This window comes from Crinia signifera, chromosome 2 (assembly GCF_055691185.1).
Source record: "Crinia signifera chromosome 2, ASM5569118v1, whole genome shotgun sequence".
NCBI lineage: Eukaryota > Metazoa > Chordata > Amphibia > Anura > Myobatrachidae > Crinia > Crinia signifera.
The window spans coordinates 34,667,671-34,739,759 of record NC_139218.1 but is presented as its reverse complement, the minus strand read 5'-3'; the positions used below and the strand labels follow the sequence as shown (position 1 = coordinate 34,739,759).

At 44.8% G+C, this 72,089-nt stretch overlaps 1 protein-coding gene across 2 annotated transcripts; it reads left to right on the top strand.

Moving 5' to 3' along the window:
* Nucleotides 1-12,497: 12,497 nt before the first annotated feature.
* Nucleotides 12,498-69,436, top strand: CXADR (CXADR cell adhesion molecule). 2 transcript variants are annotated; one of them, XM_083171889.1, is made up of 8 exons: nucleotides 12,498-12,763; nucleotides 42,113-42,279; nucleotides 43,467-43,668; nucleotides 45,423-45,578; nucleotides 45,693-45,815; nucleotides 47,189-47,327; nucleotides 51,987-52,173; nucleotides 65,446-69,436. In XM_083171889.1, exons 1-8 carry the CDS (start codon nucleotides 12,724-12,726, stop codon nucleotides 65,467-65,469), a joined length of 1,038 nt encoding a protein of 345 aa, XP_083028015.1. In that variant the 5' UTR covers nucleotides 12,498-12,723; the 3' UTR covers nucleotides 65,470-69,436. The 2 variants fall into 2 exon arrangements, with proteins under 2 accessions (XP_083028015.1, XP_083028014.1); XM_083171888.1 differs by lacking the exon at nucleotides 65,446-69,436 and having other exon boundaries at nucleotides 12,501-12,763; nucleotides 51,987-55,163.
* The last annotated feature ends 2,653 nt before the right edge of the window (nucleotides 69,437-72,089 follow it).

The window sequence follows — 72,089 nt, the reverse complement described above, 5'->3', positions numbered from 1 at the left end:
TTTAAGTTCTACACGCATAACCCTCTGAGGCACTTATTTATTATATAGCTTCCCTTTTGGACCTACAAGCTATGCTATTACTGGTCCCGGTCCTTGTGTTCCCCTCCTATGTCCCTATAGACTGTGAGCTTGCAGCAGGGCCCTCCTACCTCCAAGTCTGTCTGTTGTTACCAGTTTGTTTTATCACTGTCTACTATTGTAAAGCACAACGGAATCTGCTGCGCTATATAAGACACAATAAATAAATTAACGTATGGTTTTGCTTGTAAATGACTGTCCCTTTAATGAAAACTCTGCTTTCGGCCCCATCCAACACGACCGCCAGACTCTCACCGCATTACATCCGGCCTTGTATACCTCAACCAGGCAAAAAGCAGGCCCAAGTCCTAAATTGGGCTGCAAAGGATTCCTGCAGCACACGTGGGAACGCCCGCATTAGTTGATCAGATAATTGCATTAGTATAAAGTACTAAATCTTGATCCTGCGGCTTCCACAGCAACTTAGAATAACCCCAAGTTATGAGGATTAGAAGTGTTCATTTAACCAGAAACCCGAATAGGTGCAAGTATATGAAGCATGCTTGCTCGCCCGTAACAGGGGGAGCTCCGTCACAACGGTAGGCTTCGATTCGCCGAGCCTTGTGGAGGAGGTGTGGCTACAATGATGCTATTTCTATCATTTAACTCCACCCCTCCATACATAGATCTCAGTATGATCTCTCCATCCTGCCCACTTCACTCGGAAGGCAGACTGGATGCGGGAGTTCCGCCTACTCTTCTGGAGGTTCTGGGGACTACCAGAAAAATCATAAATGACACTCGGAAAGTAGGCAAATATCATTAAAAGATTTGTGTTCTTTTCCTATCGTTGGACCTCTGCAGGTGACAATGTTCCAGCCTGGGACTTGTGATTACACATGGTGAGTTTATCCCAACCTAGTAAAGATCTGAGCGGACATAAAAAAAAATATAACAAAGACCCTCGCTGACATTAATATTTCTTTTGTACTGGAATTCTTTCACTACAGATGCCAGGCGGTCATAAAGACCTTACTCAATTGTCACTCGGTAATCCTTCATGATACGATAGTGGTCCTTCAACCCCATTCTCTCACGGCTATGATAGAGTTTGTTATAAACAGAAAATGGAACACATTACTTGCATCATGAATAATTCATCTACAATGCTTGATAAGACACGGTTAGAACACTACGTTGCTGATAACAAGTTATTATGTTCTATATTTAGAAGACTAGTCAGCTATCCCATGGTGTTCAAAGTGATGCAATAATACCTTGAATATTTATCATTTTATTCTAGAATACTTATCTCTAGTTCTCTTCTTGGGACCAGCTGCTGCTCCTCCACCACCTCCCCCCAAATTCTCATTCACTCTACTTTTCTTCCAGTCCTGCCTACTAGAAATACTATTCCATGTATGACAGTTCACTGCTGCTGGGTAGGGATGGCCATCGATGCAGAGGCCATTGATGGTTGCCATCGATGGTGATTCTGCACCCAGCCATCAATAGTCGTAAACTATTTCATGGAAAACCATCGATAGTTTTAGCAATCGATAGTCATCCATTATATTTGACTGAATGGCCCGTGGCCAATTAGAACTCGGGGCGAGACTTCCGGTCCCGGCACCTTAAAAAAGGAAACATTGGTTCTCCTTTGCCATCGATGTAGGGAAACCATCTGGTACTCCCACATAGATGGCAAAAGTATTCAACATCGGCCATAAACCATTGATGATTTCAATTTATCGATGGTCGATGGCCATCCCTGTTGCCGGGTTTTTCTTAAGTTATGGAAATCTTGGAGCCTAGACAGACCCGCTCGTAGGGGTCACGATGGTCGGGGGTTTGCAAACCCCCGGGAGAGAATGGATTCAGCATTTATCTGTCTGCTAGGCTGCGAACATCTGTTTGTTAGGCTGCAGAGTTTTGTGCCTCCATCATAGGCAGCAGCAACTGGGATGAACATATACTGAAAAGACGCCCCCCCCCCCCCCCCCCCCTCTCCTTCCAGAACCAGATAGCAGCATCTACCCTTGCATCAATTCGCATCATTTTAGCCCCGCCCCCTCATGACAGACTCGCGAATCGCTTTGAGACGTCAGCCTAGTCCCCGCCCCCCAACATGCAGATTTGGTTGTCCTCTACGGGCTTCTCCCGCAGACCTCCTACAAAGGTCGGCAAGTATGATATAATATAATATGATATAATATAATTACAAAGAAATAAGGATTAAAAAGGGTTGAGTTTACCTGAAGGGTAAAAAAAGGGGCAGACTAGATGGGCCAAATGGTTCTTATCTGCCGTCAAATTCTATGTTTCTATATAGCTTTATTCCACCAGAGTGGTCTGCTGGGGCAGCAGTGTTTCAACTGCCGACAATAAGAGACTAAACAGACTGGTAAGGAAGGCCAGTTCTGTCCTAGGAATGCCTTTGGATTCTGTAGATATTGTGGGTGAGAGGAGGATGATTAGCAAGATAACATCATTATTGGATAATGCTTCACTCCTGCTCAAAAACGTTTTGACGGATTTGTGTAGCACTTTCAGTGATAGGTTGCTTCACCCTAGATGCTCAATGGAGAGATATCGCAGATCGTTCCTTCCGGCTGCAATCAGAATGTACAACTGTCATGGTCTGAAGAAGACCTGCATGTTCCTAGATTGTTGAGTTATATTGTATGGATCTTAGCTTATCATGTGTGTTCTTATTATTATGCTATTACTCTTATCTGTACTCAGGGGCGGATCCAGGATAAAATGACAGGGGGGGCACCATGATAAAAAAGGGGTTTGGGTGGGGGAGGGGCGGTGTTAGTGGTGCCAGTGTACATGCTAAGAGAGCGGCAGAGAGAGGGTGGGAATGGAATTAAAAATAGGCCCTGGCATTTAAAGTACGCAGGCCCACCATGGCGACAAAAGTGAAGGATGTAGTTGTGCGCGCGCCAAAGGCGTGCTCCAGAAAAGAGTGTGTGGCCACTCAACAGGGGGCGTGTCAACACCATATACAACTTCTACACATTATGCAACAAAATACTAGACCCCATTATACTTGCCCCTTACACATGATTCCAAATGGATTGAGCCAAAATTCAAATAATGCCACATGGATTGTGTCAAAATTCACATAATGCCACATGGATTGAGCCAAAATTTACATAATAACACACACGGATTGAGCCAAAATTCACATAATGCCAAATGGATTGTGTCAAAATTCACGTAATGCCACACGGATTGAGCCAAATGCATAAAATGCTATACTGATTGAGCTAAAATTCACATAATGCCACATGGATTGAGCCAAAATTCACATAATGCCACATGGATTGAGCCAAAATTCACATAATGCCACACGGATTGAGCCAAAATTTACATAATGCTACACGGATTCGGAAAAAATTCACATAATGCCACACGGATTGAGCCAAAATTCTCTTAATGCCACATGGATTGAGCCAAAATTCACATAATGCCACACGGATTGAGACAAAATTCACATAATGCCACATGGATTGAGCCAGAATTGACATAATGCCACACAGATTAAGACAAAATTCACAATACACTTCATAAACAGGGACATTGTCCACCAAAGGCGTGCATTAAACATTTACACCATAATATCCATTACACGTTAAGTTACACGCCATTATGTCCATTATGTGTTATACCAAACACCATAATGCCTATTAAAAATTATGCTACATAAGTGCTGCTTCTCTACATGCTCATTGCCAAGGGTTCCATGCTCATTGACAGAGGTTCCATGCTCGTTGCCATGTGGGATTACATGCTCATTGCCAAGGGGGAATACATGCTCGTGGTAAATGGGGGACAGCCGCCGCCAGGCAGAAGTGATAGCCACTGACAGTGGCAGAGCCTGGCTGTATTCAGAGCACTGCAGGTCCCGGCTATTTGAAATAATACCCCTTTCACACCAGAAAATGCATTCCCAGGTTGGCCCCTTTTACACCAGCCTAGTCCCTGCATTTTCTGGTGTGAGGGGGAGAGAAAACCACCCTTCCCCCCTTTAACCAGTTATCTCATTTAACCAGCTATATCTTCGGAACCAACTGACCCATTTACATGAGACAAGTATTATATTGAAGAACTTTTGAGTGGGCTTTGAATGATTTTGGTCCAGTGAAACTGAAACGTTTGGTTCCAGAGTAATCTGCCCTCAAAATCATGAACAGCCATGAAATTACATTTCAAAAATAAAAAATCGGTTTACACACAATATCTCTAGAACCGATTGACCGATTTGGACCAGCCTGGTAGCATATTGAAGGCCCAGCGATTTGGAATTGAATGATATCAACCACAAGCTTCTGTGATGCCAGGGCGGGAACTGGCAGCCGTCGGAACCGGGTGGGGGTCGGAATTGACGGGTCCCATATTATCCTATGGGGAAAAAACGTTACAGGTTTGCCAGGCGATATCTCCGGTTCCCGGTGGGCTAGAGACACGGGGCTGGGCTCGTTGGAAAGCCCTGGTCCTCAGCTACAAAATAAATGACAGGGGGGGCACGTGCCCGGGTGCCCCCCCCCCTGAATCCGCCACTGTCTGTACTTGAACCTTGCTGTAACAATTGCAAATTTCTCTATTGTGAGACGAATAAAGGAATTCTATCTATCTACCTCACTTTCTTGCTTACATGCTTGCCCCAAAGCAAATCAATAACACCGAACGTCAACTAAGTGAAGGTGAACTGTAAAATAACTGGGGAAATGGTCATCCCGCCATTTCCCCCAGAAATCTGCATATGCAGAGTAAGAACCCTCTAGTGCTCAGACTCTACAGTGCCTCTGGCAGAGAGGGGGGAGCCCGGAAGGAGGAGGGTGCGCACGCGCTTCCTCCTCTATTAAATAAGCTTGTGATTAAACCCATTGGATTGTTAATGTTATAAAGCATAATGGGGCAGATGTATTAAGCCTTACCAAGAGATAAATGCAAGTGTGATAAGGAGAGATAAACGTCCAGCCAATCACCTGCCAACTGCCATGTTGCAGGCTGTGTTTGAAAAAAGTCAGTAAGTAGCTGATTGGCTGTTTTGTTCATTAAAACATTACTGCAAAAAAACTGGTTTCAACCACATTATTCTTTTTTTTTTTATTACTTGTTTTTTTTCCCCAACCCTGTCATTAAGTATTGTTTTGGAGATAGGTAGTAAAGGAAAAGTGATACGAGTAGCCAGCTGAGATAGGGGTCCATTCAAAACATGCGCCATTATGTAATGGGTACCGATTTTGGCAGCAAAACACTGTAGCATAACAATTTGTACGCAGATACAGTTGCAATTACGCACAGAATATAGGTAAGCTGCATTTCATTTAAATCAGCAGAAGCTGCTTGTGCGTCTGATTAGCACAGGGATGCACATAAGTTGCATTTTACAAAATTTACAAGTACAGTACATGAGTTTGAGAGATCAAATTAAATTTTAGATTTTTAGGGGTAGAAATCATTTTGAAAATGTTATTTGATGCAATTGTTTCTAATTTGGACACGGGGTAATACAGACCTGATGTCACGTTTCGTGAGCTCGGTGAAGCACCAGCCGGAGTATAACGGAGGCTGGGTGCTTTAATGTAGGGCTGTTGCATGAACGACAGAATGGAGTAAAGCAATTGGATAAAATAAAACCTTTTTTAATGAAGATACTGCGGTACAAAAGATATGAATGATGGCACAATGAAGCAACTGTAGATATTGGTTGAAATGACAAGAAGACAATAATAATACTTATTGAAAAAGCTTGAAGATGATTGGATGATTGAAAGATTGGATGGTTGGATGATTGGATGGTTGGATGATTGAAAGATTGGATGGTTGGATGATTGAAGAATAATAAAGAATGGTTTGGGATAAGATGAAGTCCAATGATAGGTTCTTGCTGAATGAGGTCGTGGCTGTCAGGATGCCAGGGATACTGGCCACGGATATTGATCGTCAGGATGTGCAGGAGGAAGATGACACCCGGGGGGGTGTTTAACCTTGTCCTTATCCTAAAAGGCGGCAGATGAGTTCCGTGGTAGGATATGGCTTGAGCAGTGGACGACCAGCAGGAATGATGAGGATAGACTTCACCCAGAGGTTTAGAGGAGTCAGCCTGCAGCGGATACTGCAGGAATTGTCAGGGAAGACAGAGATGCTATCTGGTGGACAACATTGTACTGACTGCCGGTCTGGCCCGGCTAGTCAATATTTAAGTGCTGAGCTAAACGGTGATTGGCCGCAGAAATGACATCACGGCGGGAGCCGCGCAGTATAGGTTATGGAAACCAACAAGATGGCTGCCGACCGTTGTGGCGACAGAAACCAGCCGTCGGAGAATACTACGCGGAGGCGCTGCAGCCGGCGCTTCCCAGACTGAGGCCCAGAAGGACGCGGACACCATCATGGCGGCTCGTGCCTCATGCTACCCAGAGCCAGCACGCCAAGACACTGCACACCAGAACTGCCACCCGGCGGATGGACATGGAACCTGGCTGACAGAGTGACAGAATGTAGTAGGTCGGCATTGGCATCAGCAGCGGAGGTGAGCGCCAGGGCAGAGGGCATGGCGTCAGGGCACTGCAGGGTTGAAACAGCACAGGGAGCAAGGGTAGCTACAATGGTGGTCGTGACACCTGAATGTACAGCTTTGAATTCGTTCAGTTAAGATGCCGCCCTGCTAGAGCACTGAACCCGCTCGCTGCCTGACTTCTCCCGGCTGCACAGTCCAGTGACACACTAACCTCCCTCCGGTGTCACACCAGCAGCCTGCCTCCATTCCGCTGCCCCGCTCAAAGTAAGGCAATGTGGGGGAGAATGGGGTGGTTTTCCTTTAGGGATGCCAATCCCGGGATCCCGGGATTGAGCATTTTTCAATCCCGATTCTCGGGATTTAATAAACGCCCCGGGATAGGCATCCCTACTGCAAACGTACGCATGCACAGTGCATCGATAATTGGCCACCATGAGATCAGGTCTGAATTAGGCCCTCAGTCCCATCGGCTGAGTTGGAAACATCTGGATCAGAGTTTTTACTGTCTGCTCTTGTTCTGAGACCAAAATATCTGACTCGGATGCCATTACATTGGCTGACCTTGCAAAATAGGCAACTTTTATGGAAAAAATCTGATCGGGGCCGTCACATGACTTCCCCCTCGCACGCCTGCATTTTCCCAGACACTCCTTGAAAATGTCCAGTTACCACCCACAAACTCTGGCTTCATGCCAATCACCTTATAAGCGGCCATCGATCAAAAAAAAGTAGCAGCATATCAGTAGGACGGACAATGGGGGCGTGGCCGGAGGTCACATCACCGGTGAGACCACGCCCCCTTTCCATAGGTCAGGCCACCTTTCCATAGGTCAGGCCCCCTTTCCGGGCGCTTTAAAGTGTCCTGTTTATAAGATTGCATATGTTGGGAGGTATGCAGGACAGCCTTGCGAATGCATACTCTGGGCCGTACGCATGTGTAGCCTATCGATAAACACCCAGCATGCTAACTTGCAGCTGTGTGATCAGTACTAAAATAGGCCCTTAGTTATTTCAGCTGTCCCCGCTTTGTAAATGATTGAATAACAAATATTACAACTTTCACAAATGACCAATGGAACCTAGATTGGAGAGTATTCAATGGAGATAAACTATTCAGCGGTTTGATCTGTTTAACGACCCATTTCAACTTTATTTCATCTCATTTTTTCATATTTCATGAAGGACTGTGTTAGTCTTGTTTTGTTAAGATTACACTTTGTCTTGTGTATGTTTTATGTTGTTACCAACATTTTGCTACCACGATGTTTACATTAATGTCAACAATTTGTTGTACCCGTTATAATGTTTACTACAGTTTTGTGTCTTGACATGTATTGCTAAAATTTTTGTGATTATCTTTCAATAAAACAAAACAAAAAAACTCAGCGGCGCACACTTGGATGATGTCCTGCAGCGCTCTGAATGGCCAGCGCCGCGCCAACAGTGTATGTGAAGAATGTATAGTATATATCGGGTGTTTTGGAGGTTGTATGTACTCTGGGCAACAATTGCCTACTATCACAATTTTTGTTTTCACCTACAAAGATTAAAAATAGGATGTCTGCAGACGAGCGCAAGGACATGCTTTCCAAAGATAACAGATGGATTCAGGAAAACATACACTATATGGATGACACATATACGCCTTGAACCCAATAATCTCACACCGTTATCACAGTTTATATAAAGCAAACTGTATCCATCCCATGCCATACCTGGATGGATGGATGAAAGAAATAGAATATTCAGAGAAGGATAATTAGATAGTGGAATTTGTGCCTGCTTGCATGTTACAGTGAGACATACTAATCAAACAGAAAAGCCTCGGGCTATAGAAATAATGATACAAACATTAGGTGTGTATATCAGTAACCTATGCTTACAAATCCCACTCAGCTGTGTGGTTCTCCATACACCCACTTCTTGTTAGGGGAGGTGGGCAGCAGTTCAGCCTCATCTGATAGTGAGTCATGGTAAAGTTACAAGTCAAAATAAACTCTGTACAAGATAACATGGCAATCAGCATGGGGTCAATGCCAGGTTACTTACTAAGAGCCAACACTACTGCATGGCATTTCTACACACAAGTGTACAATGATGGGGGGTAACGCTAATGCCCTGTATTGTAGTGTGCAATGCTGGGGGGTAACGCTAATGCCCTGTATTGTAGTGTGCAATGCTGGAGGTAACTATAATGCCCTGTACCAGGCCTGGCCAACCTGTGGCTCTCCAGATGTTGTCAAACTACAAATACCATCATTCCTTGCCACAGTTTTGCTATAGGGAGTGTTAAAACTGTGGCAAGGCATGCTGGGATTTGTAGTTTCACAACATCTGGAGAGCCACAGGTTGGCCTGTCCTGTGCCTGTACTGTAGTGTACAATGCTGGGGGGTAACTAGTAGAAGCTGTATTGCAGTGCACAGCACTGAAGGGTAATTAGAAGAAGCTGCATTGCAGTGGACAGTGCTGGGGGTAACTAGAAGAAGCTATATTGCAGTGCACAGTGCTAGGGGTAACTAGAAGAAGCGGTATTGCAGTGCACAGTGCTGGGGGGGGGGGGGGTGTGACTAGAAGGTGTATTGCAATTCCCAGTGCTGGGGGTAACTAGAAGAAGCTGTATTGCAGTGGCCAGTGCTGGGGGGGGGGGTAACTAGAAGCTGTATTGCAGTGCCCAGTGCGGGGGGGGGGAGACGATGACTAGAAGAAGCTGTATTGCAGTGCACAATGCTGGGAGTAACTAGAAGAACTGTATTGCAGTGCCCAGTGCTGAGGGTAACTAGAAGAAGTTGTATTACAGTGGCCAGTGCTGGGGGGTAACTAGAAGCTATATTGCAGTGCCCAGGGCGGGGGGGGGGGGGCGGGGGGGGACTAGAAGAAGCTGTATTGCAGTGCACAATGCTGGGAGTAGCTAGAAGAACTGTATTGCAGTGCCCAGTGCTGAGGGTAACTAGAAGTTGTATTGCAGTGGCCAGTGCTGGGGGGTAACTAGAAGCTGTATTGCAGTGCCCAGTGCGGGGGGTAACTAGAAGAAGCTGTATTGCAGTGCACAATGCTGGGAGTAACTAGAACTGTATTGCAGTGGCCAGTGCTGAGGGTAACTAGAAGAAGTTGTATTGCAGTGGCCAGTGCTGGGGGGGGGGGGGTAACTAGAAGCTGTGTTGCAGTGCCCAGTGCGGGGGGTAACTAGAAGCTGTGTTGCAGTGCCCAGTGCGGGGGGTAACTAGAAGAAGCTGTATTGCAGTGCACAATGCTGGGAGTAACTAGAAGAACTGTATTGCAGTGCCCAGTGCTGGGGGTAACTAGAAGCAGCTATATTGCAGTGACCATTGCTGGGGGGTAACTAGAAGAAGCTGTATTGTAGTGACCAGTGCTGGGGGGGGGGGGGACCAGAAGAAGCTGTATTGCAGTGCACAGTGCTGGGGGTAACTAGAAGAAGCTGTATTGCAGTGCCCAGTGCCGGGAGAAACTAGAAGAATCTGTATTGCAGTGCACAATGCTGGGAGTAACTAGAAGAACTGTATTGCAGTGCCCAGTGCTGGGGGTAACTAGAAAAAGCTGTATTGCAGTGCACAGCGCTGAGGAGTAACTAGAAGAAACTGTATTGCACTGGCCAGTGCTGGGGGTAAATAGAAGCTTTATTGCAGTGCACAGCACTGGGAGTAGCTAGCAGAAGCTGTATTGCAGTGCACAGCGCTGGGGGTAACTAGAAGAAGCTGTATTGCAGTGACCAGTGCTGGGGGTAACTAGAAGAAGCTGTACTGCAGTGCACAGTGCTGGGGGTAACTAGAAGTGCTGTATTGCAGTGCCCAGTGCTGGCGGGTAACTAGAAGAATCTTTACTGCAGTGCACAGCGCTGGGGGTAACTAGAAGAAGCTGTATTGCAGTGCACAGCGCTGGGGGTAACTAGAAGAAGCTGTATTGCAGTGCACAGCGCTGGGAGTAACTAGAAGAAGCTGTATTGCAGTGCACAATCCTGGGAGTAACTAGAAGAAGCTGTATTGCAGTACACAGTGCTGGGGGTAACTAGAAGGTGTATTGCAGTGCACAGTACTGGGGGTAACTAGAAGAAGCTGTATTACAGTGACCAGTGCTGAGGGGTAACTAGATGAAGCTGTATTGCAGTGCACAGGGCTGGGGGTAACTAGAAGAAGCTGTATTGCAGTGCACAGGGCTGGGGGTAACTAGAAGAAGCGGGAATGCAGTGTACAGTGCTGGGGGTAACTAGAAGAAGCAGTATTGCAGTGCACTGCAAACTGCTGGGGTAACACCAGAAGATGTATTGTAGTCCACAATGCTAGGGGTAACTAGAACTGTATTGCAGTGCCCAGTGCTGGGGGTAACCAGAAGAAGCTGTATTGCAGTAAACAGGGCTGGGGGCAACTAGAAGAAGCTGTATTGCAGTGCACTTGGCTTTGGGTAACTAGAAGGAGCTGGAATGCAGTGCACAGTGCTGGGGGTAACTAGAATAAGCTGTATTGCAGTGCACAGTACTGGGGGTAACTAGAAGAAGGTGTATTGCAGTGCACAGTACTGGGGGTAACTAGAAGAAGCTGTATTGCAGTGACCAGTGCTGGGGGGTAACTAGATGAAGCTGTATTGCAGTGTACAGGGCTGGGGGTAACTAGAAGAAGCTGTATTGCAGTGCACAGGGCTGGGGGGTAACTAGAAGAAGCTGGAATGCAGTGTACAGTGCTGGGGGTAACTAGAAGAAGCAGTATTGCAGTGCACTGCAAACTGCTGGGGTAACACCAGAAGATGTATTGTAGTCCACAATGCTAGGGGTAACTAGAACTGTATTGCAGTGCCCAGTGCTGGGGGTAACCAGAAGAAGCTGTATTGCAGTGAACAGGGCTTGGGGTAACTAGAAGAAGCTGTATTGCAGTGCACTTGGCTTTGGGTAACTAGAAGGAGCTGGAATGCAGTGCACAGTGCTGGGGGTAACTAGAATAAGCTGTATTGCAGTGCACAGTACTGGGGGTAACGAGAAGAAGCTGTATTGCAGTGCACAGTGCTGGGGGGTAACGAGAAGAAGCTGTATTGCAGTGCACAGTGCTGGGGGTAACTAGAGGAAGCGGTATTGCAGTGCACAGCGCTGGGGGGTAACTAGATGAAGCTGTATTGCAGTGCACAGGGCTGGGGGTAACTAGAAGAAGCTGTATTGCAGTGCACAGGGCTGGGGGTAACTAGAAGAAGCTGGAATGCAGTGTACAGTGCTGGGGGTAACTAGAAGAAGCAGTATTGCAGTGCACTGCAAACTGCTGGGGTAACACCAGAAGATGTATTGTAGTCCACAATGCTAGGGGTAACTAGAACTGTATTGCAGTGCCCAGTGCTGGGGGTAACCAGAAGAAGCTGTATTGCAGTGAACAGGGCTGGGGGTAACTAGAAGAAGCTGTATTGCAGTGCACTTGGCTTTGGGTAACTAGAAGAAGCTGTATTGCAGTGCACAGGGCTGGGGGTAACTAGAAGAAGCTGGAATGCAGTGTACAGTGCTGGGGGTAACTAGAAGAAGCAGTATTGCAGTGCACTGCAAACGGCTGGGGTAACACCAGAAGATGTATTGTAGTCCACAATGCTAGGGGTAAATAGAACTGTATTGCAGTGCCCAGTGCTGGGGGTAACCAGAAGAAGCTGTATTGCAGTGAACAGGGCTGGGGGTAACTAGAAGAAGCTGTATTGCAGTGCACTTGGCTTTGGGTAACTAGAAGGAGCTGGAATGCAGTGCACAGTGCTGGGGTTAATTAGAATAAGCTGTATTGCAGTGCACAGTACTGGGGGGTAACTAGAAGAACCTGTATTGCAGTGCACAGTGCTGGGGGGTAACGAGAAGAAGCTGTATTGCAGTGCACAGTGCTGGGGGTAACTAGAGGAAGCGGTATTGCAGTGCACAGCGCTGGGGGTATCTAGAAGAAGATTTGCGGGTGGTGAGGTACAGGTGCAGCCGCCGCTGGTCTCCGTTGGACAGTGAAGAAGGGGTGAGGCTGCTGGGTGTACGCCCGGAAGTGACATCACTATTCACCTGCTGCTCGGTGGGCAGAGCTGGGAGGCGACGGCTGCAGCATCGGGACGGGAGAGAGAGAGAGATAGCGGCAGCAGCCAGCAGCGAGCAGCGCACCGACAGGAGCCCGGGATACGTCGGCTGCACCCTTCACACACACCGCTCCCCGGGATGGCGGCACAGCACCTCCTCCTGCTCTGCCTCTGCTGGGGTAAGTCACACCCTGATGGGTCCCGTACCTGCTCTCACCCGCCCGGATGGATCCGGGTCACACCTCATTCCTACCTCACACCCGTACTTACCGGGCACTGGCTGACTGTGCGGGTGTGTGCTGTTACTGCTCCCGGTCTTATGTTCCGCTCCATGCTCAGCTGTGTAACTTTTCCTGTTAATTCTGTGCTATGGATTCTGTGTAATATATGGCACGGGGAATGTGACAACGTGTAATGTATAGTAGTGTATACTGTGATATAATGTATAGTATGGATGCTGTGATATTAATGTGTGTGCAAGGTATGGATCATCTTGTATGTATGTATGCTGTGATAGTAATATGTGATGCATGTATGGATGCTGTGATATTAATGTGTAGTGCATGGTATGGATCATCTGTTATGTATGGATGCTGTGATAGTAAAGTGTGATGCATGTATGGATCATCTGTTATGTATACTGTGTTACAATTGTGTGATGAATGGATGCTGTGATATTAATGTGTGGTGCATTGTATGGGTGCCATGTGGTTCATGCATGGATGCTGTGATATTAATGTGTAATGCAGGTTGGGTCACCTTCCTTGGGAATGTTACTTTACTGTCTCTTATCTCCCACTAGATGTGTGTGCTACAGACATAACATGTATATGGCTTAACATTTATACTGTGTGTAGCCGAGCTGCTATCCCAGTCCTATATATAGCCACTAGTAAGTGATGATCATTGTTAGTAGTAAGGTAACTGTTTGTATACCACTGTTCTCTACAGTGGGTACTCTGCGCTCTTATACACAGCGCTGCCATGTAATGTTACATTGCAGGATGGGCTTTGCTTGCTGCATCTACATCCCCATGTCCCAGGACCATCACTCACACTGACTGTGGAGCAGAATATAGAACTTTATAGACACTGTGCATTAATCATGCTGCATGTGTGACACACAAATCCTTGTCATGATGAGGAAGCTGAGATGTATTTCTATTTTAAATACAGGAATATTCTATTTCTACCTGTCTTTGTATACACTGGGTGCCCTGTGTGCCAGCCAGACCTACTGCTGGACTTACGGAGCCATCATGGCCCTTGTATGTGGGGCAGCTTCATGTTCCCAGGTCTGTTTCCTTATCTGATAGTTCCCAGCCCTCCTCTAACCTCCCATGTGCCTTCTCTCCATCTACTTCTGAATTGTTAAGAGATGCTGGCTGAGGGGTTGTATTTGGGGGGAGGGTGGCTGAGGCCTGATCCTATTAAACAATAAAGTAAAGGTCTTCACATGGGGGGTGACGGGGGCCAGCGTGCTTTTATTCTCTTACTGGCAGTCATTGTAATGTGTCATCGGTGTAAAACTTTAACTGGATTTCAGTGGTTAGAAAGAAGTTTCTGTCGGGCAGTGCCATAGGTGGGACTCGATTAATGGGAATCTATCACTATGGTGATTCCGCGCTGTGCCCAAAAATGACCTGGTTTCTGTTTAATTCAAGAAGGTTTCACAATACAATGAAGTTACTTTCAATATGTACTGTATGTAGACAAACGGCTCGTATTAGTTATATAGAGTGATAATAACTTTACTATACATGTATTATATAGATGGGCCGTCTTTGCTGACCTTTTGTGGAAGGGATCCTCCCAGCTGGCACATTGAATTATTGATTCAGCTTTAGTTTACCTTATCCTTCCAAGCACTCAGGTTTAATCCTACCTACTAGGGCTGTTCTCATTGCAGGCCTAGGTGATTGTGGGATGCTGTTGACAGTCAATAACTATTGGTTGACACAAGCAATAGGTCGACATGATTTTTATTAAAAAAATTATATATTTTTTTAAAAAGGTGTTTTTTCATACTTCACTGCCCAAGTGCTCCATGAGAGGGGATGCGATACACTTATACAGTGTTCATGTCGACACGGACAACAACAAAAATATTAAAAATTCGTGTCAACCGATTGTTGACATAGCTTGTGGTGACCTAATTCATGTCCTTTTTCACGTGTCGACCAATAGGGGTGTCCTATTGACTGCCGACTTAGTGACGGTCAACCAAATGTACCCGGCTCTAGCGTCCCAGCCAGCCCTGCCACAGTTGAAGCATGCTGTGAGTCTAGCATCAGAATTGGGGCAAAAGATGCTGGGCTTTGTAGTGCTGCACGCCGCCTACCTCTATTGTAGTTGCAGTTACCCATTGTTACTGAAGCATGATCTGTGATCATTGACAAACATGTTGTGTGCACAGGAGGAGCAGGGTCACTTTTATTTCCCAGCCAGCCGTCCGGTGCGGCCTTAATATCGTCTTGGCTCTGTCCAAGTTATAATGTTCTGTAAATATTAGCGCAAGAAAAATGCAAACTCCAGGTAATGACAGAGTGATCAATAAAGCTGGCAATATTCAAATACGAGCAGGTTATGCGTGGCAGGCTCCTTTAACATGACCACTTTTATGTTACTGTTTGCGTGTTTTTTTTTTTTATTTATTTTAAATGTTTAGAAAAGCAGTTTGTGTGTGCCTCGTACTCTATAGGTGCGTACACACAGATAGATTTGGCAAAAGATCTGGGCGTTCCTGACCGACCAATCACTGAAATCTTTCCGTGTGGGTGTGAATGATATCGATGCCGATGCGGGTACCCACCGGTTGTTGATAGAAGTCATTGGTCTTTCGTGCATGCAGAAAGATCATAGACCAATTTTTTGCGATGTGTACCAATCGTTTCATGTTTATGAACGATTTGGTAAAGCTGATTGACTAATCGTTTGTACAATCGTTCACTTTTTGACACCAAATCGTTTGTTAAGGAGTTCTGAGGAAATCGTTAATGAGATTGGATCGTTTGCTAAATCTTTCCGTGTGTAGGCACCTTATGGAATTTTCATGTACGATATGTATGATAACGACATCGTTATCAATGTCATTGCGCATATCGTTCATTGTGTACCCACTTAATCGCTAACGATACGCAACCCCGCGGCTCATAACCGGTAACCCCAATCGTCTTAACCTGCAGTCCAATCTGACGATATCGCCAGTGACTACACGTTCGGCAGGGGTCCCGGTGACTGAACAGTATAGTTAACAATATCGTTCAGTGTTTGCCTGTGGATTGTCGGATATCCGTCAATATCATAAAGGATATCAGCAGCGCCGGTTATCATATAGTGTGTACGGGTCTTAAGAGATTATTACAAACTTTGTCGCTCAGTTTGGCCCTTTTGCGCAAAATCTTTGTAATATCGCCCAATGTGTACGCTCAATATTGTTAACAATGCCCGTTCCTGTGGACCGTTAATGATGTCATCTGTACATGCAGCTCAATTTTGTCAACCACCGCATGCACTGGGACCTGATGACATCACTGAACGATATTGTTCGGTGTGTATGCACCAAATTGTTCACCTGGGAGTTCAAGGGAAATCCTTGGAGATATCGTTCATATACGATATTGGATAGGGATTTTTAATTGTAATGCGATCTAGAAATGACAGCACATGGCTAGTCTCTTTACATTGACGCTGTCCTGCTGCCTGTTACTGCATAGTTAAATACCTTCAACAGGGATAGCGATTACATTCGGGCAGTTGACTTGCACTCCGTTATCTGATTTGCTTTGAACATTGTGCATTCAGACTTTTTTTCTTTTTTGGAACAGATGCTTTTTGTGTACAATCTTTTGCGCAAAGTAGGAGCCTTAATTCATTTGAGCAGGCTTGGACGCAGGCCATGATGTCTGTGTTAGGGAAGGAGTTATGGAAGAGTTCAGCGCACTCCCTGTGTCCTGGAGTAGGGAGCGCCCTTTGTACTCAGGAGCCGGGCTTATCTTCCTGACAGGGGGGGGGAGGGGGGGGTATCTGTTGCAGCAGCGTAGTGTTATGTGCTGCTCTGTGCTTGTCCGTTTATCTCTGTGATGTCATGTAGAAAATGTATGTTCTGCCTGTACATTCAAATAAACATTATTTTCCCTTCGTGTGGCTCGCCAAGAATCAGAGAACGTGAACCACTGCTTTTTATTAGTGCAAAGTCTAATAAATAAAAATCTATACAGCTTTGCCCCTCCTTTGCTGGTCAATAATCATAATATGTCTGCCCTTCTGTGACTTTAGACCGTGAAACTACCGCTTGGTCTGTAGCCTAATTAATGCAATTCTCCGAACAGTAAGGGCTTAACGAGGCATTTGTGCCTTTGACTGGTTGGTATCGATGAGCCATTGGGGCACTGTCTACAAGACGCCTTTGTCCAACTAACTTTGAAACCCTAAAAATTCAGTTACAAAAGAAAGCTATTTCAATACAATAGCTCAGAGGGTTTCCAGCCAACCATTGTTCTTACTAGCACCAGAAATACAGGTCAAACGTTTGACGCTTTTTGTGTCTTTAAGTCATTGTGTACAAGACTGCAGGATAGACGCCATTTAAATGTTCAGAGGAAAAAAAAAAAGGTTTGACATCAATAATTTTATTTCTTTGGTTTCTCTGAATTTAGGCTTTAGAGAGCTTGAATTGCTGAACATCACACTGAGATTCTCTGGGGCAGGCTCACCTTACCGGCTCCTCTATGGTGTAATGGTACCAGGGAGATCAAAGAAAGCGGCAGCACTGACGCCATTGTTGGCAAAGGCTCCAAAACTTTCAGCCCTCCTTATAGTGCCGGTGTGAGTGCAGCTGCTTTTTTTCATTACTTTTTTTAAAATATATTTCTTGCATTAAGATCGTGTTCCATGTTTGTAACCTACAAATTGCGCCTGTTCGATATTTAATAACGGGGAGAGCAGGCTGCTCCCTGGTGTCACCATTCCTGGGTGTGATTCCAAAATGCAGACTCCTCTGTAGTGACAGTTGTGAGTGCTGCAGTGTGACCTTAACCTACAGTATTCGGCTCCTGATGCTGAAAAGAAGCCAGCAGTTCTGGAAGAGTCTCTGGTGACAACCAGCATGCCCTCGGAGTGGGTAATTGAGGGCTTCCCTAGGTGTCACTAACCCCGCTTGTTACTTAAGTAGTGCTCCAACCAATGGGCTCCTAGGGGGGTATTCAATCCCCTGCCGCTATTTCTGATGCGGAATATAGCGGTGGCTGCCTATTCAGTGCGGTCTTTCCTGACAGCATTGAACAGGCATCTCAGCAAAACAAGCCCGACTTTAAAAGCAGTCAGGCTCGTTTTTTGTCAAGAACATCCATGGATTGTTGAGCTCACGGCCGGATCTCGACTATCCACGGCCGTTTTGTCGTGGCCACGCCTTCTTTTCGGCACTCGGTAGGTGGGAAAATTAATCCCACCTTCCGAGATGCAGTCGAGCGGGCCGAGAACGGGACCGGGTCACGACTGTGGGGCCGGCCTGACAGTTGTAACCCGGGATTGAAAACCACCCTAAAGCTCCATACACACTGGTCGATAAAATGAGCGATATCTAAAATTTTAAGCCTTGCCTGCTAATCCCAACGTTAATAAAATAAAGAAAACTAAATATGCAGGCTTTGTTTGCGGGAAATTGGTGAGATCACATTGATTTCCCGTTCTAAGCGAACTGTTCAGCTGGTGCAAAATGTATCCACTGCATATTGTCAGCTGGTGCAAAATGTATCCACTGCATATAGTCAGCTGGTGCATTGTCCTGATTATAGGGGTTAATGAGTTTGCAGCTAAGGATATAACTGGGTCTTTGTTGATTTACTGTAGTTGCTGTAACAACAGAAGCAATTTGATCCGTGTCAGGGGAGAATCTTGCTGCGATTTCCTGTTTATGACTCTTCCAGGCTTATTGCCTGATACTAAATAACAAAAAAATTCTATTTTTATTTTTTTAATGACGAAACAAGTTCAATATACGATTTAAGTTGACACAGTCTCCCCGGTAACTGGCCAACCGTATTGCGAGCAATCTTATTTATTTGAATTTTTTTTAAAGGATTTGAATGCCATTGGGTTTCGCAGTCGTTTTGTTTTATTTGAGCATTACTACTGGCATGTGCAACACATGATCGCTGCAGGTAATTGCTGTTCCGCTCCTAGATAAGTGATGGTTTCCTTGGTCTCCCGTCACGTTCCGTAAACACGCTATTGTAGACAAATTGGTGGTATATACACTTTTCCTGCTGTTGGGTAATACAAGTTACCATGAATGTTGCACTGTTCAGATTTTAACTCAAATGCCAATATCTGTGTGCTATGGGTATACGGTCATTGGGGTCGACCACTGAAGGTCACATGGTTAGGTCGACACGTGAAATAGGTTGACATGGCTAAGGTTGGAAGGTCCACCCAAGCGTTCGTCGACAATGACAGTTAAAAGGTTGACAGGAGTTTTTCAGGTTATTTTGGAGCCGACATGCAGTATTTCATGCCCTACCATCCATTAGGGCATGAAGGGAGAATAGAATACACTTTGGCTTTGTCCATGTCGACTATGTCGACATCCGGGACAAAAACGTGAACTCATGTTGACCTTTTTGACTATAGACAGCCATTGTCGATCTAGAGTGTGTGTCGACATTCCAACCCTGTCGACCTTTTTATGTGTTGCTCTTCTGTGATCAACACAATGCATGTCGACCAAATGTGCTTTTACTTGGCTTGCACTCTTTTATAGTAGTGTGTCCCGCTATCGCAGAATAATAGTAATGTATTACCGTTGGTGTGGATGTTTTGGCCAGTCTGGGGACACGGGGTACAGCTGGGCCGTCATCACCATTGGATGTCAGTTCACAAGGTTATTTGTCACCTGTATTTTATTGGGGAAATGTTCATCATCGGCTGCCTGTTTTGGACAGTCAGCAGCCGCCTCTTCCGGAATCCTATTGTTCCCTATGAAATATCAGGTCACCCAGCACATGTTTTACACTGCTGCGCTCGCATTCACTCATCCTCAGACCCTTCTCTGCAGCATGAAAAATGTGACGGCTTTGTTGTCACTCAATATTTCCATAAGTTGCTTGTCTACTATGCTGTTATTGGATGTTCGTGGTATAGATGTGTAGAGAGATGCAAACTGAGAAAAATGGCGAGGCATGGGCCTGATGGCAGCACGGATGGTGTAATGGTCAGCATTACTGCCTCACAGCGCTGAGGTCATGGGTTCCATTCCCACCATGGCTCTAACTGTGCGGAGCTTGTATATTCTCCCTGTACTTGCATGGGTTTCCTCTGGGTACTCCGGTTTCCTCCCACCATCCAAAAATATACTGGTAGGTTAATTGGCTCACAACAAAATTAACCCTAGAATGTCTGTGTGTGCGTGTACATGTGGTAGGGAATATAGATTGTAAGCTCCACTGGGGCAGGGACTGATGTGAATGTTCAACTATACTCTGTACAGCGCTGCAGAATATGTATGCGCTATATAAGAGACTGCTAATAATAATAATATGACTGAGCCACTCCGTTCTAGCACCCTGCACCTTTCAAAACCCATGCAGTTCCTCTTCCCTGCCTGGGGTGTCGCTCTCTGCTATGATGGTTTTAGCACACTGTGGTCTGTATTTCAGACCTGCTTTTCAGACCAGACCTGTACTTAGTAGCACCACAGCTGAGAGCGACACCCCCAGGCAGGGAAGGGGAACTGCATGGGTTTTGAAAGATGAAGGGTTCTAGAGTGCACGCGTACATGCAGCAATGCGCGGATTTGTCCTGCCAAGATTGTTAGAAAACTGCTAATCCAAAGCCCTAATTATGCCACAGTCTTTTATTGCGTGTGGCTGCCATGATGCTAGAAAGTATGAAGCTAGCTATCCATGGTGCGGTGTCTAGATGTATCAAGCTTCAAAAAGTGATAAAGTGGAGAGCGATAAACAGCCAGCCAATCAGCTCCAACCTGTCTTTTTTTTCAAACCCAGCTTGTAACATGGCAGTTAGCAGTTGAAGTTTGATACATCTGGCTCCAAGTACCTCCCAGAGGGGCGATTTGAGTTGTTTATAGCTCCTGTCTCTAAACTGCACAAGAGCTAGTCAATTGTTTGCGCGACCAGCCTAATTTTCGCTAAAGAATGCACCGAATTAGGCGTGTAAGGTGGTTACCGCTGTGGTGATTGCTGGGCACTTGCTATAATGTGTCCGGCACTCATGAACAGCCGTAGTGCCTTAGTTTTATTTATTTAATTATTTATATAGTGCACACATAATACCACGCTTTACAGAGAGCATTTAAACTTTCACATCAGTCCCTGCCCCCAGTGAAGCTTATAATCTATATTCCCTATCACTTGTGTACACGCACATTAATTTGAGGGTTAATTTTGTTGGGAGCCAATTAACCTACCAGTATATCTTTGGATGGTGGGAGGAAACCGGAGTACCCGGAGGAAACCCACACAAGCAGGAGGAGAATATACAAACTCCCCAAACGTTTACACGTTTTTTTTCTTCTCGCACCTCATGAGAGTGCGATCAGATATCTGTGATAAGTTGCCGGCTGGTTGCCCAAAAACAATTGAGTAACTCAAAGGCCCATACACACAAGATGATGATATTGCTGAACAAGTTCCCTTCAACTTTCCAGTGGACTCCTGGACAAACGATATTATGCAGACACACTGAACGATATGACGAACGATGAACGATCTAGCTAGAGTCTAGTAATATGCAGCTTTTTGTGAACGACATAGCCAAAATAGAGCTGCATGTTCAGACAACAGAAACCATCGTTTACGACCCACAGACGATATTTTGAGCAATATCTTTAGAAGGGCCAAAATGAACGATATTTTATCAAGCCGTCGCCCAGTGTGTACCAACCTTTTAGACTCAGACTTTAATAACCTCCCCCCAAGATTCTTGTTCCATATAGTGCTAGGTGTATGAGGACACATCTGTTATACCCCTTTCACATCGCACTTTTAAAACGGTATATTGCCGTTTTTTTCCCATTTTAAAACATTTAAGGCTGCAATGTGAAAGTGCCAAAGTTGATTTACCGGTTAATGTTAACTGGTATTTCAACACGGTTAAAAAGCAGAGTCCTACACGTTTTAAAGCCGTTTTTTAGGCAGTGTGAATGGCTCTATTTCAATGGCTTGAAACGTGTCCCTTGGGGGTTAAACGGGTTGAATGTTTGAATGGTATTAAATGATTTTTAAAACGGTTTTCACCTCAAGGCTCAGACCCGTTTTAAAGTCCCATTTAAGAATACCGTGTCATTACCCATTTCTGCAATGTGAAAGCAGGATAACTGTACCGGGCAGAATTCTATCCAGGTTGTTACTTTGTTTTTATGCCGTTGTAATTCTAAAAAAGTATATACCGTCTTCTAATATAGACGGGTAAAACGCAGTGTGTGTGTTTGATGGAAGGGTTTCATTTAGGACAGTTCCAATCTGAGCGGGGAATCTGCAGAAATGTCACTTTGGTTAGGATTACTGCAAATTGTGTATTATGTCTGATTTACAATGACCGTGCTTAACGAACTCTTTACACGGTTAATTTTGACAAAAGATAATTATGTATTAAAGGGTTAACTGCGGCACTGTCTGACCTTTTTCCCATGGCTGTTAGGAGACCTGTTTAATTTGAAAATATTTCCTTCTATCTTTCTGCTTAACTGTTCTTTCACGTCAGTCTGAAGGCGCTGACTTATGTGTGTGTATACACGTATGTATATATGCGTATTTAAATATATACTTCTGCCCGGTAATGTCCATCTACTGTATATTAATAATTTTGAAATGTAGCGAGAGACAGAGACCCTGTTAAAGCAAACAAATGCTTCCCCTTCATACACGTCATACTTCATCACTAGATAAACTCCAGATCGACCTCTCAGCCGCCCCCTCATTCCTTTTCCCCCCTGGAACTCCCTGACTTGACAGACCTCAACATGGAGCTGCATGTACAGACGACAATAGATATCGTTAACGACACTGATCGTGCACACTGGACGATATGAGCGATATATCATTAACAGTATCATTATCGTTCATATTGTTAACAATCTGTTGTCTAGTGTGTGTGTGTAAAGGGCTTTATCAAAAGGGCAAAATGTAATAGGGTGAGAGAATCAGAAAGTGAGAGATTTGGTAAGACATCTCCATTTTTTTTAAGCGGCAATCATTTACACTGCAAAATCAAACTGTTTATTTGCAGTTTAAATGATTGCCGCTTTAAAAAACTGGAGATGTCTTACCAAATCTCTCACCCTATTACATTTCAAAGTGTCTTCACCAGGTTACACACGGTATCCCGGTGGTGATCAAATCAATTATCACAATACCAGCAGCAAAGTCCCGATGGTCAAAATCCGAACGGACGTTGTACCCAACAGTGTAGCTACCTTATAGCGCTGAGGTCAGTTCCTAACCAGACATTCTCTGTGTGGAGTTTGTCTTTTCTCCCACTGCGTCCCAGGGTTTCCTGGTAGGTCATTTTGTCTTCTGACAAAATCTAACCCTAGTTTGTGTTTGTGCAAGCTTGTGTGTTGGGAACTCTAAATGATGATGATCCTCCTCCTCATAGTTCACCACCATTCTTATTATAAGATATACATACTAATGCAACCATTGGCTATCGTTCTGTAGCTACAGGCGTCATAGCACAGTGGGAATACAGACAGATGTTGGCAGGTGGAGACATGAATTTGAAAGTTGATTTGCCTTAGAGGTTTAGCACCCATTGCTTATCTGGCACCCTGCTCAGTGCTACTTCTGCCCATATGAGGATTGCGCTATGTATGGAATGGGACTGTCACGCCTGATCTTAGTTATTAACCCTGAGTGTTAAGTCTTGGCCACATACATCAATGTAGATGAGGGCCCAAGTCACACAGCTCTGCTGGCAATTACTGTATAGACATTTGTGCCGCAACGCCAACACGGGAAAGTTAACACAAGGAAACTACTGTGGACTCGTATTGTAACAACATAGCCTGTATGGTGTTAATACTAGTCCCAGCACCAATGGAGTTAATGTCCAGCGCTGGACACTCAGAGTTGAGAAGCATTTTAAAAAGGAATTAAATGTTGTGAAATGCATCTCTATAATGTAGTGGGAGGTGTCAGGCAGTTACTGCGCAGGAGTTCCTATACCCTAAGTAAGCCCATTCAGTGTGCACAGGATGTGCAACTTCTATACACGTTGTGACTGCCTGGAGGAGAAAAGTCAACAGGCCACAATGGGTTGGCAAAATATGATGCGGATGGTGTAATGGTTAGCATTACTGCCTCACAGCACTGAGGTCATGGGTTCGATCCCCACCATGGCTCTTAACTGTGTGGAGTTTGTATATTCTCCCCGTGCTTGCGTGGGTTTACTCCGGGTACTGCGGTTTCCTCCCACAATCCAAAAATATACAGATAGTTTAATTGGCTTCCAACAAAATTAACCCTAGAATGTCTGTGTGTGTGTACATGTGGTAGGGAATATAGATTGTAAGCTCCACTGGGGCAGGGACTGATGTGAATGTTCAAATATTCTCTGTAAAGTGCTGCGGAATATGTATGCGCTATATAAGAAACTGTTAATAAATAAATAATAATACCGGTTGGTCAGGCCAAAGTTGGAGCTGACAGTGTATGGTGACCTTGACTGCACCAGTCCACGCTGTTACAGAGACACTTCAGCATTCCTGAGCAACTTTCACTACCTGCTCCGCAAGTTGTCACTCATCCACTGCCACACAGACTGCTCTCTACTTATTCTCTAACCTTTCCAGTATTGCAAATAATAATTCTATTTACAGGTCGGTGCAGTGTACAATGCTCACCCGTTTGCTGATTGCACCGTGCATGTTTTCTGCCCATGCTCCAGTACTTAAGGCCCCCATACACTAGCCGATTTTGGTCAGATTTCAGCCAGATCAGTCGGATCTGGCCGAAATCGGACCAAAATCGGCTAGTTTTGATGTCCCCTCAGATCCGATGCGCGGTCCCGTGCGCATCGGATCTGCGTCGGGTGGTCGGACCTGCTGCACGTCCGACCACCCGACTTGGGACCTAGTGGGGCGGCGAGGCGGTAGAGGGAGCAGGGGGGGCTGGGGACGCTGCGGGGGACACAGGCGGCATAGAGCCGGGCAGGGGGAGCCGGCGGGAGCTGTCAGTATTGAATAAAAACAAAAAAGCCCATACAATGCATGGGCGGCCTGTGATTTACTGAGCGCTCTCTCAGCCAGTCAGCAATTGGCTGAGAGAGCGCTCAGCCAATCACAGGCTGCCCATTCATTGTATAGGCTTTTTTTTTCTAGCACTGACAGCTCCCGCCGGCCCCCCCTGCTCCTTCTACCGCCTCGCCGCACAGACGCTGTCCCCCGCAGCGTCCCCAGCAGCGGGGGACACAGACGTGTCCCCCGCAGCGTCCCCAGCCCCCCTGCTCCCACCTCTGTAGCCCTCCCCCCCCCTGCTCCCCGGGTTTTTTACATGTGATAAATCAAGACGATTTATCACATGTAAAAAATGGCACATCAAGTGCCAATCTAATCAAGCTCTCCCGGGGAGCAGCCGGGGAAGCTCAGGGGGAAGTCGGGGGCGACTTGTCCTAAGGACAAGTCGCCCTAGTGTATGGGGGCCTTTACCATCTGCACCAACTCCTCTGTCCTTTACTTCATTTACATGCATGTATATGACCTATAATTGTCATATTTCACCCTTCCTGGAAAACGTGAACTGTGTGGGGTCCTGAGGACCGAGTTTGAGAACCCCTGATGTAGACGTCCAATAAGTGTACATCAATGCTGACACGGTCATTAATTGTAACGCAAGTGTCGCACACCCAATACATGCACTGTAATGCTTTCTGGATCTTTTCTGCAATTCCCTTTATGCTCCGAGACGAAGACTTGGGAAATAGAATCTGGTGTCTGCTTGGCTCTCCTGGTACAGTCAGGTTGCGCTGTGGATGTTGAATGGCGCTTGTTGCTATCTTTAATATACATATATATTTCCACCGCTGCTTAGATTTATATGTAGCAACCTTTTATTCCGCTAGCAAAATAGTTTCCATGACGATAAACCTACCAGGGTTATTTGAGAAAACAGGTTTGTAAATCACTTCTGAAGCTGCAGGTCAGCCCGTCTCTGACCCTTCCACAACAACCTTAAGGCGCAGTCGCTTCATTATTTGTAGTAACTACAGTATCATTTGGTACTCTTTACCTAGAAGGGCGCCCGTCGTGGTGATCGCGGGTACATTTATGTGTGGCCGCGACGCGACCGACGCGATGCCCGCGATTTCCCATTGAAATCCATGTTAAACATGGAAATCGCGTCGGTCGCGTCGCGGCCGTCCATAAATGTACCCGCGATGCCCGCGACGCGATGCTCCCGATTTGCCATAGGAATCAATGTTAAAAGGCCCGATGGACACGATTTTACTGTTAAATGCCTCAATGGACCCGATTTGGCCATAGGAATCAATGTTAAATGGGCCACAGAGCCCAAATAAGCACAATTAACCCTTAAATGTCCCCCCAAATTTTTAACGCCACCCCACGATCCACGCCAACCCGAAGCGTGGCGAGCGCAGCGAGCCCGCGAGGGGCGGCGGTACGCGTCCTCCGACCTTTTCATGCCCTACTATCCACGTCGGCGTGGAGTTGAGAATAGAATAGTGTGGCGAGCACAGCGGATACCTTCACAGTTATACGCGTCCCCTCGCGGGCTTCACAGGTGTCCGTGGCGACGCGGTCACCTGTGAAGCACGCGAGGGGACGCGTCTACCTGTGAAGGTATAACGCGTCCCCACGCGGGGCTCGCTGCGCTCGCCACGCTTCGGGCTCGGTGGCTCGCTGCGCTCGCCACACTATTCTATTCTCAACTCCACGCCGACGTGGATAGTAGGGCATGAAAAGGTCGGAGGACGCGTACCGCCGCCCCTCGCGGGCTCGCTGCGCTCGCCACGCTTCGGGTTGGCGTGGATCGTGGGGTGGCGTTAAAAATTTGGGGGGACATTTAAGTGTTAATTCTGCCTATTTGGGCTCTGTGGCCCATTTAACATTGATTCCTATGGGCAAATCGCGGGCATTGAGGCATTTAACATGAAAATCGCGCTCAATCAGCCTTTTTAACATTGTTCCCTATGGGAAAATCGCGGTCATCGCGGGTAGCAGATTTTTATGTACCCGCGATTTACCCGCGATGACTGCGATTTTTACCCCCGACGCCCGCGATTTCAATCGCTGGCGCCCTTCTAGGTAAAGAGTACCTATCATTTTTATGGAGAACATTTTATGCTTTCTAAACTTTGTTGCACTTTTTCTTCCGGACCAGCCTGATGTGCGCAGGGATTATCCAAACTCAGACTGTGTTCTGATGGGGTCTGAATTCCTGTGACACATGAAAGGGTCAACATGCATTTTTCATGTCGCCGCCGTCAAAAAAAAGGGGGGGCGGCCACTGTTGTCACTGAAGGGGGTGGGCCCTGCCGCCCCGAAGGCTCTGCACTGCCGGGGAAGCGCCGGGCATTGCTATCTACTGAGGCGCCGGGCTTCCCAGGTACCACCAGAGGAGTAGGAGGCAGGCTGTTTTAGCGGGGCGCTGCCAGAGGGGCAGGGCGCATTTTGCCCTTTTAAAAATCGGGCAGGACGCTAAAACAGCCTAGCGGGAACACTAATACTGGGAGTAATTCTGAGTTGGGTTCAAAGCAAGAAAGAAGCAGATAATTTGGTAATACTGTGTTGCACTGTGGGATTGGGGGCAGATTTAAAATGTGCGGAGAGATATAAATTGGGAGGGGACTCAGATTTAAATTAGTATTTACCCTGCAAGCTAAAATAATACATGTATATAGCAGCATGGTTTGTCTAGGTGTGAAGTTGACCCGCTTGTGATGGAAATAAAGTGTATAATCATGCGTTTGTGTTTTGATCCTGTAAAGTGTATGTATGACTCATTAAACCTCTCACAGTTAAGATGATAATGAAGTACCGTTAAGCTTTTCCTACAGTACTTGCCGTATAACTGGTGCGGAGTTTACTTAAATGTTTCTGTTTAGAATCAGTGTGATATGGAGACACGATTGGAATGCACTCAGCAAACAATTGCGCGTTTTAATCTGAGTGTAGATCAATGTGTCGACAGCCAATAGAACATTTCATAGGGTCAACATGCAGTGGGCGTATAGGTCGATAAATACAGAAAGGCGACACAGTCAAAAGTTTGACATACTGTAGGACTTGAAAAAAAATAAAAAAATTGTCATTTTTTTTTCAACGTGTAAGCCAAATCAGTTGAACCGTGTATTCTTACGGTTCGCTTCGGTCAAGGTGCGCCCTCTGCTACCGCTGGTAAATTGTTCCCTCTCCCCTGGTCACATGGGTGAAAGTTCTGCACCGATTATTCCTTTGCAGTTGGACAGAGCTACAAAAGTTGTTTGTCTGAGATATTCAGTTATTGTTAACCCCATCAATGAGAGTTGTGTTGCTATCAGGTTAAGATTCATTGTGTCAGCCTTCGGGTGTATCCTAATATCATAATAGGAAAATGGCTGAACACAAGACATTGTCCAGCCCTGTGAATACTCCTTTGAGGGCGATGCAATAGATTAAATGCAAACTGACATTCTGATATCACAAAGCTGTTATTTTTCCCAGCGCACTAATGATGTAACAGTCATTTTGTATAATGAATAGTTTGTTGTGTGGGTGAGACATGGCAGGTGTTTAATACTGACAAGCAGGTTTGCAGACAGTAACCATTGAATGTATTTATTAACAGTTTCTTATATAGCGCACACATATTCTGTAGAGCTTTACAGAGAATATTTGAACACTCACATTAGTCCCTGCCCCAGTGGAGCTTACAATCTATATTCCCTACCACATGCACACACAGACATTCTAGGGTTCATTTTGTTGGGAGCGAATTAACCTACAAGTATATTTTTGGATTGTGGGAGGAAACAGGAGCACCCGGAGGAAACCCGCACAAGTACAGGGAGAATATACAAACTCTGCACAGTTTGGGCTATGGTGGGAATCAAACCCATGACCTCAGTGCTGTGAGGCAGTAATGCTATCCAGCACACCATCCGTATGTTTGGTTATCTCTATACTCAGAACAATTGGACACTCTCTTGCTATCTGGGGTAGCTCCAGACGTGAGGCTGCAGTGCAGTCCAAAATTAAAATATGGAAGCCGCACCAACTGCCACTGGCCGGCAGTAGGTGTGGTTCTCCTTTCTGAACCTCCTGGAGCTGCCACTGGTTGCTATGGGCAACACCTCCACTTACTGTCTTTATAGAATTTTCCCCTTAGGGTATTATTGGAGCATACACTATTTTACAGTAGGTCTCCAATTTTTAATACAAATGCAATACAACTTTTATCTAGGAACATTACTAATAGGTATTGTCTGCTTGGATTGAGTAGTAATGCCCTGCAACTATAATGGTGTAGCTGATTTGACTATTATTAAGCAGGGGGGAGATGAACAAAACCTTGAAAAGAGATAGAGTGGATGGAGATAAAGTATCAGCCAATTAGCTTCTAACTGCCATGTTACAAGCTGTGTTTGAAAACAGACAGGAGCTGGTTCTTTAGGGCAGATTTATTAAGCTTGGTGAAGTGATAAAGTGGCCGGTGACAAGTTTATCACTTCATCAGGTTTAATATATCTGTCCCTCTATCTCTCTCCAGTTTATCACTAAGGGAGAGATGTACAAAAAGAAAATGCAGACAAAAACCCGTTTTTCAGGCTTTGGCCGCGTTTCCCATATGTACTAATCCCCAGATAGTGCAAAGCCCTATAGAAGCCTATGGCTTTCTTTCTGCATCCGTTCTGTAGATGGATCCGATTGGATCCCTCGGCTCAGGTTCTCCCGGGGCTTAAACCCATAAGTGTGGATATCACAAAGGACTTCTCTTATCGGGAGTGTTGTCCTTTGTGATAACTCATTGCATATGTAGTACATATGCCATTAATACCCCTTTCACACCAGCCTGAATTCCTGGGTTGGCCTCGGGAACAACCCCTGACTAGCGCTGGTGTGCAAGGTTCCCGTGAAAGTTTACCAAGAAATCAACTCTGCTAGATAGTAGGGTTGCTCTTAGGACCAGCCCGGGATACAGGCTGGTGTGAAAGGTTTGCTTCCAGTGGTGGGTGGCTGGGTCTGGGCAGCTAGTGGTGGGTCCAGACTGTGGGGATTCGGGCAGCGGCAGCTGGACACTCGTATCGCTATTTACCGGGCAGTGGGACGGGAAGCGCTGCTGGATTTGAAGAGTGGCCCGACCCTCTCAGCCTAGCAGCGTCCTGCCAGTCTTTTCAAAATGTTTTCAAATTCTCCCACCCCGCTGCCCGGCAAATAGCGCTACAAGCGCCCAGCCGCAGCCGCAGCTGCCGATTCCCCACAGTCTGGACCTCGCCACTCACGGCCTGGACCTTTGAAAGGGTAAATGTGTCCCAGGCTTGCCACCTCTCCTTGCACGAAGCCAAGAACTGAAATGAACCGTTCTTGACCTAGTCGCTGCATTTGAGGGCAAGCACTGACCACTTGTATAGTGACCACTACTAATGTGGGGACTTCTCTTTGACGTCTATGATCCCCAGTCGGCAGTATAGTGCTGTTAGAGGCAACATTTGTAAATGTCGTTTTGTTTATGTGCTTACTGATGATTCATGGTGGTTATCCTTGGTTTAGTGTTTGCAGTGTGTGTGACAGCAGTGGCATTGTCTCTGGGTTCTCTCTCTGGTGCAAAGTGTATCCCAAAGGAGCCAGGTCACCACTGTGCTTGTTGCTAGGTAACCTAGAGACCAGCTAAACACTACTCCGGAGTTGCAGCAATCTGCTGTGTACTCCACACCTAAATATAACCCGACTGCAACATTAACATCGCCTGTTTTGTCGTATTTACTGGATCATGGTTGTAAATATGACAAGATCCTGGGCAGCAATCCCTGTTGGCTTTTAAGACTTTCACAAATGGTCAGATGGGTGAGAGGCCCTGACCTGCGAGGGTGCATTCTGTGATACTTTATAGAAAGCAAATGAGGGACGGCCCCCTGGTCTTTGTGCATTTATTTATGCCTATTATATATTGCACACAAGTCTATAGATTTGCTCCTATTTTTGCCCTGAAGTGATTGTTTTGTTTGGCAGGACAGGCTGGCGTAGCTGGTGGGTGTCGCTTCACTCTTTGTAAGCAGCTAAGGCCCAGGTGAGGCTATATTCGTGTTCATTCTCTCACCCTTGCATCTTTCAAAAGCCATGCAGTTCCTCTTCTCTGCATGGGGTGTGTCTCTACATTCGGGTGCTTCTAGCACAGTGCAGACTGTATATTAGTTCTGAAATACAGAAATGCAGCACAGAGAAGATCTGCACCCCGGGCAGGCAAAAGGAACTGTATGAGTTTTGGAAGATGTAAAGTGCAAGAATGATCCAACTGTCTGTTAGGAAAAATCTGAGACGTATTGTGAGTGACCGGATGCTGCACTTGTGATCCCAGCGCTGTGTCCAAGGTTGCAGCTAGGGATCAAACTCGCAGATGGCCAGCTGATTAAAGACCCCCATACACTATGTCATTTCTCCAAGGGAAGAAGCCGGTTACGATCCCCGTTGAACCGCCCAGCAGCTTCCCATCTGGCAGGATCGCATGTGGTTTCATATCATATGCTGTCCTTTTGCATACGATATATCACATGCGATCCCAGCATGAAGTTATCCAAATAATCCTTAGTGCTGCCCTTGTAATCTCCGGCAATGCGCACAGGGCCACACATTTGATCGGTATCTGAGCTAAAACAAATGCGCTTTGATACTTTTTCACATTTTAAATTGCACTCGTGTATGGGCACCTTAAGCCTCAGCTTACTCAGGGTGGTCGTCACAGGATACATTGCGAGGCCAGGAAGTATGCATCATTGACACTCCCAGAACACAGGTGCGACACTCCCCCATCAGCTTTCCCTTCCTCCGCACCCCCCATGCAAACACTTTTTCCTGTCAATCAGAAGGGGGGTTGCGTACAATTACTCAGGACCTGTCCTGCGCCCGTGCACATTTTATTCGCCGCGTACTGCTGAACCCGTTCTTTCTACTGATTCCGCCATCTTGTATTACAGAACATCCACAAACCTCGGTCAGTCACCAGTAATTACCCCAGACAACAAAAATGAGTTATTGCCAGCTACTGACAGGTCCAGGTGTTCCTGACTAATTTCTGTGCGCTGATTCCAAATCATTTCATTTGTGGAAAATAGCAAACACTATATAAAACATGTACCACGTAAACGTTAGCGAGGTCTATAACGGAAACCCTGATGTGTTGGGTAAGTGCAAATTCAGATTTGGAATCGGCACGCCCAGATTAGCATTGAACACCAAGGTGTCAATTTACTAAGATGGGAGTTCTGTTGAAGATGGGATGTTGCCCATAGCGATACCGCCGCCGCGGGGCTGTGCGTCGGATGCGGCAAAACATGGTGCGATTTTTATTTAATTATTTTATCTTTTTTATAGTCAAAATCGATAGGCAAAATCGACCCGTGTGTACACACCATTACGGTATACGTCGTGTGTTTTTATGGATGCTAGCCAGGTAGAATCTCTACCACCTGCAAGCTAGCACACCACTATCCTCTGCTTTCAGCCGGTTTCATTTATGCACCTGGAATCTCAATGCTGAGACATAATGACCTATTCATAACTTGTATATCCTTCACCTAGCGGCCAAATCTCCGGACAGAAGGCCGTCTTACTGTGCAATCTGCTCTACTGAAAGGTTACCAGCTGGAGTTTTCTGGCCAGTCTTTTTCATTTTCTAACAGCTGTATCTCCATACACGGAACACCGTCCGTCAGGTCTATACGTCACCTTGGTTACATAAAAGCTTTTACCTTTTTAACAAGTATTTTTTATGAGTGTCTTACATTGTCCCCGACACGCAATGCGCGGGCCCGTCCCATTTGTAGAATGCTGTATTTCTGATTGTATTAAAGTAATGTTTAATAATAATAATTTAGCAGCATTATATAGTAGTATTTAAACTTCATCTCCATTGTAAATAAAACCTAAACTGAAATCTGAGCCCTGTGAGATCAACTTTTAAGTGTGAATTGTTATAGAAAGATGACCAGGCCTTGTCATTGGGGATGTTATATACTGCCACTCATGGGTATTCAGATTTTAGGAAAGATAGAACCTTCTGAATGCTTGATTGAAAAATAAATTGCTTTCCTTTACCACTCTGATCATTAATTATGTCCTATTAGCCCCCTAAAATGTCTAATACCCCTTTCACACCTTTATGCCTGGTACACACCAGGACTACTAGGGCCCGATCCCCTCAATTTAGATCCAATTCCGACCAATTGGATGTAGATTGTGTGGTGATTGGGCCCTTTTCTGTCCTGGTGTGGACCGATACCGATCCGATGCGCGGGTCGGTCGTTATTCAGATCCTACCTGCTGCAGGTAGGATCTGAATAACGACCATACTGCCGGGTGCGGGTCGCCATTGGATCGGACCCGCTCACGGTGCACATCATGAGCGGGTCGTGCCCCCCCCCCGCATCATCGTGAGCGGGTCTGAAGAAACACTGGCGACCCGCTCACAATGTGCATCGTGAGCGGGTCGTCGTGGTGTGTACCCTACATAAGCCTTTGTTCGATCACTCTGTGTCACAGTTGCTAAATCCCTGTTGTACCACACTCTGCATCCGGGCAATTCCTAGTTTGTCACCTTCACGGTTCAGCCAATCAGCAACTTCAAAAGGTAACCTGGGTCTTAGCTTTCAGACTCCATTGTATTCAGGTCAGGCCGATGTTCGACTCTGGGTTGAAGGCCCTGGATAGACCAAGTTAATGACCCTTTCACACCGAATTAGGACCCAGGTTTTCCCGGAAATATTTTGGGTCAGCGAATCAGTGTGAAAGCTAAACAACTGAAGTTGGGCAGTACGGACGGTGTAATGGTTAGCATTACTGCCTCACAGCACTGAGGTCATGAGTTCGATCCCCACCATGGCCATAACTGTGCTGAGTTTGTATATTCTCCCCGTGCTTGCGCGGGTTTCCTCCGGGTACTCCGGTTTCCTCCCACAATCCAAAAATATACAGGTAGGTTAATTGGCTCCCAACAAATTAACACTAGAATGTCTGTGTGTGCGTGTACATGTGGTAGGGAATATAGATTGTAAGCTCCACTGGGGCAGGGACTGATGTGAATGTTCAAACATTCTCTGTAAAGCGCTGCGGGATATGTGTGCGCTATATAAGAAACTGTTAATAAATAAATAAGTGATAACCTTTCTGGGCAACATATGTTTATCCATATTCCAAGCCGATATCAGATGTTAGCTTTTAGGAACTTGAATATGTGTTGGCTTGACCACAAAGAAAATATTTTTGGTATTGCAGATCTATCCCTTTAAACAAAATGACAGCAGCCTCTCAGTCGGACTGTGGCTTCTGGGCCGTGCATATGCCCAGAACCGGTCCTGCGCACGCACAGCCACCCCACCATCGGAGGTGTAAGTAAACCATCTAGTTTACTTACATCTATAAATCATGGCTAGCTTCCATATTTGCTGTGTAACTATTGGCACGTTATCAAGTCCAGGTTGTTTGTCATCAGAGTTGGGGCGTGGAGAACTTTGGCCATTAATCCATCTAATGCTTTCTGTACAAATAGACTTCTTACCACTGCAGCTTACAGCTCTCATTGTATAAGAGCTCCTTCTAGAAGGCACCTGATGGTTCCCAGGCTCAGTAAGCAATCTGCCCAGGCTTCCTCATCGAACACCACCGACCCCTCCCCAACCCTACCCGAGTTACTAAAAAATAATGTGGATCTCTTAAAATATCTGTCACCCAGTTCTAGAATCCATTTGCATGTTTCACCAACTGTCTCTTAAGGTGCCCATACACAAGTGCGGTTCAGCTCCCAGACTCTGTCCTCAAGTCACCCGAACTGTCCAGGTTTTCAGTAAACTCATGCTTGGGCGCTGTGGACTTAATTAGTACCTCAATCAGTTAGATTTAATAGCTTGTTCTGGGCCATGGTTATTCTTAAAACCTGGCAGATTGGGTGCCCCGAGGACTGAATTTGGGAGCCTTTGTCCTAGATTGTAGAATAATAAGGGGCTGGCCAGACCAGGTTGCCCAGGAGTATATTTTGTTCTAAGCCTTGGATATTTGTTCTCCGTGAGTTATAGTTTGTTTGTATCTTGGTTTATGTGCATAGGAGGGAGCAGTGTTTGCATCTAGAAATAGCAGGTCCTCGCCTCTACCCTGTTTTTCTTGTCACTGACATTACAATCTGCAGCACAGAGATCGGTGTGTACTAGGGACTGGAAAGGCCGTCGTTGGGTTGTGCGCATGCGCAGAACCATTTTCTGCGCATGTCTGTATGCAGTGAGCGAGTGAGCTGTGCAAGAAGTCTGGTCGCCGAGTGCTCGCTCCTGGCCTTCCGAGCAGGGGGTGTAGAGGGGCGATGTGGCCTGATCAGGGTCATTACCATATGCGCACGCCCTGCGCTTCATGTGCGTGTGGAAATGCGGCCGTGACATGCGTGCGGGGGGGCTGACAGTTGACTTAACAGGGTCTCAACTGCCGCCCATATCCCTGCTTTTCTTCACTCATATGTACGAGTGTTCTAGACCATTCGTGCATGGGCGTGCGCTTTTCACATCATTCGATGGTCGCTGACCATTGAATCATGGGGGATGTTCTCACAGGCATCCGAATGAACGTTCACATAAAACATCCGTTCGCATGCCGATGCAAATGGGCGGCGTGGGCGATCCATTCGCTAGGCGCGGTTTGGTACACGGGTCAGAGCGAAGCGATCTGAAAAGGGCCTTAGTGGGTAACGTCACTCTTAACATTGCAGTGCCCCTTGAAGTTGAATTACTGCATGTTGGCATCCTAGAACCGATATTTCTGCAGCAGAATGAAAGACCATAGAGGCAGGAGGGCATTTCCCCCAGGTCAAGGTGAGCGCAAAACCAATGCTTGATCCCTATACCACTGGTTCTCAAACTTTCTAGGCACCCTAGAGTATCAACGTTTTTTGTATGGAACCCCTAGTAGAAAAGTTTTTTTATTTTTTATAGCACCCCATGTAGTAGTTTTTTTATTTTATTGGTAAATTTGGAGAATTTTGGAGAAACCCCCCCCCCCCCCCCCCCCATTAAATTTAGATTATTTGGCCTGTTATTCCTTATGTTCAGTTACGCGGTAGGGGACGGGATTGTGCTTCTATTTGTCCAAATGTTTTGTTGATGGCAGCTACTACCACTGGTTTTGCCTATCACTTAGACCATAAATTAATTGGTCATGGACCACCATCCGGAGGCACCGATGCAAGAGGCTTACGGCACCCTAGGATGCCTAGGCACACAGTTTGTGAACCACTACCCCCTATACAATGTTTGGGCTGGAAGCTGGATTGGATCTGTTCATTGCTCTTAAAAATAACAATTGCCCATTGACTTCAATGCTGGTTTAAAACGGTCCACAATGGGCCCACAGTGTTTGAATACAAGAACCTGGACTTACTGACTTGTGTTTGCCATCAACCGTTTTCCAAACTAAGCGCCGTAGCACCCTGGAGTGCCTTGAATAATTTGTGGTTAGTGTAGTAGGTAAAACCAGTCCTGTGGCTTCCGATCATAGCATATATGAACAAACAGAAGTGAGAGAGCCCTTCTGGGGCATCCACCGCTTCCATCTGGTGGGGTGAGCCGAGTATTTGTATCCGGACCGAGTGTTTGACTCATTTATGCTGTCTTTATGACTTCTGTGATATGAAATAAAATCCTGTTTCCAAATGAGTTTATGTGCTGTCTGCAGAGTCCAGTGGATAAAGAAACCTTTTGAGGAATATAAGACTGAACGTCTTGGTCAGTGTTGTTTCTTAGAAGCCCAGAATTTGTGGCCTTCTAGTCCTCTATAGAAGTTGTTTTAAAGAAACCTTTATATGAATGTTCCTCACCACCTGAGGTGAGTTCATACCACCAATTTATTTTGGTGGGTCGTAAGGAATGCTTATGTGAAAATTAATCATATGATTTTTCTCACTTCCCTTTTTCTTGAGACGAAGGGACATCACACAAAGGGGCGTTGAGGAAGAGGTGGACTGGACAGTGCCTGTGAGAGAATCCATTTGCTTCTACTATTCTGTTGTTTGGGGGGGGCAGGGGACTAGTATCCCCAGTGCAGTGGTTTTCAAACTCGGTCCTCTGGAATTATTTATTATTTATTTATTAACAGTTTCTTATATAGCGCACACATATTACGCAGCGCTTTACAGAGAATATTTTTTTTTTCTTTTATACTTTATTAATTTTCTTGCATATAAATATATCATGAAACATATCATAATACACCGTCAAAAACATATAAAAACATTTACATTATTAGCAATTATCAGTTTAGCCATACTCTTTACAATTTTCACACATATTTTGTCCCTTATCCCCATTTTATTAAACATTTCAACTATTGAGTTTCTGGCCCTATCGTGACCCTCTAAGATTATTTTAGAAGGGGTGTTCTCCTAGGCATATCATGAAACATATCATAATACACCGTCGAAAACATATATACACATTTACATTGTTAGCAATTATTAGTTTAGCCACACTCTTTACAATTTTCACACATATTTTGTCCCTTATCCCTATTTTATTAAATCTTTCAACTATTGGGTTTCTGGCCCTATCGTGACCCTCTAAGGTTATTTTAGAAGGGGTGTTCTCCTAGGCATATCATGAAACATAACATAGTGCACCGTCAAAAAGCATATAAAAACATTTACATTATTAGCAATTATCAGTTTAGAGAAACTCTTTACAATTTTCACAAATATTTTGTCCCTTATCCCTATTTTATTAGGCATTTCAACTATTGATTTTCTGACCCTATCGTGACTCTCTAAGGTTATTTTAGAAAGGGTGTTCTCCTAGGCGTATTGTCTCTGAACTATACCAAGTAGTTAGTTTTATTGCCTGCCTTAGTGATTCTTTTGTTACTGAGGTAAGGTTTTTAACATATGATAACCAGATGGAGAAGAATTTTCCTACTTTCTTTTCTTTGTTTAACGACATTTCAAGCCAGTCCATCTGAAACAGGTACGAGATGCGGGGTTCTAGTATGGTCAGACTTAAAGTATTATTTGAAACCCATTGAGATAAAATTGTCTTTCTAGCAGCGGCAAAAATTTTTGCCACGAAAATTTTTTGTCCCTGGGATAGGCTCTTTACTCTTACTTGGGTATATATGTCCCATAGGGCCCATTCTGGGGTAAGTGCCACGTTAATCTCATATTTGTTCTTTATATGGCTACTGATTGTCTGCCAAAAGGTATTTACCTCTGGGCATTGCCACATGCAATGCATTATGTCTGCGTCAGCCATTTTGCATTTAAAGCATGTTGAGTCTGATGTTAGACCCATCTGCCACCTTCTTTTCGGCGTGTAGTATGCCCGGTGCAGCAATTTATACTGCATCTCTGCATATGTTGCGGAGATTAAGGTTTTATTTAATCGTACAAAGGCTTTTAGAATCATTTGTGGTGTTGTGCCTGGAAGGTCGTTTGACCACTTTATAAATCCCGCATTCTCGTCCTCCACAGATATTTGTTTCTTAATATGTCTATATATCGATGAGGTTGCGATCGGTCTATTACCCGAACTCTTTATTAAGTTGTCTAGATTTTTTCCATTTCCAGCTACCAGTATTTTTCCGGTGGCACTCTGCACATAACTTCTTAACTGGAAGTATACAAACCTGGGTATCGATATATCGACATATTTTTCACACAATTCCTGATATGGCAATACAGCTGTACAACCTTCATTCATAACATGGTACAGTAATCTCATTCCCACTTTTTCATAACTTTTAATCAGTTTGCTATCCTGAAGAGTTGGTGCGTCTGTTACCGTGTTATAAAGTAAAGATTGGGATAGGGTATTATATGAGGATGTTCCCAATCTAGTGTGGGCAAGCCGCCATGCTTTACAAGTTGCCACTAATAGTAGGTTACTTGCCACCTTAGGTGGGAATTTTGACGGTTTCATATGTAACAGGCTTATCAATGGTATGCCCGGGCAAGAAGCCTGTTCTATAGCTAAATTTACATAGTTTTCCGTTGCATGTATCCAATCTGTAGCATATCTGAGATTTGCTGCCAATGTATAGCTCTTTATACATGGTAGGTTTATACCTCCCGATGAGGTTTGTTGCGTTAATTTATACATTGAGATTCGGGGCTTTTTTCCCTCCCATATAAATCTACTGATCGCCTTATTTAGTAACTGTATATCTGAATCTTTGATCAACACTGGCAATGTCTGTATGACATATAGTATACGAGGAAAGGATATCATCTTTACCAATTGACATCTTCCAATTACAGAGAATATTTTAACATTCACATCAGTCCCTGCCCCAGTGGAGCTTACAGTCTATATTCCCTACCACATGTACACGCACACACAGACATTCTAGGGTGAATTTTGTTGGAAGCCAATTAACCTATCTGTATATGTTTGGATTGTGGGAGGAAACCGGAGTACCCGGAGTAAACCCACGCAAGCACGGGGAGAATATACAAACTCCGCACAGTTAGAGCCATGGTGAGAATCGAACCCATGACCTCAGCGCCGTGAGACAGTAATGCTAACCATTACACCATCCGTGCTGCCCCACACAGTTCAAATTTTTCAGCTCAACCGACACGTGCACTTATTACCGACTGACACATTTTAAAAGATCCACAGGTGGAGCTAATTATTTCACTTGTGATTCTGTGTGGAGACTTGCAAAACATGCACCGTGTGGGGTCATGAGGACCGAGTTTGAGAACCTGTGCCCTAGTGTGCATTAGCGCTGCAGTTCAGGGTGCAGGAGGTGTCAATTATTATTTATTTTTGCTATCAGAAGTGAATCCTGTGCCTCGACAAAATAAATTATGCTAAGAATGACATAAAAGCAGAATTTTCTTAATTAGAAATTTAGAAAAAAATATTAAATTAAGCAACTTTTGTCCTTGGGGTACTGTGAAGAAAATTCTGATACTGTAGAGCAGACATGTACAAACTAAGGCCCTCCAGCTGTTGTGAAACTACAAGTCCCATCATGCCTTGCCACAGTTTTGCTATTATGGAATGTTAAAACGCAAGGCATGCTGGGATGTGTAGTTTCACAACAGCTGGAGGGCCACAGTTTGGACATGCCTGCTTTAGAGTGTCATGATTCATAAAAAGTTTGGAACCACTGGCTGGGTCTGTTCTGCTTCAATGATGTTAAATACAGTTGTGCTCAAATTACTGATCTGATGTCGGCGATATTGGGAGAAGCAACACCGATGTCTGTGACTTATTTAAATAACTTGAATGACTGTATGGAAAACAGATTGATGGCTTTATGTTACACATGGGGCCTCTCCTTTCTTCAGACGGTGGGAGAATAACCTGGCTCCATTCATTTGAATGGTCTATGTAAGCATACGCCCGATTTGTTTAATGCAAATATTCTTGTACAACAACAGCCTGATGAAAACGGGATCACTGTCTTATATCGGTGACCTGGGGGCATGACCGGGTCAGAGGTCTAAAAATAGGCCAGTAGTCCTATCCGCAGAGAATTACATCTCCCTACATTTGCTCATAGCCTGTGTGTGCCATTAGCATCAGATTACCGTGTGTGTGTGTGTGTATTTGTGTGTGCGTGTGTGTATGTATGTATGTATATTTCGCCTTATTTTGTAAAAATTACATATTGTCTGGGGAATATAATTGGCGCTATATGATTAAACAGCTGTAGACGTTCTGCAGAGAACATTAATCCTTTTGCTTGTGTCTCAGGGACAGAATGTGCTAATTACAATATGGTGTTTTCACTTCATTTTTATGGAATGTTCAATCAGAATTTGACACATTAAAACTGTATTCAATTAGGTGAGATTCCCTCCCCCCCCCCCCCCCCCCTCCATTTTTTTCTTTTCTTTTAGGACTAATGAGGATTTGTCCTATTCAATTGGAATAGGACGAATCCCCAAATAATTTTTCCACCTAGCAAGTGTACCATGCCGCCTCACTGCACTCGCCATGCTTTGGGCACAGTTATAGTATATTGTCACTCTATACCCACTTGGATAGGAGAGTGTGAAGAACCACCTTTTTTTCCCAAAAAACTGAAAAACTAATGTCAACCTTAAGCTTGTGTCAACCTGTCAGTGTGACCTAGGGTATGTCGATCATTCTTATGATCCGACCTAGTCACTCAACCATTAGTGGTCTCCGAGTTGGAGATCCGGGTATGCAGACACGGGTTAACACGTTCACACTGCAAAAAAACCTGTGTTAAAAGGCAAATTGCCAGGTAGAACTGCTTCACCCGGGAATTTGCCTTCGCAGGGAGAACAGAGTCCGGCGCTGCAGTCCCCGGCATTACAATGCTGCATAAATGCCATGTTGTTCACACCGGCAGTGTGAACACGGCATAACAAATACGGTTGAAGTCGCCATACAGATAAATGAAAACGGGCAGATTAGATGGGCCAAGAGGTTCTTGTCTGCCATAGAATTCTATGTTTATATGTTTTTAAAGTTTTTTTTTTTTGTCTTTTTTTTTTTGTACAATGAGTTACGGAACTTTGACTTACAAAGACGGAGACTGGGTATATTGGGTTACTACATCTGGTTACGTGTTTTCCTGCCTGGAACAACCACTGTATACTGTATACACTGTAAAAAAACATAGTGATACTGTGAAACATTCCTTCCTAAGTCATTGACAATACACTGTGATTGTCCAGGTAATATTTTATGTTCACACAATGTGAATTTCGTGGCATTCCATGTTCTATGGAACTACTGCAACCTTATATCCCTGCACATGTATTACATTGTCTTGGTGTCACCTGGTATCTGCCTTTACAGCATTTTCAATAGCGTAGCAATAGATAATGTTACAGTGCAGACACCAGATCACTGTATATTCTTAAGAAACCTACAAACCACTAAGCAGATGGTTAATGGTATTTCCTTGTGGGTGTAGGGTTTGCTTTATTTACTTTATTATTTCATAATTCAATCCTCGCATCATAATCTCTTGTGCCAAACATTGATACCTTTCTGCCCCAGCATTGGTTACTAGCAAGGCAGCATTTTGTCTATATCGTTCCCCATTGGTTACTAGCAAGGCAGCATTTTGTCTATATCGTTTCCCATTGGCCCCTCATGCTTTGTTGTATGCTCGCGCGCTTGTTCCTTGAATGGCACTATGATGCAATAGAGAAAACAGGAGGTTCCATGTTGAAGTGTTTTCCATGAAGCTTGTAGGAGGAGCTTGTTAGTGGTGGTGGTTTGGATTCACATTCAGACTATACGGCATGGCTGTATTTGTGGGATAATGATGCTTTGTATGCCTGTTTGGTTTGCATTCACACTGCCTGTATTCATATTGCTCACTGTAATCTTATTTATCTTTCCAGCTTCTTCTAGCGCTCTAGACTTGGTTCCCTCCGATACAAAGTTTGAAGGAATCCAAGGTGGAAAAATAACTCTAGACTGCAGGTTTACAACTGCACCTGATGATATTGGGACATTGGATATTGAATGGTTTTTAGTGGCAGCTGATGCCCAAAAAGCAGATCAGATGGTATGTACACCGCTATATGAATTGGACCGATTACCCTACGTATAATATTTAATGATTTCACCCAGGTGTCCATTATAGAGAGGGTGGACCCATGAGGTGCGGAAGTTTGTGTGAGACTGTTCGTGTTTCTAAAGCGGCAATCATTTACCAGGCCAAACCTGGTTGGTTTGGCTTTATTTATGATTGCTGCTTTCAAAATACACCCATTCTCGCACACACTCCCGCACCTTCGGCGTCTCTCCGCCTATTACATTCAGCCCATAATTTTATTCTACAGCCAACTTTTTATATGGGTAACTGCTGAGTACCGCTGCTCTTGTTCTGTATCCTGCAATCAGTAACTATGACATTGGCAGCTGTTACTGCTCAGTGCCACTTCTCTTGTTGTGTATACAGTTATCAGTAACTGTTGTTATACCCCAGGCACTCCTGTAGAAGTCAGATACATTGACTGGTGCACTCTCACGTGTGAAAGCTGGAAGCACATTTGAAATGGGCCCAAAACTTCAGCTTTTGGGGATAGTTTGCATAAAGGCGTATTCACTTTCATTCGTTTTATGGACAATCTGTCATTCGTTTTATGGACAATCTGATGGTGTAACACTTTTTTGTTAGAAACCTTAAAAAAAAATGATAGGCCCTTATTCTGGTTCACTCACAAATGCAAATTCCTTCTCAAATGGACAAAAACATGTGCATTGCTGGTGAGGTAGATGTAACATGTGCAGAGAGAGTTAGATTTGGGTGGGGTTTTACTTCAAAGTGAGATCTATATTGCAGTGTAAAAATAAATCAGTCAGTATTTTCCCTGCACAGAAACAAAATAACTCACCCAAATCTAATTATCTCTGCACATGTTACATCTGCCCCCCTGCAGTGCACATGGTTCACAATGTTCATCACATGTGGTGCATTTTATGACAAATAAAGATATTATTATTAATAATAATAACAATAATAATTTGTTGGGAGCCAATTAGCCTTCCAGTATATTTTTGGGATTGTGGGAGGAAACTGGAGTACACGGAGGAAACCCACGCAAGCACGCGGAGAATATACAAACTCCTCACCGTTTGGGCCATGGTGGGAATGGAACCCATGACTACTAATTAGTATCTTTATTGGCTGCTACCATTGTATTATGTTGGTCTCTTTAACATGGCTTTTGTTGCTCTTGTTTTCTGCAGATCATTAATTACAATAGAGATATAGTCTATCAGGACTATATGCCTCTGAAAGACCGGGTACACTTCGTGTCTTCTGACCCCAGAGAAGGCGACGCCTCTGTGGAGATCATTAACTTGCAGGAGTCAGACACCGGAACGTATCAGTGCAAGGTGAAGAAGCTGCCGGGATTCCAAATCAAGAAATTGCCTCTGGTCGTCTATAGTAAGTGTCCGGTCTCCTCATACTGTAACTGTGATAGAGACATGGGAATGGTTTCCCTCGTCCATCCTTTCCTCCATATGGAATTGATAAACAGGTCCCCGGGTACCACTTTTTTCCCAACGAGGTGCCCTCACTTACAGCAGTGGTCAAACCAATCCTGAAAGTCCTATGGGATCCCATACTGCTGGCACATACAGATTCCCACTGGCTCTTCAGCAACCCTGGTGGCAGTAATGACTGCAGACCAGAAAATACCCAGAATTCCCTCCGGGACACTATAATGGAGCAGTAATGAGATTTGCATCCTATATAATGGTAGAAATACAGAGATCTGTTACATATATTTGACAAGATATCATTTAGCCACCAGCAGCCACTTCACAGCGTCTCTGGTATGGTGTCCGAACACTACATGATATTAGAACCCACTCTGGGTCATACATTTGTGTATTGCTACATGATAATAGAACATACATTAATATCTGATTCACCTGGCGGCACCCCAGGATCCTTGAAAGTGGCATGATAAGGACCGGCATGACCCCAACTACTGATCCCATGCATGTCTCTCAGAACAGTGTTGCCAGCTGTTCACAACATAAATCCCCACTCACTCCCGGTTCACCTTGTTCTTATATTCCGCCCGAGATTGGCAGCAATGCGGGATGTCGGCTGAACGCAGACCTTTTTGTTTTTTAAGGGACAATCTCTTACAAGGCAAAACCATGTCCTGTAAGTGATTGCCCCCTAGTCAGATAGTCAGAGTTGGCCATAGCTGCTGAATTCTGAGGGCGTTACATCTCTCCCTCTGTGTCTAAACCCACCTTCCCATTCCCATTGTTGTCCCTCATGGGCCAGTTCTCGGCCCATTACTTGTCTCCTTCTACTCCTGCTCCCTGTGAGCTTACCCGTTCCTGTGGTGTCTGATACCATCTCTGTGTCTCTGGATTCACCTCTCTCTCTGATGCTTCCCTCTCTATAGTCTATCCTTGTTTGGTGTTGACTGTCTCGTCCAGGATGTCGCAATACTTTCCTGAAGCCAAAATAAACCCTTTTTCACTAACCAGTCTCATTCACCCCCCCCCCCCCCCCCCCACACACACACACACACGTGTCCATCTACAAAATCTGCCAGATTCACCTCCACTATATCTGAAGGCTTAGGACTTCTCTCATCCCTGTGGTTTAAAAGATTGAGCGTGTCTAGATTGACATCAACAAGTCGACACCTGATGGCTGGGAGTGTCAAAAGGGTTTTTTGTTAATTTTTATCCTTAAACATAACCCTTTCGCAGCTTAACTGTAAAAATCAGGAAAATAATGTTGACCTTTTTTGTCCACCTTTATTCAGCCATCTGGTACATTCCACCCAGACACCCTATCTTTTTACTCCTGTCCTAGTTCTACCTCTGTTGCGCCTGATTTTTCACCATCTCCCTGTCCCTCCCAGAATCCAATGCAAACTTCTTGTCTCCAATGTGACTAGTCCGACTAGCCTCCCAGCATTTAACTGTCCCCTTAAAACTTATTGAGGCCTACCAGTGGTCCCTCTAATCTCCAGTCTCTCCCCATCCCTGATCTCCTCACCTACTTTGTGTCCACCCATAGCTTTTTTTGTATTGTAAGCTGTCACAAGTAAGGCCCCTCTCCCTTCTGTAGCACCGTAGTTATGTTATCATGGATGTTCCTATATGTAACTATGCACTTTGTTGTGTTGCTTTAGAAATGAAATTTAATGATTGTGTCTTCTACAGTTAAGCCGGCAAGCACAAGGTGCTTCGTTGAAGGAAAGCAGGAGATTGGGAAAGACCTCTCTCTGAAATGTTTTTCCAAAGAAGGATCCTTGCCCCTCAGCTACAGCTGGCAGAAAATCAGTGGTCTGGAGAAGCTTCCAGCCACCGCAACATCCGGTACAAACTTCTTACTACTACTGACTGCTTGCATTCTGTGACATGAGGCCTAGCATTCATCTGTTGTCCCATTGTCTTTGGGTACTTTACTTAATAAACTTTTGCTTTACCTAGACCCATCCGGAAGCGTGCTATCTGTAAAGAATGCAACTCAGGAATACAGCGGCACGTACAAGTGCACGGCCCGGAACAGAGTAGGCAACGATGAGTGCCTCGTCATCCTCCGCGTTGTCCCTAGTAAGTATTTTATGTGTCAACTGGCATTTGTAGGAAGTCAGCAGGAAAAGGGCTTGATGGCAGGTATGTGCCACTGAGACTGCTGATGTGAGTGGTATAAATCCCAGACAGGGTTTGAAATGGGTGGTACGGTCCGGGTTTGGTATTCTTGTGTTGGTGTGCTACTAGCCATTCCCATACTACACACCAAGTTAATCGTCTCCTGAGCTGAGAGTTCAGGTGCAGTTCTGGAGTTGATTAAAATGGGGGAGCTGCCTGTGGGCAGGGTTGTTTTTGTGTGTGAAAGAAAGCAAGCTTAGAGAGAGCTGCTTCTGCTTGTGTCTGGGACCTGCCAACACAGAAACAGGGTGAGTGCCATGGTCTATGCCTGCCTGTTCTGAAGATAAAAGGGCAGAGACTCTGTGTTCAAGTTGAATGGAATGAAGTTTTCCTGTTGCTGCTGAAGAAAAGCTGGTTTTGTTTTGGACATAGGACGAGATGTATCAAATGGAAAATGCGGTAAAACCCCGGTTTTACCGCATTTTCCAATGTATCAAAAATGATACCGCACTGAAGGGTATCACCACCTTTGGGTGGCGATACCCTATAGAAGCCTATGGGCTTCTTTTCGCCGCCCGCCGACGCAAACCCGCCGCCTCGCCGACCCCCCCCTCTGGCTTACCTTCCTGAAGGGTCTTCCTGGACCCCGGAAGGTAAGCCCTGCCTCCCCCTAGTGAAGCAGCCGGACATCCTTCCGGCTGCAGGGGGGAGGAGGAAGCGCCGGGGACAGCATGCATAGCTGTCCCCGGCGTGAGGGGAGAGCGTGGCGGCAGGGAGGTGACGGAGACCCCCCCGCACACCACATTCCAGGTATCGCGGGGGGCCTCCGTCACCGCGATGCCAGCCACATATGTTAGTACATATGCGGCGGGGGGGCGGCGATGTATTTTAATACATCCCGCCCTTAATGTGCTCCTGATAAGCCCCCTGTTAATTTGCTTATTAATAAAACCCTATCTTCCTGCAACCTATTTCGTTTGGGCCTACCTGTCTTTGAGCCAAGATCTCACACATTGTACAGAAGTAGTCCGGAGATGTTTTAGTAATAGAACATTTTGATATTTGGACGAAACACGTTCTTGAAGTTCTAGAATGCGCTTATTGCGTTCGGTAAAGGCGAGTGGTTTATGGCCTGTTAACATCGTAAAGTAGGCTTAGAATTCTGAGGGATTGGTGCTCGGTAAAGGCTGCAGAGATGACCTCTGGTCCGGAAAGTACTGTAGTCTGGGAGACTTCAAGCTGCAAAGTTTACAAGCAGGGTAGACGTGCAGAGCAACCATAAGAGATACTATACTCCGGTAAGTTATTGTAATATTATATGTTTGTTTTTCTAGCTCCCAATACAGCTGGAATTATTGCCGGTGCAATCATTGGAACGCTGCTGTTCATTATACTTCTGGGACTGTTGATCTTTTGTTGCTGCCGGAAGCAGAAAGAGAAAAAGTATGAAAAGGAAATACAACATGAAATCAGGTGAGAGAGTCTTCTGGGTGAAAACTAGGACAGGGATGTAGTAAAGCAGAGGAGTTGGCCACATACTATCAGGGCCGGTTTATCTTTGGTAGGGAGGAATGATTACACTTTAGAAGAGATGCGGGTATAGACTGTCACTGTGCAGGTGAGTGCTGTAATTGATGTGCGAGAGAAGCTAGGGGGAGGCAGACCTGTGACATAAGGGTCAGGCAAGGAGACCCGAAGGCAGGAAGTGAGCATGGCAGGCATGACCAAGACCTGAGGAGTTACAGAGAGCAGCCTCGGTACTAGGTTATGTGGAAGGGTACACTTTGAGGAACGGGGGTTTTCATTGCCTGTTTGAAGCTTTGCAAGGTCGGGAGAGCCCAATGAAGCAAGAGAGGTCACTCCAGTGAAGCGAGGCAGCAAGGGCAAAATGTTGGCTACGCACATGGGATGCAGTGAGCAGGGTAGCGGAGAGGCGAAGGTCATTGACACTCCATCCCTGAGAGGGTGGGATGGAGTGTGTAGGCAAATGAGGTTGGAGATGTAGGGAGCAGAGGAGTTTGACAGGGTCTTGTATGTGAGGGTGAGGAGTTTGAATAGGATTCTGTAGGGGAATGGGAGCCAGTGTAGCTTTTCTTGAAGGGGTTTGGCAGAAGTGGAGCGGCGGGAGAGGAAGATGAGTCTAGGGGACAGGCTGAGGGGAGCGAGCTGGTAGCTTGGAAGGCCAGTAAGGAAATGAAATCAACATTCTAAGAATTCCATTTCCTACCAACTGGTTTAGATGGCTTTATATCCTTTTTTTTACAATATTTTATTGAATTATGCACAAAAACTATATAGAAAAGGCATAGGAAGTAAAGGAGCACGGACGGTGAAAGATATTTAAGATATTAAGATATTCTAAAATCTCTTATATAATACTTCTGTCTGTGAGTGTGTATAACACTGGGTGGAGTCATACACACACTCACAGACTCATCACACACACTATAGCTGCCGCAGGGCACCAAAGAAGTGACCCATAGTGTGCACACATCCCCACATACATTGTGGGTCACCCACCCCACCACAGAATTGCTATTTACCGGGGAACACGTTCCGAGCTCCAGTGACCTCACCACTGGAGGCGTGGCCTTGTGCCGATTAGGGGCGTGCTTTCATCTACCGCACATACCCCCAGACCCTGCCGCCGATAGACAGGGGTGGAGCCACTCTCCCTCTAGCCGGGCAATGCTCACGCCTCCATTCCCGCCCCCAGCCAGCCATCCCGCAGGCAGCCATCTGCCCACCTTGCCCGGTGCTTCCATGCTCAGAGGGCCCCAGGAGCATGGAGCACTGCCAGTGGGTTGCTGCTGTGGGAACATCCTCCTGCACGCTAACAGCAGGCTCCCACACACTTATGTAAGCGGGGATGGGGGCAGTGTTCTGCCTGCCTGTGTAACAATGCCCCCTGCGCTATGTGGCGGGATGAGGGGTTCTAGCGAGGGGGGGCGGGGTTTTGGTAAACATCACCAGTGCTGCTGGTCTGTTTTCTGCCTAAACCACGCTGTGTTGCTGGGGATAGAGGAAGAAGAGGCTGTGCTGCTATATCTAACCCTCCCCCCCCCCCTTTTCCCCCTCTGCAGCCTAAACCTAACCTACCTCCCCTCCCACAGCCTAAACCTTCATCCTTACCTCCCACAGTGTAATTTCTGACCCTCCCTTCCTTTAGCGTCACCCGTGACCCTCCCTCAGCGTCACCCGTGACCCTCCCTCAGCATCAACCCTGACCCTCTCACCCTCAGCGTCAACCCTGACCCTTCCACCTTCAGCGTGTCCCTCCCTCCCTCAGCGTGAACCCTGACCCTCCCTCAGCGTGAACCCTGACCCTCCCTCAGCGTGAACCCTGACCCTCAGCGTGAACCCTGACCCTCCCACCCTCAGCGTCAACCCTGACCCTCCCTCCTTTAGCGTAAATATTGATTGTATGGCGTTTACGTGTTAAGGGAGCGGAGCCCCTTACGGCGGTGTGAAGAGCGCCCGTAGGGCGTGATAAATCACCTAGTGTTAAGTAAAAATAAAAAGCAGACCCAAAGACTTGAAAACACAATAGAATGCAATCAAGTGTACATAGACAACATCAACAGAGATTTACAGGTCAGACCCCCACCCTCAGGGCAGGGGTGTATTAAGAACGTAGGGGGTCCATGAGTAGTCTCCGTCGTGGCCCCTCTTCTCTAGCCTGCAGCACAGTGCGTGTGTGAGCGCTAGTAGACCTGCTTATTCTTTATCCAATGGCAACAGTGTCTGGCTATACTCAAATCTTCTTCAGTCGCTCAGAGGTAAAACAATGGCTGCTAATACTTTGTAGTTATGCAACCGAATAAAGACGTGGTTAAAAAAGAAAAGCAAACATTGAGGCGGACCGAGTGGCTGTGTAAACTTTGGATGTACAGCATTGTGTAATATGTTGCCGCTATATAATGTAGTCCGAAGGAATTCTCTACAGCAGGCATGCCCAAACTGCGGCCCTCCTGCTGTTGTGAAACTACACATCCCAGCATGCCTTTCCACGGTTATGCTATTGGGGAATGCTAAAACTATGGCAAGGGATGTGTAGTTTCACAGCAGCTGGAGGGACACAGTTTGGAAATGACTGCTCTACAGCTTCGCCTATTTATTAACCAACAGGAGGAATCCTGCATCTGTAAAGGGCGACTACACCCAACATACACAGTTATGCAGTGTAAGAAACATTTGCATCAAAGCGTTGTGGTGTTTACTACAGTCCTCTCTATAGAATTCTTTGTTTGTATTCGAAAATATTAGTAATTTCTATATAATCTGATTTAAGCTCAGAGATGTTCCCTGGAACGCTCTTCAAGAGACTTGTTGACAAAGGAAAATGGCCCAAAGGGGTCTCTGCAAATATAATTTCCTTTTCAAGCTCACACAGACTTTTCTCTCAGGGTATCTGGTGTGTGGTGTATAACGTTGTATGTCCTGGTCCCTACTAATACCTCATCTGACTGACGTCCATTTGTACAGTGTACTGCATAGTTATTAACATCCTTCAGTCTAAACCTGCTGGCATTGGCATGATTATTCCCCCATGGGTGCCAGGGTCACACACTTCCTGCAGGAAAAGTAATTGCTAAGGGAAGAAGTGATATACACACACACAGGCTCTGGGAGGATGTTGTACACACACAGAGGCTCAGGGTGGAAGTAGTACTCTGTGAAGGTGTTACAAAAAAGTTTTACGGACATATAGGCTCAGGGAAGAAGAAGTAGGACACACGGGCTCGGGGAAGAAGTAGGACACACACGGGCTCGGGGAAGAAGTAGGACACACACTGGCTCGGGGAAGAAGTAGGGGTACTCTTTACCTAGAAGGGCGCCCATCGCGGGCATCGCATGTACATCGCATGCCATTATAATGGCATGCGACCGATGCGATGCCCGCGATTTTACATAGAAATACATGTTAAAATGTAAATCGCGTCGGTCGCATCGCATGCGACCAAAAAATCGCATGCGATGCGAACGACGTGATTACCGCGATTTCCCATAGGGAACAATGTTAAATGTCCCAATTGACCCGATTTCCCATAGGGAACAATGTTAAATGGCCCACAGAGGCCAAATAGGCACCCTGAAGTGTGAAATGACCCCCCCAATTGTTAACGCCACCCCACAATCAACGTCAACCCGAAGCGTGGCGAGCGGCGGCGGTACGCGTCCTACGACCTTTTCATACCCCCACTATCCACGTCGGCGTGGAGTTGAGTATAGAAAGTGTGGCAAGCGCAGCGAGCCACCGAGCCCGAAGCGTGGCGAGCGCAGCGAGCCCCGTGAGGGGACGTGGACACCTTCACAGGTATATGCGTCCCCTCGCGGGCTTCATAGGTGTCCGCGTCCCCTCGCGGGGCACGCTTCGGGCTCGCTGCGCTCGCCACACTTTCTATTCTCAACTCCACGCTGGGCTCGCTGCGCTCGCCACGCTTCGGGTTGACGTTGATCGTGGGGTGGCGTTAACAATTGGGGGGGCCATTTCACACTTCAGGGTGCCTATTTGACCTCTGTGGGCCATTTAACATTGTTCCCTATGGAAAATCGGGTCAATTGGGACATTTAACATTGTTCCCTATGGGAAATCGCGGTAATCGCGTCGGTCGCATCACATGTGATTTTTTGGTCGCATGCGATGCGACCGACGCGATTTTCTAACTTGCGATGCCCAAGATCAAAATCGTGGGCGCCCTTCTAGGTAAAGAGTACCGAAGTAGGACACACACAGGCTCGGGGAAGAAGTAGGACACACACGGGCTCGGGGAAGAAGTAGGACACACACGGGCTCGGGGAAGAAGTAGGACACACACGGGCTCGGGGAAGAAGTAGGACACACACGGGCTCGGGGAAGAAGTAGTATTCTGTGTAGGTGTTACTAAAAAGTTTTTCCACACGTATAAGCTCAGGAAAGAAGAAGTACACAGTCACAGGCATTTTAAAGAGGTTTTACACACACATAGACAGAGGGAAGAAGTAGTTACCAACCACACTTTCTCAGGGAAGTAGCAGTACACAGTCACTCTCTCAAGGAACTAGTACACTCTCTTGCCAGGGAAAAAGTAGTTCATTGACTCTCGGTCTCTAGGCAACAGCACACTGACCCTTTTTATTTTATATTTACAGAGAAGACGTCGCTCCTCCCACGAGCCGCAACTCAACTGCTCGCAGCTACATAGGAAGCAACCACTCATCTCTGGGATCGCTGTCTCCATCAAATATGGATGGCTATTCAAAGGCTCGATACAACCATGTACCAAATGAAGTGCTTGAGCGACCCCCAAGCAGTGCACCAACCTTCACATCACCCAAGGTAGCTGGTCCAAACCTTAGTAGAATGGGAGCCATACCTGTGATGATTCCAGCACAAAACAAGGATGGCTCAGTAGTTTAATTGATCCCCACCCCCGCGTTAAAGCAGTCACCTCCGCTTCCTTCAGACTTTGTTTCTTGGTTTTGTTTCCTTCCCCTACACATTCCAATAGGACGCAGCACATGCTGACCTGTTCTGGAGAGACAGGTCCACTTCCTAACTTCTCCTGAAGATACAGAGAAGGTCCTGTCCCGGTTGCACAATTTTTGTCATATCTCAAATGAAAGTACGGTTTTAGTTAGAAAATCTGTGAAAGCGATTGTCTATTGGGGGTAGAGGAACTCATCTCAGGCAGAAGTGAGAAGAAAAAAGCCAGCATGTTCCATATTTCACATTAAGGTACCAGTCAAGTATTAGGCATTCATGTATAGCTGTGTAAATGTTGTCCTCCGATGAATCGTAGTGTACAAAGATGATCTCGTTTCTAGGAAAGCTTCTGTCCATAGCATGGCATGCAACAGAGTCTATTTATGTATGTTAAGGAATGTTTATGCTTTTTGTTGTTTTAATTCTATGTCCATTTTTTTTAATTTATTTTGTTTTTGTACTAGTAATTCGGAAGTGAATAGTTATCTAGTTTGGCATAAAACGATTTCGAGCGTTGGCAGATCCACCTTGACTTGGAACAGTTTTGATGACGCTGGTAAATGTGGCTCCTCCTGGTTTGCCTGGTCTCACACAGTGCAGTCCGGTCATTTGGCTCGTTGGTAGAACGGCCATATCGGTAAGCAGTTTGGGAGCACTTGGTTCTCCAGCTGCCACTGATCTGCCACTGATTTTGGGGTACTTCGATGCCAGATTAGGCAACAAGATTCCAGCGTGCTCATGTCTGCTCTTAATCTGTTCCACTTGAACCATCAGTGGAGCGAACATGTTGAGATATTAACACTGATCCACCTGATTTACCACTGCGACCAATCCATTTTACTGTGTTCAGAATATGTGGATCATTTAGTGTGAGGAAAACTGACCAATCAAATAAATCCCATATCTGTCCAACGTAAGCGGCCCGAGGCTATTCACTTAGGACAATTGTAGGTTGCTGAGATTTTCATGGTGGTCTAAAGGGGGTTTTGTCCTATTGCCACCAAGGATCATCTAGGAAGTGCCAGTGGGAATTAAATTTGTGTCTGTTTCACGACCCAATGGTCATATTGTGCCGCTGTACATGGTGGTGCAGACCCGTTACACGTCTGCTACAGATCTGTGTGTGCAATCTTCCTAACCGGTGCCTTTTTATTTTTTTTCAAATGAGAACCTTATGCAGGAATGTACCTTAGAACACGCACGTGCCTACACCCATCTTCCTGAAGGTGCTTTAAATGTGAAGGCACAGTCTTCAAAATGTGATCTCTTTGTAAAACGCATTTATATGATTAAATGTCTGTCTGAGCCATCCTCATAAACAGGAACAGAATATGGCCGTCTAGGGGTGGTGGTCTTTAAAGAACATTGAATTGACTGCAAACCTTAATTACAATGAGGTACAGGAGTTTAGTGTTCATTCTAACACCCTGCTCCTTTTAAAATCCTTGTAGTTCCTGCTTTCTAATATAAGGAAAGAGAAAGGATTGGAGGTTGTTGGGGTGCACTCTGAAAGTGTATTATAGGAGACGTCCAACTGAAAAAATATATCACGGTCTCTAAAATGTAACCTTTATTGTTATATTTAAAAAAGAGGTGTATGGCTTACATCCTCTCTCATAAGAAAATAATGAAGATGTGCAAAAAAAGTAGGAAACTGGTTAAAATGAGGATGTGGATATTAATCTTCTAGCAATATTTATATATTGATGTCTGTAGAACCCCTATTTTGTTCTGTGGGATAGTTTACTTTACTCCCTGGGCTTGCTATAATTATTTATAAGGCTAGTTTTGATTGCAATTGCAGTGTAATTTTATTACACTGCAATTCTGCCTGGGGTTTCGCTGTCTGTTGTGGTACTTCAAGAAAAGTCTGGTTTCTTTCTCAATGTTGAGATAGAGACCAGACTATTGTAGAAACACCACAGCAGACAGCGACACCCCAGGCAGGGAGGAGGAACTGCAAGGATTTTTCAAGGAGCAGGGTTGCTAGAATGAAGACTGAGTATGACGATGGCCTCTCTGTATTTTCCTGCTTTTCTTTTGACACAGTTGATCATTAAATTATACCCATCTCCTACCCACATTGGACGTCAATCTTATGGGCTAGGAGAGCTTGTGCATCTCAGCTATGTCCACGGGACATCAATAAGACATCAGTCAAAGTAATGGCTGCAAACGGTGTCTCGGTAATAGGTCAACTTTTAAATGAACTTTGAATTTGAGATTTTTATACATAGGATAGATTGTGTCAATCTTGTAATTTTTCTAAGACTCTAATTGGTGTAAGCGTGGTCCCACTCCTGAATCCCGATTTTTTTAATTTTTTTTTTTTTTTTTTTTTTTTTTTAAACCTTAAAATCTACCTGTTACAAATCCTATTTCCAATTGTGCACTGTTTGGATGTTATCAGTGTTGAGATAAGCCAAACGTTGGTGATTTGTTTCTAATATCTGATTGCTGAATTTCCAAAGCAAACCTGTAAATATGAATTTATTTATCCATGATGGATCTGCTTTAATTTAGTGATGAGATAAAAACCGTGCATATCAAACAGCGGCTGTAATCGTTTTTTTTTTTCAATTGTTACCGGAAAGGTACTTTAAAAGTTGCAGCAGAACCCATTGACCTACAACAGTAATCAGTCTTTTTACAATATATTGTTTCCTTCAGATCCGGCAGAGCACAATTATTGCTTGTCATTTTTATACATCGCTTTCCTAATGAATTTGAGTTGATTCTTTTTCTTTTTTAAATATACACAAAGGGCTTTCAAACCTGTACCTTTTTTCGTAGTTTTGTGAAATTACTGTACTTTTTAAAATAAAAATAAGTGGTGAAATCCAGACTTGTCTCTTCAGCATTTTGTCTGAAAATCCTTATTTCTGACTTTTCTCTGATTTAAAAACACTAATCAATCCTTCATGATTTCTAAAGTTCTCTCTAAATGATTACAGTGTAAGATGAAGACATGGTATCGACGCGTTTCGTAGGTTTTGAGCAAACACTGCAATGGGCATCCTATGAAATACCTTTGACGGGAGAGAGTTTGCGGGCATTGGAGAATGTAGGAGCGTAAGCTTGTAATAAATGTTGTCTGACCCCAGCTGAAGGCCCTTCTGGAGGTGTGTGTGTGTATGTCTGGGGGTGTGTGTGTGTGTGTGTGTGTGTGTGTGTGTGTGTATGTTTTTACAAAAGATGAGGGGACATCAGTTAATGTTTTGAGTTGTCTTTTCATCTCTTTTAAATGGTTAATACTAATACAGGTTGAGTATCAGTTATCCAAATTATTCTGAAAACCATAGTCTCCAAAATTTACTTTTATTTTTATTTGCTAAAAACCTACTGGCTACATCTGTAACTGGCACTAATGGGGAAATAACATGTAACTGGCACTACTGGGGAAATACTGTAACATGTACCGGTAACTGGCACTACTGGGGAAATAACGTGTAACTGGCACTACTGGGGAAATAACATGTAACTGGCACTACTGGGGAAATACTGTAACATGTACCGGTAACTGGCACTACTGGGGAAATAACTTGTAACTGGCACTACTGGGGAAATAACATGTAACTGGCACTAATGGGGAAATACTGTAACATGTACCGGTAACTGGCACTACTGGGGAAATAACGTGTAACTGGCACTACTGGGGAAATAACGTGTAACTGGCACTACTGGGGAAATAACGTGTAACTGGCACTACTGGGGAAATAACGTGTAACCGGCACTACTGGGGAAATAACGTGTAACTGGCACTAATGGGGAAATACTGTAACCTGTACCGGTAACTGGCACTACTGGGGAAATAACGTGTAACTGGCACTACTGGGGAAATAACGTGTAACTGGCACTACTGGGGAAATACTGTAACATGTACCGGTAACTGGCACTACTGGGGAAATAACGTGTAACTGGCACTACTGGGGAAATAACGTGTAACTGGCACTAATGGGGAAATACTGTAACCTGTAACTGGTACCAAATTCTTGCAAGAAAATTATTGCTTGACATTCAAATCCAGTGTCTGACATAGGATGCAAACTTTTTTTTTATGTTTTGTAACCTTGTTTCATGCACATATAAAATATACTGTATTTGTGTGTATTTCATGTGTTTGATGTGATTATACAACATAAATGCAAGATATCTCATATCTAATATAAAAATATTCCAAAATACGGAATAATGCGTTATCCAAAATTCTTTTGGTCCCGAGCATTTTGGATAAGGAATACTCAACCTGTATATCATAAAATTTTTTTTTTAATTTGCAAGTTTAAATGGCAATAACAAACTGTCAACTTTGGCTTTTGTCACCATAATCTACTTTTTAATAGGAACATTTTAATAGCGTTATTAAAATATAAATGTGATGCATAACCCTACCCTTCCCCTTGGGCTGCCTGGCTCCTTAGCAGATATTCACACATCCAGTCATTGGTACATGATGGACATGATTGCCCAAGAAGACTCCAGGAGGACTATTGCAGGTTGGGGTATTGCTGATTCATAAACTATGTTGGCCATTTGAAAAACAGCTTTGATGCCATTTAGATTTGTTGAATGGATACCACAAACCAGAGAGCAAAGCTGCTACTTTTTGGGCAGCTACTCCATTAATCATCGTTATCCAAAGGTCCACTGGGTGCAGTAAAATGTGGACATTACGCAAACTATCCTCCAGAATCTGTCACATTTTATAATTTATTATTTACAGTTTCTTATATCTGCGCTTTTACAATTAGACACAACAGTGATTAAACAAACTGGGTAGATACAAACCGACATGGAGGTAGGAGGGCCCTGCTCGCAAACTTACGATGTATAGGGATAATAGGAGGGATACATAAGGATAGAATTCCATAGCATGGCAGTCCCAACAGGTTACAAGACAGTCCTGATGGGAGGCAATTAGATATAAATGCTACTGGAGGTTGTGTGGGGGTCCTGAATATGATAGGCTTGCCTGAAGAGGTGAGTTTTCAGGGAACGCTTGAAAGTTTGGAGGCTAGAGGAGAGTCTTAGTGTGCATGGAAGGGCATTCCATAGGGTGGGTGCTGCCCGACAAAATCCTGCAAGTGTAAGTGGGAGCGAGTAATGAGTGCGGATGAGAGACACAGATCTTGTGCGGAGAGGTCAAGTGGGGATATATTTTGACATAAGCGAAGAGATATAAGTCAGTGTAGTCAGAGTAATGGCTTTGTACGTGTCACACAAGCTCACCTGATGGGCCAATAAAGAGCCTCTCTGTTAAAACATTTGATACACAAGAATATGAATTGCTGGGATGCATCAGGTTCATGTGAGGTGGAGCGAGCTATAGGCTCATTCAGATGTGCTGCATGCTAGGACACAGACAGAACTTAGGAACTGGTCAGGCTTCTCTGTGCTCCTTTCATTCACGTCATCTCTCATGAATACATACTATCAGGAGAGACTAGAACTAATTGTGGTATTTAATAACTGGGCACATCTAGCTGGGCTAAAAAAAGAATGATCTATTAGCATCTTCGAAATGTCCCACTCGACTAGATACATCTGGACTCCTTTGCCAGTGACCGTTGCGGAGGTGGGGCTGCAACACCGTACAAAATTCAAATAGGGGAGCCACACCAAACATCACTGGCTGGAACTCACTGGCAGTTGGTGTGGGTCCCTTATTTGACTTTTGTACTGAGCTGCAGCCCCATCTCCCCAACGGCCACTGGCAATTAAGTCCACTAACCAAGCATTTTGTACCTGGTGGAATGGGTCATGTTGGATGGAATGTAATAGGGAATTTAAACTGTTTCTAAGGGAAGATAAGCCAGGGGGATTCAGTCAAAATCCCGAATGGGTCATAATACAGAAAAGGACAAAATCCCGACATTTAAAATCCCGACAGGGTCAAAATACCGACATATAGAATGTACAGGTGATACAGTCAACATGACTTTCCATCGACAGGTCACAAGGTCGACGGGTTTTTTCACTGTTTTTTGACCCGACATGTGCCGACAGGTGGTATTTCATGCCCTACCATCCACTAGGGTGTGTTGGGAGAATAAAATAGTGTGCCGGGCGCAGCGAGGCACCGTGCCCGAAGCATTGCGAGCTATGCGAGGGGCTGCGGTTCACTTCCAACTGTGTCCATGTCGACTGTGTCGACATTCTGGTGAAAAAAACCATGTCGACCTCGCGACCTGTCAACGGAAAGTCATGTTGACTGTTTCACCTGTACATTCTATATGTCGGTATTTTGACCCTGTCGGGATTTTAAATGTTGGGATTTTGTCCTTGTCGGTATTATGACCCATTCGGGATTTCGACCCTGTCGGGATTTTAAGCGTCTGGATTTCATACCGAATCCAAGCCAGGATTCCTTGGGAGCAGAATAGCATAGGATTATCTCCAAATTGCTGGGTGGGAATTATAGTATCACCGGGCTCTCTTTTAAAAGATGACCCATGGACAAGGTCTAACTAGAGGCCTACACTGACCGCCTTCAACATTACTGCTGGCTTTCAACCTTCATTCACTTGAGTGTTAAATTGTAATTCGAGCACATTTTGGGAGACTAGTGAATCCCTAGAAGGCACTGTCTAAATAAGTCTGACTGTTTTAGGGTTATGACCGTTCTGCGTGCCAGAGTTATTGACTAGCTGTAAAACATTTGCTAGAGATGGACCATGCAGCACATAGTACAGCATACAGCCTCAAGGCCAGAGTTCAGCTCTTTGTTGTCTGGATTGCAGTCATCGGAGGCTTAACATCCAAAGTAGAGTGGCCTACAGAAGGAAGCACCCATCTTGTACCCCAGTATAGCTTTATACAACACAGGTTTGTGGGGTTCTGGTCCGTTAGGTCGAGGGTTAAAAGGTCAAGTGTTCCTGTTGACACATGGTTTTTGGGGTGTACATTTTTATCTTGTATCACATGAACCCTCAATAAGTGTGCCGTGGCACCTTGCGTTGCCCGCTTCCTTCGTCATGCTTCAAACAAGGTGCCTTGATCCACCGCGGCTTCCCTTGGCACCATTTACCATTCCCAATCATAGTTTGCGTGGATCGTCCAGTATGAAAAAGTTAAAAAAAGAAAAAAGTTCAAAACTCATGTTGACCAGAATCGTGTTGACCAATAGTGATCGAACGATTAACTGTTGACCTTCTTACCGCCCGTGACCTAAAGTCCCATTAGCGGTTTGTGTGTTCCTCCCTCATAAGGCAGGAGATGTCTGTTCAAATACCCATTCAATTCATCAACCATGTCACCAATAAATCACACCAAGAATAAGATGTGAAGAAGAGGTCACAAGGACTTGATAGTTCGAATCTACACTACAGTGTCCTCATGTCATGATTCCACCGTAAGGTTGTGTATGGAAGGGTCCATAGGACAGAAGCCACTGCTGTAAGCTTGGTGAGAAATTGTAGAACGCGTCTGCCTGTCTCAAGATTGCCGAAGGCAAATTAACTGCCATCTTCTCACTGTACTGGGTCTTCACCCATACATATGCATGGCGCAACAATTCATATATATGCCCTACCTAGCCAATCACCCTCCACCCCTGCCACCCCACCCCCCCTATCTTGCTGACTTGATTATACCAGAGATACATAATTAGTGCAGTTGCAGTAACAGGGATTTTATAGCCAAGAAGAGAATAAATTACAAATACTCTTTATTATATCCTAGCTGAGATGGGAAGAGGTTGGGAGGTGAAGTGGAGATACCTATCATAAGGCCGGTTTCACACACTCCGGCTCCTGCCGGACGGTGAAATCCCACACGGCCAGGGAGCCGTGCCGCACACAGTAGATTATCATGGAGGGGATGGCCACAGCCCGGCAGCCGTCCCTTCCAGTGGCGGGATCCGGCTGCAACCGTGCGGCCGGACCGTGGCCGTCCCATATGAACTGACACAATAGTGTCCATTCACAACTAATGTGTGCGGCACGGCTCCCTGGCCGTGCGGGATTTCACCGTCCGGCAGAAGCCGGAGTGTGTGAAACCGGCCTAAGGCTTCACTTGGTCGTCTTTAATGAGAACTGATCATAAAATGCCTCTTGACAAATTTGACATTAAGTATTACAGTATACGGCCTGTCTAAATTGTCATTTTAAAACTATATGGTGTCATCTTTTAACAGGATAAATCCGACCCACCCTTCTGGAAAAATTTTATAGGAATCATTTTGTCACATAAATATCGGGTGTGATCTATAAACCTTCTTAAAAGCTTAATTGAGCGAGTAATCTAATGGCCTATTCAGCCTTAAGCATTCTGTGATGTGATTGAATCAAATAAGGCACGTCCATATTGATCAGACCTCGTTATTGGATCATTTTCAGCACCCCATAATTGTTTACCATCATCAAAATACTTCCGACATATCGCGGATAATGCCGTTCGCTTTGTTCCCACCCAACTGTCAGACAGGCATTGTTTTGTGTAGTTCTTATTATCAAGAAAATGACAGTACGGGAGCCAGTGTTTAAAAAGCTGCACTTTTGTTAATTACAGTTTTGGTTCTGTTTACGTTTAGGAAGTAATTACCATCTCCTGATACTTTTGCTAAAGAAACAAAAACATATTTGGAGCCAAACATTCATTTACCATGGTTCCCATGCAGACTTGGCGGAGGTCTATTGTACTCTGCTATCGGATTTCGGTAATGTAAGCGGTTTAGTGTTATCCAGTAAGTTTTCATTTCAGATCATAACAGAAATGAAGTTTCTTTTTGTTGCTTACTTTTCATTGCAATAAGATGCAATGAGAAATAATAATGACCCTCATAAGAAGAGCATTATCTAGACCAGAGGTCCTCAAACTATTTTGCTCTGGGACCCCATCAGACAATAAAATTGATTCTGGAACCCCAGCAAGTTACTGAAGAAGGTCATCTCATCACCTGTGTGGTCAGCAGACAGCTGGCAGCATTGTGGGGGCACAAAATTATGTGAGTCTAAAATAACAGACAATTCAACAGATTTCTCAGACTCCTTGAATCACTGATTGAGATTAGAAAAATCATCAGCCTGGTGGTCCGCAACATGGAGTCGCGACCCCATGCTGAGAAGGTCAGGACACACTTTGGGGTCAGGACCCACAGTTTGAGAACCGCTGATCTAGACTTCTTTAAAAGGAGATGGGTGCAAATATCTCAATTACAAGTTTCCTTTGTAAAGGTGCCATACAATTATACAATTTGGGCCCTTTTAATCTGATTCTGACTAGGTATGCCAATCCTGGGGCAATTTTTCAATCCCAGAATTCGGGATGGAAAAATACTCAATCCCGGGATTCTTGAGATCCTGGGATTGTCTTCCCTATTCTAAAAATAAGGCCCCAGCTGCGGCCTTGCCGGGCGAGTGTGGACAAGGAACCACGTGTGTTGCCGGGAGCCGGGTATGTGTGCGGCAGTTAGCCGGGCGGGCGGCTGGGAGCCGGGCCGGGACAGCAGTATGGGTGGGCGCCGGTGTGGCTGGAGGCTTGCGTGGCCTGCACAGCGTGACATCTGACCAGGTCATGCTGTGCAGAGCCGCATGGACGAGCATGGGAAAAGCCGAGCAGCATCTGACGACTCGCTCAGACGCTGCCTGGCATTAGACTGCGCATTCGAAACTCCCATTCCTGGATTTAAATCCTGGCCATTTTGGGGCTAAATCCCAGGATCCTGGGATTGCCCACCCTAATTCTGACGCATTGGGCAGAGAAATCGGGTGAATAGTGTTACCTCTGACCCGATGCGTGGTCCTGTGTGCATTGGATCGAATTCGGAGATTGTCATGGCTGCCACAAAGATTTGAACAGGCGGTTACATTTTTACTATGCGGTCAACAACTGCATATTCAGTGGGAGCCAGGGTGGTGTTCATGCAGACATATTGTATAGTGTGTACTCCGCTTAACTGTTAACAGCCTGTAACATGTAATGTAGAAGCTGATTGGCCAATACTTTCTCTTACAATTTTATCTCACACTACGCTTTGCTAAAATAAAAACCCTAGTGAGATACAAAGTAGTACCCGGTCTCAAGCACATGGCACAATTTTTAAGTGTCACCTTTTTGGCAGCCATTTTATGCGCAGAATCTGGACCCATACTACTTGTGCAAACTTTCCGTTCCATAGGTTCTGTTGACGCTACCGACTCATTCAGCAGTACTGTATCTCTTCTCTTCAGTCACGTGGTAGGCTGTAGTCTCCTGAGTATTGGTTAAGTTGACAAAATGGCTGCCTCCAGTCTTTGGATGTATTTGTATACAATTTGCTTGTGTTCTGCTTCATGAAAAGCTGAGTGAATGTTGCCAGCAGGCATTGTGGATCTGTGGGTTGGAAAATGCAAACTTGCACAGTAATTGGCGTGTCACTGTTTTACTAGTGAGAATAAATAGTTTTCAGTGCTTAGAATTAATGTTAAATAAATTATGCTAATTATTGCTAGAGATAACGCCTGTGTATCTGGAGACTGAAGTTTCTCTTTACTTTCACATTATTATACTAATAAGGAAATGGTTGATAGGTTATCATAATAGATTACAGTTATATCAGCTCTCTGTGTTTGTGTAACATGCTACAAACAAGACCTCAGATGACATCTGCAGTTGAGCAGGCTGGTTTGTATTATTTAGCTAATTATAATAAATGACATGTTCAAATATTGTATATTCACAAGGAAAAAACCTCTATGGTCTAATTCGGTGGGTTCTCAAACTCGGTCCTATGGACCCCACACAGTTCACGTTTCCAGGTCACCCGACAGGTGCACTCATTACTCACTGACACATTTTAAAAGATCCACAGGTGGAGCTAAATATTTCACTTGTCGTTCTGTGAGGAGACCTGCAAAACATGCTCTGTGTGGGGTCCTGAGGACCGACTTTGAGAACCTGTGGTCTAATTTGTACGTGTTTTCATTAAGGCTGGTGTAAGAAGTACTGATAAGAATGTTTTATTAAACTAATAAGCCCGTTCGAAGCAAATGCTTCGAAAGCTAGTAAGCTAGCTAATGTGAGGGAGAGAAAGAGATGTAGTTTGACTTGCTGCCAACAGATGGCAGAGTTTTGGTGACACGCAGACACTAGATATATAGATGATTAGGTTTACCATATCACTCCTTTTAAACCAAGACTCATAGATTACACAGGTTCTGTGACTTACTAAAGGCTTCCACACACTATGGGATTTGGGCCCGATTTCTCAGCCCGATCCTCCAGAATCAGGGGAAATCGGGCCCAAATTGCGTAGTGTATGACATCCGATCCGGAAGTCGGAATGGTCTGCATGTAAGATAAATCTTATGTGCAGTCATCAGTGTGGCAGGGAGCTAGGTTTGGGGGAGCGGGGACCAGAGAGTAGGGAGCTTCAGGCGGGGTAGGAGATGTAACGGCTGGCCAGGAGCGGGGACCACAGAGTCCGGGGGAGCAGTGGGAGAATCAAATCTGATTTATCACGTGTAAAAAATGGCACATCAAGTGCCAAATCTTATCAAGCTCTCCCGGAGGGCTGCCTGGGGTGCTCAGGTGAAGTCGGGCCGACTTATCCTTAGGACAAGTCGGCCTCATGTATGATGGCCCTATATCCAGATGAAATGCAAATTTTAAGTTCGCCAGCCACAGATCCTGTGTAATTCATGAGTGTCCTGATATAAAGGAACAGTATGGAAGCAGCTTTTAAAACCAGCTTTACCATGCTATCCCTTTAAACTGGGACACCCCTGAATTAGACAGGTTCTGTGGCTGATTAAAACATGTGAAAAGCAGGCTTGAATGAAACCAGCCATGGAACCTGTGTAAATAATGTATCCTGGTTTAAAGGGATAGTATGGATGGCCTAAATCAGGTACTGATCCAAACTATAGCCCTCCAGATGTTGTGAAACTACAAGCCCCATCATGCCTTGCCACAGTTTTGCTATTAAGGAATGCTAAAATGATTGCAAGGCATGCTGGGATGTGTAGTTTCACAACAGCTGGAGGGCCACAGTTTGGACATGCCTGGCCTAAATCAAAGGTTCTCAAAGTCAGTTATCAGGAGTTTTGCAGGTGACATAATTCGCTCCACCTGTGGATATTTTAAAATGTGTCAGTGAGTATTGAGTGCACCTGTCGGGTGACCTAGAAAACGTGAGTTGTGTGGGGTCCTGAGGACCGAGTTTGAGAACCACTGGCTTAAGTAAAAACTACTAGACGTCTTTTAATCTTTAGATTGATGAGTGCGATCCAAGGTACCTACCCGAGTACCGCCACTGCGAGGGCAATACCGTTAAGGATGATATAAAAATATACTGGTAAGTTAGTTGGCTTCCAATAAATGTAACCCTAGAATGAATGTGTGCGTGTACATGTGGTAGGGAATATAGAGTGTAAGCTCCACTGGGGCAGGGACGGATGTGATTGTTCAAATATTCTCTTTAAAGTGCTGCGGAATAAAAATAACTGATAATATTTTCACTTTTCCAGGATCAAATTTTGTTCAAAATATGTAGTTCAGGATATCTGCTGCCATCTAGTGGAATAACACTATATATACAGCTGTCTTCATATTTCACAAAGGATACATGCTCCTGAGATGGATCTAAACAAAATTGTATGGCCTAGTATTTGTGACGGTTCTTGCGAAAGCTAAAGCTAAAAAACCCTAAAAAATTAGTGCTGCAATTCTTTATTCTATGTGTAGTAAGGAGCATTTCCTTGGTCTGAGGAAACAAGCCTGATCAAATTCTAATGGGGCATATACATGGAACCTAGTGTGAAAGGGGTTCTCCAAGCTGGGACTTAGGTTAAACCTGTGTTGAAAAACTGGGGTTAGAACCTTGTATTTACAGAACATATATCTTAAAGGGGAATAAAAAAAACAACAACTCTATTGCTCTAGGGCACAGGTTCTTAAAGTCGGTCCTCAGGACCCCACACAGTGCATGTGTTGCAGGTCTCCTCACAGAATCAAGTGAAATGATTATCTCCACCTGTGGATCTTTTAAAATGTGTCAGTGAGTAATGAGTGCACCTGTTGGGTGACCTGGAAACCGTTGAACTGTGTGGGGCCCTGAGGACCGAGTTTGGGAACCACTGGTTAAATAAATATGTGAACTATTTTGCATGCATCCATCTAACATCCATTTTCTTTCCTTCGTTCAAGTATCACGGCTTAACAGTGGTATAAACTGGACTACAAACCCAGCACGCAATGAGGGGGACAGATGTGAAATTCCTGTCATTGACGCACTGTTGTATGAATTTGAGTTTTACCCCTCTCCCAGTCAGCGGTGTTTACACGGCCTGCACTGTTTCTGGCTTTCCTGAGGATATCTCGAAGACCCGGGAATACTGTAACATTTTAATTAAAGAACAGAGACTATTTCGTGCATCAAGGACCCTCAATATTGTCCTGCAGATCCGCGGTGCAGCTTCCTGAACAACCTACGATAACATTGCAACAGTTGCAATAAATAACAAATGACCATATTCATAAACTTCTTGTCAGCCGGTTGCGCCGTCTGTCCTTCAATCAATTCTAAAAGCCTCTGGTGACTATTATTTTGGATTTGCCACTGTTGATTTGTTTTCCTTCATAATCAATAGTGAATCTACACATTCATAACTAACAGACTGTAAGAAATACCTTGATACTTAACGATTTTTTTGTTTTAGTTTTCATTTCTTTTAGGGTTTTTTTAAACGCAACTTGTCATATTTCTTTTGCATGAACTGCCTGAGCTGATGTATAAGGCTATGCGGAATGTGGAGACTACTTTGTAACGTGCCTTTATTTTGTGAAGGAAACATGTAAGCCCTTAGGGCGAGCTGGACTTAGCTTGAAAAGTGATAAATTGGAGAGTGATAAACCACCAGCCAATCAGCTCTTGTCACTTTTCATACACAGCCTATAGCGTGGCAGTTATGCACTGATTGGCTGGCTGTTTATCACTGTCCATTTTATCACTTTTTTTTCAAGCTTAGCACAACTCGCCCTCAAGGTGGTCATACACTGCTGCAACTTCTCGTAGCAGTGTATGGCGTTCCGATCTCCCGTGAGCCGCCTGGGACCTTCCTGGGTAGCAGGCTTGAATGCTATTCATCCCCTGCAGCCCTCGTGCATGTGATGTGTCGCATGTGGCCCCATGCCCTGCTGCCAGGTGGTGGCCCAAGTTGGAGGATGGACGGGCAGCAGGTCTGACCTCTGATAATTTGGCCACTTTTCACCAGATTTCTCGGCCCAATCCGTCTTAATCAGGTGAAAAGTGGCCAAATCGTACAAGTGCCCTGACCTGCAAACAGCAGATCCAATCACAGAGCTGCCTGCGGGAAGAGAAGCAATGTATGCCTTAGTACTCAGCGGTAGGTGAGCTGCTGGGAATAATGCACAATCCGCATAAAAGGAAGGCTCATTAGACTCTGTGCTCATTTACATCATATTTCCATCCGCTTTATACCAGTGCTTGCTGCACGTAAAACTGTGGTCTCTCTGCGTCTAAAGGTGCGTACACACGGATAGATTTAGGCAACGATTCAATGTCTTTAACAATTTCTTCTAAACTACTGCACAAACGATTGTGTCAAATGATGAACGATTGAGCAAACTATTACATGATCTTTAACGATGATGGGAGAGGGGAGCCAGTCAATCAGCCTTACCAAATCGTTCATACACATGAAACGATTGGTACACATCACTAACGATTGGTCGCTGATCTTTCTGCATGCAGGAAAGATTAGCGACCTACCAACGACCGGCGGGTACGCGCATTGTCCGATGTAAAGTTCATACACACGGAACGATTTGAGCGATTGGTCGTTTCAATCTGTCGGAAACGCCCAGATCTTTTGACAAATCTTTCCGTGTGTACACACCATAAAATGCCTGAAAGTCCAATGTACTGAGTTTGCTTTAGATATGAGAACTAATAATACAATCTACTGCATGTATATAGTCTGCACTGCACACACTGTAACTGTACAGAAACATCAAATGCATACAATCTGTTGGCTGTTTGTACAAGGTTAAGGTAAAAAAAAAAACTCCCTGGTTTTAAAGATGAACAAAGCGGCATGGTAAATTCTGTTCAGTATTTTTGTACATAATCTAATTTCTATGCGTTTATTTTTTTTATTGAGTTTGAATATATCACCCACATGCCACCTTAGACATTTGTAGTCGATTTCTGAAGTTACACATTTCCAACATCATCCCTGTAACTTCGTGATGAAGCTCACTTTTACTTGTCTGGCTGCATTAAGCAGAATTTCCATTCATTACCATGCAGAAAACCGTGCTCACCAGCTTTATGAAAAGAAAAACAAGTATGCCACACAATTTTAGATTATGTTCTAAAATTGTGAAAAGCATTTACAGTACTGTGCATTTTTTTGTTGACCTTCAAAATCTGGGATTTTATTTTTGCAATTTGTGTTTTTATGTTATTGTCATTGTTTAGCCAGGAGATGGCACAGAACAGATATATCTGGCGGGCTATGGAATTAATTAAATTTAGGAACCCTAAATAGGCCCGAATTCAGCCATATATATCACATTTTACTTTCTAGCCCTATAGTGGGGGGAAATGAGTGGTGCATCTTAAAATGTGATTTAGGGGCTACTGTAAATGCAGATAGTATTAATGTATGTGCACACTCCATCACCAACATTATACTTAATAGAATTACACCCTTTTATATTTTATTTATAAATTGTAAACTTGCGAGCAGGGCCCTCCTACCTCTGTCTGTCTGTTGCTACCCAGTATGTTTTATAACTGTTCCCAATCTTAAAGTGCAATGGAATATGCTGCACTATATAAGAAACTGTAAGTAAATATAAGGCGCCCCAAGCGGTTTGCAGCGCCGTACAGAGGACACACCCCACAACAATACAGGGTACACAGAACGAAGCATGACAGTAACTGAAGAACTTAAACAGAGCACAGGTAACAATTGGCAGCACAATTCTCAGCTGGGATGTAGGGAAGCAGAGGAGCCATCTGTATGTTACCAGGTAGTCAGTGGTAGAGGTGAATGAGCACAGGTGAGAAGAGATGCGGGTATAGATGGTAGGTGGAAAGAAAGGGAAGATATGGTGGATAAATCACAGGCGCTATTGGTTGGATTTATAAATCAAAGTATCAGGTCCCAATAAATGGTATGCAAAAAATGTATTATAAAAGCAAAAATACCCCCCCAAAACACCAACTCGTTTCAATCCGTTGGCGGCTACAAAAGGTGACCACGTGACCGCCTCCACCTGAGCCTTGAAAAAGATCCGGATTAGAACGTGTTGGCAGGAGCAGGTGGACGTGGTCACAATGTTTTATTCATTTTTATCCAACGCACTGCGGTCCGGGACTGTTATCATACACGGGTCCGTCCCCTTAGAAGTTTAAAGATTTGTCCACTGCCCGACTGGAAGTCGGGACCTCGGCTGCAGCGAATAGCGGCGAGTCAGACTGAAAAGTGCAATTACCGCTGACCTACTGACCGCATTGAACAGACTGAAGGTACGAACTTGCAATTGCTTTTCCCACCCTGTGTAACTTACAGTGGACACACTTTATATCAGTAGCCGGACTTCACTTGTGGTTCTTTATTTTATCTTTAAAGGAACTTTTTTTTTGTATTCTTGCTTAATAATACATTTTTTACATATCGTTTATTGGGGGTGCCGGACGGGATCCCGACTGTCAAAATGCCGACAGCCGGGTGCCCAACGGCCACCCGCTATTTTCCCTCGTGGGGGTCCTCGACCCCCATAGAGGAAGAATAGAATAGGTGGTGAGCGTAGCGAGCCTGCAAGGGGCTTAGTTGTGCTCACCATGCTGTCTGAGTCTGGGCAGTCGGGATCCCGATGTTGGGATAATGACTGTCAAGATCCTGACTGTCGGGAGTCTCATACCACACCCGTTTATTGGGACCTGATACTGTGATTTATACATCCAACCAATAGCCGCTGTGATTTATCCTCCATATTTTCCCTTTCTTGTTCCTTATTGCTGCTGGCTGATTGAACCAGTTGGAGGAAAAATAGGCTGCTGGGAAAGGGCGCATTTGATTTGATCCACACAACACATTGTATAGATGGTAGGTGAGTAAGAGGGAGCTGTAACTAAGGGGGAAATTTACTAAAGGAAATTTGTAAAAAATAGGTGTATTTGTATCCAGAAATACACTTATTTTTGACATTTACTACCGAAAATACGGCAATTCGTATTGATAGCACATCAATACGACTACGAATTGCCGTATTTTCGGGATAGTAAATGTCAAAAATAAGTGTATTTCTGGATACAAATACACCTATTTTTTTACACATTTCCTTTAGTAAATTTCCCCCTAAATTGCAAGAAGAGGAATGTGAGAACAGGAGGGTGGAGGGCCCTGCTCCACAGACCTTACAGTGCTATACACTCCCGTCACCTAGCTATGTACGTGCCGCATAGCCACACAAAAACTGCGACAAACCTGTGTGATAGCCTGAAGTGTCATTTATGTTCCAGTGGGGCAGATGTATTAAGCCTTAACAAGAGATAAATGCAAGGGTAATAAGGAGAGATAAACGTCCAGCCAATCGGCTCCTTACTGACTTTTTTCAAACACAGCCTGTAACATGGCAGTTAGCAGGTGATTGGCTGGACGTTTATCTCTCCTTATCACACTTGCATTTATCTCTTGTTAAGGCTTAATACATCTGCCCCATTATCACCCTGGCATTTATCTCTTGTTAAGGCTTAATACCATCTGCCCCATTATTAGCTACTTTTAAAAGTAAGGAATGAATGTATATAATTTATCCAAACCATGTTCTCCTTCACTGCCTGTATATAGTATTTAGGCATTCCCCAACCCGCATCCTAATAACTGACTTGTTTGTTAGAACCGGACATTGAAGAGTTGACTCCTTTCATTATAAATATACAATTTATAGCAAATGAAGAATATACTATCAAATTGTCAATGGTCATTCATTTTTTGATGCTGAGAACAAGATCATGATGCAGCCCACCATTGTCAGGTGCTCCTTGATTGATGTGCTTGAAAGGCCCCTGAATCTGAATACTTATTTCCAATTGTAAAGCGCAATAGAATATGCCAGTACTGTATAAATACATGTCATTCTTACAAACAAGATAATATAGACGATAATATCATGAACGATATTATCATGTATATCATTAACAATTATTGTTTGTACTCGCCTTTACAAGATAGATGATTTTTTTTTTACGCTGGATTTATTTGCTGTTAAAGCCGCTTCGGGCAACATAATGGTCTGTTGGAAAACTCCCAGCAATAATTTACTACAGACTTGCTGGGACTCTCGTGGTTTCTGGAGAAATAAGACTTTTAATGTGAATATGTTAAATATAAATAAAGAGACTTTCATTTTTCCACTTAAATAATTATAAGTTCATTCACTTAAAAAAAATATAATGAATTTGATATTATTTGGAAAAAGTACCTGAATAAACTCTAACCCTTCCGCTACAGCCTCCTTCCCAAGCTGTGGGCACCAGGAGCCGCAAGTGTGCGAAGCGTACAGAACTTGCTTGAAATTAGGGTGGCGGGACTGTACCATCAAATTGTAACGTCCTGCCTTAATAGAGTGGCTGGGAGGTACAGGCAAATTGTACCAGGGCCAGCTCTCTTTGAACTGCCACAGAACTGGACCAGATTAAGAGCTGAAAATGTTCAATGGCTGGTACTGAGAAGGGGAGGGGCTGTGGGTATGGCCAGTACCATGTGGGCGTGTACAATCGTTACAGTATCATCCCCACCGTCTCCCTAAATACATAAAAATTGCATCAGGTTGTGATGAAAAAAACATTTTTTTAAATACTTTTGATTTATGGTGGGTGGTGCGGCCAGCTGGCAATCACCTAATCCAACCATATGTGTATACAACACATTACAGAAATATAAACCAGTCAGTAGAAACTGTACGCTGACATCATGCTGGTCAAAGCACATGTATAAACTAACTTTTATGCTCTCACCCTGGTCATAGGGCTCACAGGGAAGATTCCCAGTGGGTGGATGTATATTTGAGGTCTTGTTTGCAGACATGTGACCCCACCCCCCTCATGATAGACAGCCCATCATACTCATTACACTGTATTGTCCCCATTCATTATTATTCCTTCTCTACAGTGCAGTATCTCTGCCATCCAGTGATGCTGACATGTGGCCCCGCCCCTCGCAGACAGCCCACCGTACTCGCTACACTGCAATGTCCCCATTCATTATTATTCCTTCTCTACAGTGCTGTATCTCTGCTATCCAGTGATGCTGACATGTGGCCCCGCCCCTCGCAGACAGCCCATCGTACTCGCTACACTGCAATGTCCCCATTCATTCTGTGATTCAATCTCTGCAGTGCAGTAACTCTGCCATCCAGTGATGCTGACATGTGGCCCCGCCCCTCGCAGAACAACCCACCATACTCATTACACTGCATTGTCCCCATTCATTATTATTCCTTCTCTATAGTACAGTAACTGGCATCCAGTGATGCTGACATGTGGCCCCGCCCCTCGCTGACAGCCCACCGTACTCGCTACACTGCAATGTCCCCATTTATTCTGTTATTCAATCTCTGCAGTGCAGTAACTCTGCCATCCAGTGATGCTGACATGACCACACGGCTTGTTATACCTCTACTGCTACCTACGTCGGCCCACAGCTCCAAAATTTTCCAGGGCCACTTGGTTCCCAACCTAGCCCCAAGCTCTTGATATATAAAACCTTTTGTGGAAGTGATTATACAGTACATGCATTACTGACATCTTTCGTGAG

Excerpts from the sequence above, each read along its gene's own strand:
- CXADR (XM_083171888.1), top strand. The coding sequence starts at position 12,724 with ATGGCGGCACAGCACCTCCTCCTGCTCTGCCTCTGCTGGG. Across the intron at positions 42,280-43,466 it reads CCCAAAAAGCAGATCAGATG|ATCATTAATTACAATAGAGA; the intron begins GTATGTACACCG and ends TGTTTTCTGCAG. Across the intron at positions 43,669-45,422 it reads ATTGCCTCTGGTCGTCTATA|TTAAGCCGGCAAGCACAAGG; the intron begins GTAAGTGTCCGG and ends TGTCTTCTACAG.